Source organism: Felis catus, chromosome F1 (assembly GCF_018350175.1).
Source record: "Felis catus isolate Fca126 chromosome F1, F.catus_Fca126_mat1.0, whole genome shotgun sequence".
Taxonomy (NCBI): domain Eukaryota; kingdom Metazoa; phylum Chordata; class Mammalia; order Carnivora; family Felidae; genus Felis; species Felis catus.
In genome coordinates this window covers 66193087-66263060 of record NC_058384.1, presented here as the reverse complement: position 1 = coordinate 66263060, position 69974 = coordinate 66193087, and the positions used below count along the sequence as shown (strand labels likewise).

The 69974-nt window shown below is 51.7% G+C and overlaps 1 protein-coding gene and 3 long non-coding RNA genes across 10 annotated transcripts; 2 read left to right on the top strand and 2 right to left on the bottom strand.

Annotated features, from left to right (window-relative positions):
* Window positions 1–171: 171 nt before the first annotated feature.
* CD5L (CD5 molecule like) lies at window positions 172–14698 on the bottom strand. Of its 5 annotated transcripts, none has more exons than XM_045048844.1 (8): window positions 14532–14698; window positions 12172–12198; window positions 9308–9628; window positions 7688–7714; window positions 4804–5145; window positions 3165–3479; window positions 1902–2222; window positions 172–1079 (listed from the first exon to the last, which is right to left on the bottom strand). In XM_045048844.1, the coding sequence occupies exons 1-8, from the start codon at window positions 14680–14682 to the stop codon at window positions 1051–1053; spliced, it is 1533 nt and encodes a 510-aa protein (XP_044904779.1). In that variant the 5' UTR covers window positions 14683–14698; the 3' UTR covers window positions 172–1050. The 5 variants fall into 5 exon arrangements, with proteins under 5 accessions (XP_044904779.1, XP_044904780.1, XP_044904782.1 ...); XM_045048845.1 differs by having other exon boundaries at window positions 4825–5145; XM_045048847.1 differs by lacking the exon at window positions 4804–5145 and having other exon boundaries at window positions 14532–14697.
* A 13221-nt stretch (window positions 14699–27919) lies between these two features.
* Window positions 27920–29892, top strand: LOC109495478. Its single transcript, XR_002150890.3, has 2 exons — window positions 27920–28209; window positions 29695–29892. It is a non-coding gene; the product is annotated as an uncharacterized LOC109495478 (long non-coding RNA).
* A 13294-nt stretch (window positions 29893–43186) lies between these two features.
* On the top strand, window positions 43187–47517 carry LOC123382868. The gene is made up of 2 exons (XR_006591958.1): window positions 43187–43279; window positions 46971–47517. It is a non-coding gene; the product is annotated as an uncharacterized LOC123382868 (long non-coding RNA).
* Window positions 47518–57730: 10213 nt separating this feature from the next.
* Window positions 57731–68613, bottom strand: LOC109495821. Of its 3 annotated transcripts, none has more exons than XR_006591834.1 (3): window positions 67080–68613; window positions 62811–66829; window positions 57731–58408 (listed from the first exon to the last, which is right to left on the bottom strand). It is a non-coding gene; the product is annotated as an uncharacterized LOC109495821 (long non-coding RNA). The 3 variants fall into 3 exon arrangements; XR_006591835.1 differs by lacking the exon at window positions 57731–58408 and adding an exon at window positions 58416–60988; XR_002739199.2 differs by lacking the exon at window positions 57731–58408 and having other exon boundaries at window positions 62388–62999; window positions 65770–66829; window positions 67080–68587.
* Between the last annotated feature and the right edge of the window lie 1361 nt (window positions 68614–69974).

The following is a 69974-nucleotide window of genomic DNA, read 5'->3' as shown; positions in this document are numbered from 1 at the left end:
TCCGGAACCAGGTTGTCCCCGTCCCCACCCTAGGGAAGAGGCAGGAGGGTAGGGCTCTGGAAGGCACGGGGTCCTAAGTGCTGGCGGGGTCTCTGCTGCCCCAAAGGCCGTCGCTGACGCACCTGCTTCCCCGGGGCAGAAAAAAAAAGCACCTCACACATGAGCCAACGGTTGAGACGTTTAGACCGTGAGATCGACTTTATTAGGCGGCGTAAATGCAGGCACATTACAGGAGCTCAGAGTCTAAGGCTCGAGTTTTAGAATCAAGTGTCGATTCTCTCCTTACCAGCCTCGCGCGTCGCCTCAGACTTGCAGGTGCCAGTGTGTGAGAGGCTAAAATGAGAGGCACCATCTGACTGGCGTGAGGCACGGCCCCGGGCCTCTTCTTCCTTCTGGTCGCAGCCGCACAGCCGGCGCGTCTCCTGGGACCCGTTAGGACGCGTGTGTGCGCGCAGCGGCTTGATAGGCCGCAACCTCGCTGGCTGGTCACCAGAGCCGTTTTCTTCCAGGCGTTCAGGGGGTGCAACATGGTTTCCAGGTGCCACGAAAGGGTCTAGAATTCCAGGACGCTGCTCAGCTGCTGAAAGGACATGATGCCACCGAGGAGCAGGAGGGCGGCGAGGTGCGATGAATCGTCGTGGTCGTCCGAAGCGTGAGAAAAAGAGTTTAAAAGGTTCTAAGCTTTCCCCCCAAGTTCCATGCAACCATCCTGCGCCCTTCACGTTCTTTGCAGGCACAGAGATGGGGCCGGGCAACAGCCCGTGCTGCAAAGGGCACCGGGCTGGGCGAGGGGAGGCAGGAGAGGCCCCAGCCGGGATAGGGGGGCCGCTGTGCGGGCAAGGGGACGAGGGCCCATCTCCCCCGGCGGAGGGCCTGCAACACCCGGTAACTCCGGGCGACCACGGGAGCGCTTGGCTCTGGAGCAAGGCGTAGGCAGAGTTCAGACTCTTCCTGGGGGCAGAGCGGGGCTGTGGGTACGGCCTGCGGCTGGGGGGCTCAGGCCGGGCCGATCAGGGCCCAGGAGAAGTAAGAGCGCTTGGGGCCTGTGGGTCAAGCATCAGGTAGGCCAGACTGCTGTTCTGCAGAAAGAAGAAGCATGTACAGTGAGAAGGGAGCACGTCCAGAAGGAAGGCTTCATGCAAGCTCTAAACGGCTCAGAGAGAAGACTGGGTCCCAGAGAGGAAAGAGAGGTCACCGCCTTGCTCAGCCCCGTCGGCCCTTACCCGGCCCCACGGCACTGTTTCACCCGAGCAGGCCTGCATATCTACCCTGCACACAGAGCGGAGCTTTGGACCCCAGGGGCCGCGCCTGCATTTTTCTGGCTTCCTCCTTCCCTCCCCCAAAGACGCCCGCAGCTCGGGGCTGGTCTGCCAGCTGTCTGAGAAGACTCTGTCTCCCGGGCGTTGCCAGAGAGCCCCCTACCCCAGCCCCGTTCCCAAGGGTTCACCTCAAATAAGGGAGTCACACGGGTAGAAGGAGGAGGGACAGGCTCCCATAGTTTAAAGTCAGGGTGCGAGGGCTGGGGTCGTCTGGGACAATGACCCCTGAGTTCAGAGTCAGAACCCGACACTTTCGTTCTGCTCTATCATTTCCAAGCAATTTTTATGATTCTGGAAAGTCGCTTATCCTCTCTGACCCTCACTCTCTTCGTGTTTGATCTAAGGGTGTTGATCCAACCGTTTTTAAAACCTCCCTTGCTCTCACATCAATAGGTAGACGGTTTGGGATTTACCAATAATCAGTATCGTTATTGTTTCTATTTACGGCTGGAAGGCCTCACTCGTGTCCCTGGAAGAAAGCGTAAAGTGGGGGAGCGGCGTGGCAGCCGGGGTCTCACCCCCAGAGGGAGCCCCCCCCTGTCCTCCCCTCCCACCACGCTGGCCCGTCCACCCAGGACTGACCTTCACAGACCACAGCCACATCCTCTCTGTGGTTACAGTTGTGGTAGCCCCAGGACCTGTGCAGGCACTGCTCCAGGGACGGCTCCTTCCCCGAGCACTTGACGTCGTCCAGCCAGATGCGGCCGACCCCGGGGCCGAACCTTCTCCGGACTTTGACAGGCGGAGACAGGGGCTGCCCGCAGCCCAGCTGCCTGCACACCACCCGGTCTGCGTCTTGTCCCCAGCCGTCGTCGCAGACAGAGCCCCACTCGCCCTTGTGCAGCACCTCCAGCCTCCCCTCACAGTGGCTGCGTCCTCCTACCAGCTTCAAGGCAAAGGGATCTGCAGGTGTAGGAGGAACAGGGGGGTGGGCGGGAGGCAGGGAGGATGATGGGTAAGCTCCTCTGAGCCGGCACTCAGATCCCATCAGCACCTGAGACTCTCCATCCCCTTCTCTGGACCTGACCTTGCGGCCCTGGTCCCTTTCCTTCACCAGGATTTCCCACCTCCCCATCTAGTTTATTAAAATGTGACGTCAGTAGGGGCACCTGGGTGGCTCAGTCAGTTAAGCCTCTGACTTTGCCTCAAATCATGGTCTCAAGGTTCGTGGGTTTGAGCCCCGCGTCGGGCTCACTGCGTTCAGGGCAGAGCCTGCTTCGGATCTTCCGTCCCCCACTTTTGCTCTGTCTCTCTCTCAAAAATACACATTTTTTAAAAACGTGAAAAACTCTAACGTTACTAAATGACTTTCCACTAGTTTTTAAAAAATTGAAGAGCTCAACAATACCTGGAATGGTGTGCCCGTTCCTACTAAATAGAATTCAATATAATAATAGTTCATATGAATATAGTGTTTAAGATGGCTTAAAGCACCTCCATATACAAGGGCACATATTATTGTCTCCATTTTAACTTTTTTAATGTTTTATTTATTTTTGAGAGAGAGACAGAGACAGAGCATGAACAGGGGAGGAGCAGAGAGACCGGGAGATGCAGAATTTGACCGTTCCAGGCCCCAAGCCATCAGCACAGACCTGAACACGGGGCTCCAGTTCAAGAACCATGAGATCATAACCTGAGCCGAAGCTGGACGCTTAACCGACTGAGCCACCCAGACTCTCCAATTGTCTCCATTTTAAAAACAAGAGAATTGATGGGCAGCACAGCTAAGTAACTTTGTCACCGTCATCTGATGGATGACGGGTTCTCCGTGAGCCTTGGTGAAAGCGAATCCGATTGACCTAAATTCATGACTGAACCTGCCTCTGGACTCATAGGCATTACCTTCACATTCGACCCACACGTCCTCATTGTGGGTACAGTTGTGTTCCCAAACTTCAGAAAGGCAATCTTGAAGGCTCACTTCTTGTCCTGAGCATGACGCCTTTCTCTGCCAGATGGCCCCTTGGCCCTGGGTCGCTTTGTTGCAGCCTCTCCGGGTCAGGGTGGCCCGTCCACACCCCAGCTGCCGGCACACCACCTTGGCGGCTGCAAAGCTCCAGCCTGCTTGGCACACAGAGCTCCACTCCCCTTGGAACTTCACCTCCACTCGGCCCTGGCAGCGCCCGGGGCCATCGGCCAGCCTCACACTCTCCGGCCCTGTGGGGAAGCAAAGAGCAGGTGTCTGCTTACCCAACAACACGATCCTCCCAGAATAGAGCCCCACGGACACGTCCCTCTGCTCTTGGCGCTTAGTACGACGCATCTAGAGTGCTCAGCGTTGCCTCGTGGGTGCTTGTGGAAAGGATGGACAAGTGAGTCGATGGAGTGTCATTTTTCAGTTCCAAGTGAGTTAATTATTTCTGTAACGTTTTTAGTTTTTCAAGTTATTTTCACGTTCGTATTCTCATTTGTTCCTCCCAAGAGGCAAGCGGAGGCGTTGCATAGATTTTTACAAAATAAATGCAATAGTCACCTAACATTGTTTCCAAGACCAAAAGCTTTTGGGTTTGTTTTCAGCGTTTATCACCCAAGTATCGTGGGTTAGCGCTCCTGACCCTCCACCTCTCCAAGAAATAAGAACGAGATTCCAGCGTCAGGCAGCCTGAGTGGTTGTGTCCCTGGTTACAGTCTGCAGGGTGACAAAGAGAGGACACAGAGCAACCTAACCCTAACTGCCACCAAACCACAGTCTAATGGGGGGGAAGTGCACACAGAGAGGGGACTGTTAGCACACAGGAATCAAGTGTGTGGAGAGGGCGAAGAAATACGGCAACTATACATACATACACCAGGCTTGTGTGGGTTTCCTAGGAATGGCTCTCGTCCACGCTCCAGGTGGTGGACTCCTTGAGAGCTGGAAGAGCATGCATCATACTTTGCTTTTTTTCTAATGTTTATTTATTTCTGAGACAGAGAGAGACAGAGCATGAGCGGGGGAGGAGCAGAGAGCGAGCGCGAGACACAGAATCCGAAGCAGGCTCCAGGCTCTGAGCCATCAGCACAGAGCCCGATGCAGGGCTAGAACCCACAAACCGCGAGATCATGACCTGAGCTGAAGTCGGACACTTAATCAACTGAGCCACCCAGGCGCCCCTGTACTTTTTTTTTTTTAAGCACCAAAACCCGGGAACCATACATCGTACTTCACCGGCTCTTTTCTTCCCCATACCTCCCGCCAAGCTCCAGACACAGGTTATACTCTTGATCCAACATTTAGTGGTGGATGGATCTGTGCGTGCTCGTGTGTGTGTGTGTGTGTGTGTGTGTGTGTGCGCGTGCACGTGCACAAAGGGGAGAAGCAGCCCTTCACGTGGGCTGAAACTAAAGTGAATGCGGTACCTCAACCAAAGAGCACGGGCAATACTAAGTGAGGGTAGTGTTCACCTGCAGGGCCCACGATCAGGAAGAGGTGAGACATGAAGGGTGAGGAGCCAGTTAGCCGCGTGTCGCGTCCACAGTGGGCTCAGACAGGTGAACTGACCTGAGGGGCTGTGGGACTCACGCTCGCACACGACTCCCACATCCTCAACATGGGAGCATCCAATTGCATCTTCCCTCTCACACTGAGACAGGCTTTCTTCGATCCCATTGCATCTGAACGAGTGGATGAAGACTTTTTGGTCCTTTGGTGTCACTGGTCCATACACGGTGCCACTCATGGTCTTCCTGGCCGCCCCACAGCCCAGCTCCCGGCACAGCACGGCCACAGAGTCCATGTTCCAGTAGTCATCACACACGGTGACCCACTCGTCATCCTGCTGCAACTCCACACGACCTTCACAGCGGTGGTCACCTCCCACTAGCCGCACTCTGGAAAAAGACCCTGCAAAGGAACGGGAGCCTGGCTGGGCATCCGGAGGAGCCCGGAGAGGATGCAGGCATCTCAGGAAACTTCCATCACTGACAGAGGGTGTTTGGAAAGCTGGGGGATGGGAAAGGAGGGCTCAAAAGGGAAGGGGGGGGGGGAGAGGAGCTTCAGGACCTCATCCCTAAGCTCTGATTCTGCTCCCTTTTAATTTACCCTGCCAAGAAACTCCACGGCAAGACACCTACAAACACATGCTCACGTGGCCAGACGGTGGAAGCCCCAGGTCAGAACACAAACGTAGAGGTGTTCCCTGTTGCATTCTTTCTTCTTGACCCTGTCCTTCCCCATGGCCACCAGATGAGGCAGGATGTTTAGATATAATTTGGGCTGAACAACCTGACTCTCTCTCTCTCCCAATATCAACAATCTCCCCTACCTTGCTGCTCCCTATGACATCTTCCCATGTCCGAGAACACAGCTCAGAAGAATGCAGAGAGAAGTAGGCAAAGGGCCAAGCCTTTGCACATCTGAGCCTCGGTCATTAGTCCAGAGGGTTCCAGCAGCTGGGGTAGGAGGCAGCCTCCCCAGAGCCTCCAGATAATTTCTGAGGAATCCAGAACCTGTTTCTGCCTCCCGGCTACAACTCTGAGGGTGGAAAAGAATAACTGAAATCCTCTCCCTCTTCCAGTAAGACATAGACATAGAGTGATGGCTGTGGGGAGGACAGAGACGAGCTCATCAGGCAACACACTTTTATTGAGCACATACTATGTTCATGAACTCAAAGAACAGTGACCAACAAGACTGTCCACACTGCTGTCCTCAAGGACATTATATTTAAGACATCTGAGGCAACCCCAGCGGGTCTCCTGCAGCCTCCGAGTGACAACGTGGCACAGAAAAGCTGAGTCAGCCTTGCTTCCACGGGATGGGGCGGTTGACCTAGAGAGGTCTGGGGCACCTGGCGGGACCGCACGTGCCTGCTGGTCTGTGACCAACCAGGATGCGAGCATTGTCACCTATGACCACGTGGGACACGTGGGTGACCCAGGCACCTGCAGGAATGGAATATGACCTCGAAGGAGCAGATCTCCCACTGCCTCTGTGGCACACAAATCCTCTAGAACCTGCATTCAACCCCAGAAGACATGGCTGAGTGGGAAAGCTCTGAGCTGGCTGACTTCAAAGTGCTTTGGAAGTTGACCTTTGGTTTGCTCATTTGCTTTTGTGTCTCTCCTTTTCCTCCATGTGTCTTTTGAGGGAAGCAATGTGAGGCATGGAGGCTAGAGACAGAGATTTAAGTGTAACTACAAAACAACGAAGCAAGGTTTTCATTTTTGCACACCTAAGTTTGCAGCCTACAAATAAAGATAACCCTAGAGGAGTCGCCCAGAAACAGCATTTCATTGCAAGATTAGCGTTTAGACAGGCATTATTGTGTCCTCCGGGATGCTGGCTGCACACATTATCTGATTCTGAATTGTAAAATTCTGGCTCTAAGTGAGTTTTCCTTTCCACAGAAAGGAGGCGTAGAACACCTCCCAGGAAAGAAGAAATATGTAAGAAAGAAACAGTGTTAGTGTCCAAGAAACCCAACTGCGAAGAGATCTGAAAGCCAGGGAGAAGGGCTGGGGGACCATCGAGGCAGCTGCGTCCCCGGCAGTGTCCTCGACCTACTGTGTTGGCTGATGGCTCCAGAGCAGAACCCTGGGGTGGAGGGGGAGCGTCCCGGGCCATGGAAAGCTGGACAGCAGTGGTCCCTGTGCCAGCAGCACGAACAGCCCTGGAAGCCACAGGAAAAGGCCCGTGTAATCTGAGCGTCAGGCTGAGAACCCCAGGCAGCCCTCCAGAAGGAATCAAACTGCACCCTGCAGATGCGGGGTCCCTCTCTAGTAAAGAGGCTAGAGGCTAGTGGCTGCCCCTCTCTCACGAAGCCTCTACCGTCAAGACAAAGAACACGCAAGGGGTAATATCTAAGGAGCTGATAGTCCACGACCAACCGCCTAGAGTCTGGAGCATCAGTCTTCCTCTTGAGAGACCCATTCCCCTTGTATGTTGCCCAAGGACCCTCACTCGAGGGGCCGGTGGAGGCTGAAATCCAGCCCGCCTGCTGCCGGTCCAGCCACAGGCCGCATACAAGTTGACGCATTTCTAGTTCAAAGGAGCCATGCAGGCTGACACAGGGTCCTGCCAGTGGTAGAGCCCAGCAGGGCAAGAGGAAGCTCCTGACCCAGATATGCCCGCGAGGAGGTGAGGTGCTTTCCGAGCCCCAAACAAGGCCATCTGCTGCTTGGAGGTGCCCAAGAGTCTTGGGCCACAGAGGCCAAGTGGGAGGGAATCCCCTTTCGGGAAATGCCACCCGAATCCCTCCCAGGTTCTGGAGGTGGGAAGCCATCCACATAAGACTGAGTGGGCGGACTGAGAAACCAGGAAGGAAATCTACCAGGGCTGTATCGAATAGAGCCTCTCTCCATGCCCCAGGAAGCTTCAAATTTTCCATCGCTGGAGCTTGGAGCCCCCCACCCCCCCGCCTCTCAAAGACCTCAAAAAGTCTTACCTAAAATGCCAGGTCCAGTGTAAATGGCTGGGGAGAGAAGAAGGAAGTTGAGTGAGATCATACAGTCCATTTCCAAGGCTTTGTTCAAACAACACGACTGTCTAGAAATTTTTTGCTAGACTTTGTGGGGCAGCTAAAGTGTGGGTACAGAGCCTCCAGACTCGGTCCTGTGGGGACCTTCCCCTGCAAGGACACACGGACAGTGGCTGGGAACCACAAAGACCGGTCTGCCACAGCCAATCATGTTCCCCGAACATGCAACGTTGGCTCTGCCCCAGGGGTGTTGTGCAGCCTCTGGGCTCCACAGGAAGAGGTGTCAGAGGTCCCCGGAACGGGCTCTGGTGCAGAAGGCAGCGACACCACCACGGCAGCTCAGAGCGGGGGAAATGGGAGGGATCGTCTACGTTCACTGGCGCTGCATTGGGACCACAGCCAGCGTACTGTTTCTGTAAAGGGCCAGATCGCAAATAACCTGGGCTTTGTAGCCACACGGTCTCTGTCACCACTACTCAACCTTGTCACTGTAGCGTGAGAGTTGCCATGTCCGAACGAGCACAAAGAGCATGGCCATGTCGCAACCAACCTTTGTTCATAGACTCTGAGATTCAGACTTCGGTGCACAAAATATCATTCTTCTTTGGATATTTTTTCCCACCGTTGAAAAATGTAAACACCACCCTTAGCTTGGAGGCTGTTTGCCGGCCCCCGGGGGCTCAACAGGTCAGAAAGCAGCTCTGTATTTGCTTCCCAATCCCCAGCCTTAAGCACCGGCACGTCTTAGGACATCATAGTTTCTTCCCGCAGGACCTCTGGGTGGCCGGGATCCTCCACGCATTGGGCTCCCTTCTAATGCTGCCAAGAGTCCTGAACCCTGTGTCCACCTGTGGTCCCCGAGTGGTCCCCAAGGCCCTAGGCATTCTGCAGTGCAGAACAGTTTTTCCCTCCCCACATCTTGTGGAATGTTTGTGAAGGAGCTAATATCTTTGGTCTAGAGCCTTTCGGGCAGATCCAAGAATTTCATTGGCTTGTTCTGGACTATTTGCCAAGTAGTTTCTTAACAACCCTAAGCCCTTGGCCTTCAGGATGTGGCCGCTTGTCCGCAGCTGTCTAAAACTCCAGATCATCGATGCGGGGCTAGAACCCACAAACCGCGAGATCATGACCTGAGCTGAAGTCGGACACTTAATCAATTGAGCCACCCAGGAGCCCCTGTACTTTTTTTTTTTTTTTAGCACCAAAACCCGGGAACCATACATCGTACTTCACCGGCTCTTTTCTTCCCCATACCTCCCGCCAAGCTCCAGACACAGGTTATACTCTTGATCCAACATTTAGTGGTGGATGGATCTGTGCGTGCTCGTGTGTGTGTGTGTGTGTGTGTGTGTGTGTGCGCGTGCACGTGCACAAAGGGGAGAAGCAGCCCTTCACGTGGGCTGAAACTAAAGTGAATGCGGTACCTCAACCAAAGAGCACGGGCAATACTAAGTGAGGGTAGTGTTCACCTGCAGGGCCCACGATCAGGAAGAGGTGAGACACGAAGGGTGAGGAGCCAGTTAGCCACGTGTCACGTCCACAGTGGGCTCAGACAGGTGAACTGGCCTGAGGGGCTGTGGGACTCACCCTCGCACACGGCTCCCGCATCCTCATCATGGGAGCATCCGATTGCATCTTCCCTCTCACACTGAGACAGGCTTTCTTCGATCCCATTGCATCTGAACAGGTGGATGAAGACTTTTTGGTCCTTTGGTGTCACTGGTCCATACATGGTGCCACTCATGGTCTTCCTGGCCGCCCCACAGCCCAGCTCCCGGCACAGCACGGCCACAGAGTCCATGTTCCAGTAGTCATCACACACGGTGACCCACTCGTCATCCTGCTGCAACTCCACACGACCTTCACAGCGGTGGTCGCCTCCCACTAGCCGCACTCTGGAAAAAGACCCTGCAAAGGAACGGGAGCCTGGCTGGGCATCCGGAGGAGCCCGCAGAGGATGCAGGCATCTCAGGAAACTTCCATCACTGACAGAGGGTGTTTGGACAGCTGGGGGATGGGAAAGGAGGGCTCAAAAGGGAAGGGGGGGGGGGAGAGGAGCTTCAGGACCTCATCCCTAAGCTCTGATTCTGCTCCCTTTGAATTTACCCTGCCAAGAAACTCCACGGCAAGACACCTACAAACACATGCTCACGTGGCCAGACGGTGGAAGCCCCAGGTCAGAACACAAACGTAGAGGTGTTCCCTGTTGCATTCTTTCTTCTTGACCCTGTCCTTCCCCATGGCCACCAGATGAGGCAGGATGTTTAGATATAATTTGGGCTGAACAACCTGACTCTCTCTCTCTCTCCCAATATCAACGATCTCCCCTACCTTGCTGCTCCCTATGACATCTTCCCATGTCCGAGAACACAGCTCAGAAGAATGCAGAGAGAAGTAGGCAAAGGGCCAAGCCTTTGCACATCTGAGCCTCGGTCATTAGTCCAGAGGGTTCCAGCAGCCGGGGTAGGAGGCAGCCTCCCCAGTGCCTCTAGATAATTTCTGAGGAATCCAGAACCTGTTTCTGCCTCCCGGCTACAACTCTGAGGGTGGAAAAGAATAACTGAAATCCTCTCCCTCTTCCAGTAAGACATAGACATAGAGTGATGGCTGTGGGGAGGACAGAGACGAGCTCATCAGGCAACACACTTTTATTGAGCACATACTATGTTCATGAACTCAAAGAACAGTGACCAACAGGACTGTCCACACTGCTGTCCTCAAGGACATTATATTTAAGACATCTGAGGCAACCCAGCGGGTCTCCTGCAGCCTCCGAGTGACAACGTGGCACAGAAAAGCTGAGTCAGCCTTGCTTCCACGGGATGGGGCGGTTGACCTAGAGAGGTCTGGGGCACCTGGCGGGACCGCACGTGCCTGCTGGTCTGTGACCAACCAGGATGCGAGCATTGTCACCTGTGACCACGTGGGACACGTGGGTGACCCAGGCACCTGCAGGAATGGAATATGACCTCGAAGGAGCAGATCTCCCACTGCCTCTGCGGCACACAAATCCTCTAGAACCTGCATTCAACCCCAGAAGACATGGCTGAGTGGGAAAGCTCTGAGCTGGCTGACTTCAAAGTGCTTTGGAAGTTGACCTTTGGTTTGCTCATTTGCTTTTGTGTCTCTCCTTTTCCTCCATGTGTCTTTTGAGGGAAGCAATGTGAGGCATGGAGGCTAGAGACAGAGATTTAAGTGTAACTACAAAACAACGAAGCAAGGTTTTCATTTTTGCACACCTAAGTTTGCAGCCTACAAATAAAGATAACCCTAGAGGAGTCGCCCAGAAACAGCATTTCATTGCAAGATTAGCGTTTAGACAGGCATTATTGTGTCCTCCGGGATGCTGGCTGCACACATTATCTGATTCTGAATTGTAAAATTCTGGCTCTAAGTGAGTTTTCCTTTCCACAGAAAGGAGGCGTAGAACACCTCCCAGGAAAGAAGAAATATGTAAGAAAGAAACAGTGTTAGTGTCCAAGAAACCCAACTGCGAAGAGATCTGAAAGCCAGGGAGAAGGGCTGGGGGACCATCGAGGCAGCTGCGTCCCCGGCAGTGTCCTCGACCTACTGTGTTGGCTGATGGCTCCAGAGCAGAACCCTGGGGTGGAGGGGGAGCGTCCCGGGCCATGGAAAGCTGGACAGCAGTGGTCCTTGTGCCAGCAGCACGAACAGCCCTGGAAGCCACAGGAAAAGGCCCGTGTAATCTGAGCGTCAGGCTGAGAACCCCAGGCAGCCCTCCAGAAGGAATCAAACTGCACCCTGCAGATGCGGGGTCCCTCTCTAGTAAAGAGGCTAGAGGCTAGTGGCTGTCCCTCTCTCGCGAAGCCTCTACCGTCAAGACAAAGAACACGCAAGGGGTAATATCTAAGGAGCTGATAGTCCACGACCAACCGCCTAGAGTCTGGAGCATCAGTCTTCCTCTTGAGAGACCCATTCCCCTCGTATGTTGCCCAAGGACCCTCACTCGAGGGGCCGGTGGAGGCTGAAATCCAGCCCGCCTGCTGCCGGTCCAGCCACAGGCCGCATACAAGTTGACGCATTTCTAGTTCAAAGGAGCCATGCAGGCTGACACAGGGTCCCGCCAGTGGTAGAGCCCAGCAGGGCAAGAGGAAGCTCCTGACCCAGATATGCCCGCGAGGAGGTGAGGTGCTTTCCGAGCCCCAAACAAGGCCACCTGCTGCTTGGAGGTGCCCAAGAGTCTTGGGCCACAGAGGCCAAGTGGGAGGGAATCCCCTTTCAGGAAATGCCACCCGAATCCCTCCCAGGTTCTGGAGGTGGGAAGCCATCCACATAAGACTGAGTGGGCGGACTGAGAAACCGGGAAGGAAATCTACCAGGGCTGTATCGAATAGAGCCTCTCTCCGTGCCCCAGGAAGCTTCAAATTTTCCATCGCTGGAGCTTGGAGCCCCCCACCCCCCCGCCTCTCAAAGACCTCAAAAAGTCTTACCTAAAATGCCAGGTCCAGTGTAAATGGCTGGGGAGAGAAGAAGGAAGTTGAGTGAGGTCATACAGTCCATTTCCAAGGCTTTGTTCAAACAACACGACTGTCTAGAAATTTTTTGCTAGACTTTGTGGGGCAGCTAAAGTGTGGGTACAGAGCCTCCAGACTCGGTCCTGTGGGGACCTTCCCCTGCAAGGACACACGGACAGTGGCTGGGAACCACAAAGACCGGTCTGCCACAGCCCATCATGTTCCCCGAACACGCAACGTTGGCTCTGCCCCAGGGGTGTTGTGCAGCCTCTGGGCTCCACAGGAAGAGGTATCAGAGGTCCCCGGAATGGGCTCTGGTGCAGAAGGCAGCGACACCACCACGGCAGCTCAGAGCGGGGGAAATGGGAGGGATCGTCTACGTTCACTGGCGCTGCATTGGGACCACAGCCAGCGTACTGTTTCTGTAAAGGGCCAGATCGCAAATAACCTGGGCTTTGTAGCCACACGGTCTCTGTCACCACTACTCAACCTTGTCACTGTAGCGTGAGAGTTGCCATGTCCGAACGAGCACAAAGAGCATGGCCATGTCGCAACCAACCTTTGTTCATAGACTCCGAGATTCAGACTTCGGTGCACAAAATATCATTCTTCTTTGGATATTTTTTCCCACCGTTGAAAAATGTAAACACCATCCTTAGCTTGGAGGCTGTTTGCCGGCCCCCGGGGGCTCAACAGGTCGGAAAGCAGCTCTGTATTTGCTTCCCAATCCCCAGCCTTAAGCACCGGCACGTCTTAGGACATCATAGTTTCTTCCCGCAGGACCTCTGGGTGGCCGGGATCCTCCACGCATTGGGCTCCCTTCTAATGCTGCCAAGAGTCCTGAACCCTGTGTCCACCTGTGGTCCCCGAGTGGTCCCCGAGGCCCTAGGCATTCTGCAGTGCAGAACAGTTTTTCCCTCCCCACATCTTGTGGAATGTTGGTGAAGGAGCTAATATCTTTGGTCTAGAGCCTTTCGGGCAGATCCAAGAATTTCATTGGCTTGTTCTGGACTATTTGCCAAGTAGTTTCTTAACAACCCTAAGCCCTTGGCCTTCAGGATGTGGCCGCTTGTCCGCAGCTGTCTGTCTAAAACTGCAGATCGTATCACACGTAACCCCCCACATCTCCAGTAAAGAGCACGAAGCATGTGCACACGGAGAGGAAACTGAGCGTGTCGACCCTGACATGCAGGTGTGAAAGTGACAGAGCCCAAGAGTGACTTGAAAACTCTGGGGCAGAGTAGACGACTCTTGGGGACCGGACCGGAGAGGCTTCACCAAGGAGGTGGGGCCGAAGGAAAGTCGGGAAGACAGGGTAGGATGCATGTGATGGGCCGGCCCGCTCTTGGGTGATACAGGGGACACAATGGAGTTTAGGAGAGTGGCCAGCATCCTGTACAGAGCACATCGATGCCTGGTTGAGAGCCCAGTGCAAGCTCCAGTGATGCACCAGAACATCAAGACAATACAAAGTGGGTAAGATTGGGATGCCTGGTGGCCCAGGCAGTTGGGCATCCAACTCATGATTTCAGCTTAGGTCATGATCTCGCGGCCCATGAGTCTGAGCCCTGCATCTGAGTAGAGGCTGCTTGGGATCCCCTCTCTCTCTCCCTCTCTCTCTCCATCTCTCCCTCTCTCTCTCCAAATGAATAAATAAAACTTAAAAATGGGTGTGATTAGTTAGGGAAGGGACCTCGTAGGCATTGTTGGATGCCCCAAGCTTCTTAATTCGTGAAAAGTCTCCCACAGGCCTCTAGAGAACATAATATTCTCCTCATTCCATAGATGAAAACAAGATTCCAGAGAGAGAGGGTAACTGAACAATTCAGACAGCCAAGAAATCAAAGGACGAAAATTGAAACCCGGGTCCCTTTGACTCCAAAATCCCATTTACTGTGAATGAATCTGGATGATAAGAAACTGGGAAACCCCGCATGAAACACTTTTTGGAGGAAACTGGACAGCGTGGTCTGTGGAAGGTGTTTGCCTGTGGTTCTACTTCCTTTTCTTCCCCCACCTGCTGCTACGCATGGTTCACTTGTCTTTTTCAAAAAAAAAAAAAGAGTACATTTGGGGAAATTTATGCAACAGGGGAAATGATAGACTATTATAAATTTGTCAGGGCAAATAGAAAGTAATAGGAAAAAAAATAAAACCTCTGGGGATCACAGTGGATTCTAAATTGGGTGTGGACTGAGTGGCTTTGGGTTTAGAACACTGTTGGACACAGAAGGGGCAGGAGAGCAGAAGTCACTCCTTGAGAGGGAGTGGGACCAGCTGGGCAGGGGGTTCTGGGGAGATCTGAAGCCTCAGCCAGCAGGGCCCGAGATACTCACCAAGGATTAGGGAGAAGAGTAGCGCCATGAGCCAGGCGACGGGAGAGGCTGAGCTGGAATCCGAGGCCGCGAGGAGGCCCCAGGGCAGCAACGGAGAGTTCTGGGCAACAAGTGCACCGCGGGACAGAGGTCTTGTCTGCAGCAAGAGCATTATCAGGTGACCAGAAGCCAATGGGCTCAGGGGGCAGAGCTGGTGGAGCCGGGCTTGCTGAGCTCAGCGTATCCCCAGAGGAAGGGAGGTGGCCGGAACTGGCAGAAAGATAGCAAAAACAGAAGGAAACTACAAAACCCCCAAGCTGCCCTGACTTGGTTCTGCTCTAATCTCAGCTCCAACCACCTCTGCTTCAGACCCTTCACTGCGTAACCACGGCAATCAGCTCCCGCAAGGGCAGGCGGGGACCAAGAGTAGGGCCATTTCACCTGCTAAGATCAGGCAACCCTTGACCTCCATGTGGGGTTCGTGGGGGTGACAGACCAACTTTGATTCCCTCGCCCCAGATGGAAGCACCAGGAGAATAGAGAAGGAGAGTAGAGTGAATCCAGACTTGCCCTTGGAGGCGCCACGATTCAGAGTCAAGGCGTCAATCTCTGCAGCCGAGGCTCCTTTTCCTTCAAGCCAGCCATTCCGGCACAGAGCAGAGGGCTTAGTACACGGATCTGCTCTTCTCTACCTGTCCTGGTTCATGCCCATCTTTGGAAGCCGAGCAAAAAAGAGGTCATGAAATCAAGTCACTCCTAAGACCAGGATGTGATAGACAGCAGTTGAGTAGCAAGATCCCTGGTCTCCCCAGCCTCCCGCCTTGCTATCGAGCACAGCCGCGTGTCCAGAGCTGTTCAACGCTGGACTACGGAGTGCTCAGCTGCGTAGGTCGGCGTCACTCCTGTCGCTGCTTCTCTGAAATGTCCACGTCACTCCGCACAAAGCTTGGCTCCTTTGGGTTTGCTCTTTAATCCTGTGTTTCGTCGCTTGGTTATCACTGTATCCGGTAAAGAGCTCTGAGTAGCGGGAGAGCCGGATGAGTGTGACGGGCGCAGGAAAGACACTGATGACTCTTGGGCAGGAGGTGAGGGGCAAGGGGGTCAGAGAACCGGAGCGGGAAAGGCTTTGCTCTGCATGTGCGGACAGAACAGAATCATCTACCAGAGCGACGCAGGCTGGTCTGGAAGGGCTGGGTCTCAGCCCGCCTGGCGGTCTGGTGCCAGGGATACCGGTGTTGAAAGGTACACGTGGTGGAGGGTCTATCACAAATGGGTCCGCAAATGCTAATTACTCACACCCTCACTCTCCAAATCTTGAAATGATGCAGTAGCAGACCCAGAATGCAGAAAAGCCTCAAAGCGTCAGCTTTCCTGTTGACGACCCTCCGTCAGGTTGCGACCGGGATCCCAGACCCCGTGCATCTACCTTCACCTTTGGGAGGCAGACCTGCCCTACAGAGTTTACGCTTGGAGAAGAAAAGACCTGCTGTGGCCCATGAGCCCACCAACCAGCAAGGAGCTCAGGCCTCCGGGCTCAGAGATATTTCTCCCCCATCGTGTGGGACATCGGGTGAAAGAGAAGGGAGGAAAAATAAAGACGAAAGCTTTCCTGCCAACATATTTTACTAGCAGAGTCAGGAACGTGAAGAAAGGAAAGGAAGGCTATCGCCCCAAGGATGCAAAGAGCCGCCCTGTGATGTGATGCATGTGGCACTCGTGTTTTGACTGCCCCGTCAGGCGCCACAGGAAGTGTGGCCCCAGGGAGGCTCCGGTCCAGGAGGGCTGTTGAGCAAGGGGAGGGCTACGAGAGGTAACTAATTATAGGGTCTATAAGGCTTTGCTCTTTGAATGTTGGTGGCGTAAGGTAATTCTCAGATTTCTGGAAGGGAAAAATGTGACAGAGGGTGAAAATATCGGTAAGTGTCAGCACCTGTCGGTGGAGAGTGAAGGACGGCACGTCAGTCACAGTCACAGTGCCTTGGGTGTATCATGGGGGATATGTCACTTCTGGGGAACCAGGGAGGCTGGACTGGACAGGGGCCTCTGAGAAGTGGTCAGAGCTGAAACCGTCACAAAGAGGAAGGAGACCCACATGAGGGCGAGCACTGTTTTCAGCATGTGGCTGGACACCCGCATCTGTGAGAGGCAGCCTGTGCCCAGCCGCGAGGCCCTCTCTGCAGTCAGAGGGTGGGGGTGAGGGTGTGGGCCTAACAGATCCGGACTTGAAGGCTAATCGGGAAGGCACGCTGGGAGGTGACCATGCCGGGGTTCGGGCCGACAGAGCGACACAAATGTCTTGCAAGATGCAGAGGAGGCCGGGAAATGGGCTGAGAAAAAGTGAGAACAGAAAGGAGCCGTGGCAAAAGGGATGTCTCTGAGGAAGGCCAGGGGAGGCCAGTGTTGGGAAGTTCACGGGATGGGAAGGCACTGGAGACTGAGAATGCGGCGTTTAGGGTCTTAGAGGAGAAGAAGACCTGGGCAACGATGAAACCCGAGCCACAGGACTGGGTGGCAGCGAAGGTGGGAGTTTCGGAGATTGAGGAAAGGTTAGCAGTAAGAGGCTCATCCAGATGGGGACGATGGGCTGGGGCGCAGGGGGTGGGGAGGCCCAAAGCTGTGTGGACGTAGATCGTCGTCTGGAGGACATCCATCCACGACACGCCTCAGAACACAGAAGATGCTCTCCGGGGACGCCATCAAAGGGCGAGCCTCCTGTTCTGCTGGTTTAGCATCAAGGCGAAAGCCCCTCTAAAAGTAACGAGCGTGCCCATTACTAGCAGTCTCTGCCTTGTCCCTCCTCGGCAGCCCAGAGCTTGACACACAATAAGTGATTGTTGACTCTGACCGAATGAATGATTGCATTCCAGCGAACATCACGGAATCTTTAGAACCATCAGGAACCCCATGCCCTTCCCGTTATGTCCACGTTGCCTTATATGGACATGGCTGGGGGAGAGAGGCCATGGGGTCTCCAGGAGGAAAAGCTGGCAGGACATAAGTACTCTGTCCACACGGAGTTTGTGTGATCAAAGGAAGATCTGAAGAGCTAACGAGGCACCAAGTCTATGGGAATCCACCACCATGATGATGGATACATTATTTTTCCAGGAGATTCATCCCACTCAGTCTTTGGAGGACAAGGCTTTCGTGTGCTCCCGTCTTATGTGGGTCTGGCTTCAGGACAGGTGAGACAGAGCCCACCGGTGAGGGTCACTGGGCTGTGCTTTCTGGGAGGAGAAGGTAAGGACTGGCATTCTGACATGGTTGTCAACATGACTGGGGTTGTCTTGGGCTGATTTTCTAAAAGTAATTGATCTAGAAAACAGGATTGGGGTGGGTTCGGCTACTCTTCCCTGTAGACATCTGTAAACACCCGTAAACACCACCACTGACCCCCTCTGTTCCTCTCACGTGTTTTTCTGCCTCCCTCCCAGCACAGTGTCCAGGATTGAGAAGGAACTCAAGACCAGGATGGAGGACTTGGGGTTGATGAAGGGTAAGCACAGGCCTCTGGCATTAAGAGTAAAACTGGTCCGTGAGCTTCCTAAAGAGGTAACAAGACCTACGTATGGAAACTGCAGGAAAATATATTTTTTCAACTCATCATGAAAAAAATCTAAAGACAGAATGGATTGTTCCAGAGAACATGAACTATCCAAAACTGTAGGTGTCTAGTCACATGGCCTATTAATAGATATTCTGTTATTTATGGTTTGTTGATCATTATTTTTTTAAATTTTGTAATATTTTTTTACGTATTTTTGAGAGACAGAGACAGAGCATGAGCAGGGGAGGGTCAGAGAGAGAGGGAGACACAGAATCCAAAGCAGGCTCCAGGCTCCCAGCTGTCAGCACAGAGCCCGACGCGGGGCTCGAACTCACAGACCGCGAGATCATGACCTGAGGCCAAGTTGGACGCTTGACCAGCGGAGCCACCCAGGCACTCCTATGGTTTGTTAATCATTATTAATGATTTTTGGTCACTAAGTCTCAGAGCTACAAAAACATTCTCATCAGCGTCAGGAAAAAAAGCCCAAAAGTTTCTTTAAAATCTAGCAGCAACCTGTCAGTCTGGGGGCCCGTGTGCATGCTGAGGGACAGGCAGGGCACCTGGGCTGTGGCCTCCCTCAGGAGGACAGTGAAGCTGTGAGCTGTGGTGGTCTGAAAAGAAGCCTTCAGGCACCTGAAAAGAGAAATCCAAGAGAGAAGGACCAGGGGTGACAGTCAGAAGAGTGCGGTCACAGAGAGAAACTTTGTGAGCTGGGCTGTCCCATCTGTATCCTGCCTGACTGTCCCTGTCCAGGTCCAGAAACCCAGCCCTGGCTGTCCCGATGCCCCTGATGTGCTGTCCGATGCCCCTGATGTGCTGTCCGATGTCCCTGGTGTGCTGTCCGATGTCCCTGGTGTGCTGTCCGATGTCCCTGGTGTGCTCTGCCCTAGAACTTGAGCCAATGCTCTTCTCGACTTGCCTGGAACCGTCCTCACAAGGAGGCTGCACGGCGTAGAGGCTAAAGCATGTGATTTGGAGGCAGGTGGACCTCAGTATCCTGTTAGCTCTTCAGATCTTCCTTTGATCACACAAACTCCATGTGGACAGAGTACTTATGTCCTGCCAGTTTTTCCTCCTGGAGGCCCCATGGCCTCTCTCCCCCAGCCCATACAAGGCAACGTGGACATAATAGGCAAGACACGGTGTTCCTGATCATTCTAACTCAGTCAGTTAATAGCTACGTGACCTTGAGGAAGCCACTTTGGCCCTTTGCAAGTAGCTTCATTGGCTAGGTTTATATCTTTTTTGCTAGAACGATCAGTTTTCGTTTCTGCCTTTTATTGAACAAATATTTAGCTGATTTAATCTTGCTTAATCCGCTTTTGCGTTCCTCTTTTAAATGGGAAATAAAAAATGACAGCAAAGCAAGCAGCCGATGGGGTGACACCTCAGATAAGCACCGAGCAGGGAAGGCCGGTTCACTTCCTGGCATGAGGTAGCCTTAACTGGCTCTTTTCTGCCCCACAACTTGTTCCCTGAACATCGCCGATCCTAAACCTAGTTCCTATGAAAGACAGACATTCCCATGTTAAAAAGCCCCTTGTCTGGTAGCCTGAGAACAAATATTCCAGGACAGGGCCAGGGGAAGAGGGCAAGAGGAGTTGTCCAACGAGCCAGCCCTGGACCAGGAAGTGTCCCGGGGTTACTGGACGTCACCACACTCTGCTGCCTCCCCCCCCCCCCCGCCCCGCCACCAAGGCCATTATGGCTCTGTAACAAGTCACATACACAGTTTACTGTGCTTCCCACTTGGCTGTGGGGCCGCTGCACTGTCAGATGCCAATTCTTCCTCCCCCAGAAGATGAAGATCATCCTTCATCTGTGTGGCCAAGAGAACTATTTCTGCTCCATTCATCCCAGTTGTCTCCTCTCTGGGGTCTACGGATCCTCTTCTGGGAGTCCACACTATGCCCGGCCCATGAGATCTGGGTGGGGCGTCAGTTTGCTTTGTTTCTTACTAATTATTTTCTGGAGCACGTCACTTGTTCGCGAAAAGAGGGTGTGAATGAAATGAAGACTTGATGGTGTTCTGGGGGGGGGGCTAAGAGCACAGGGAAGGAGAAGAAGGACTAGAAGAGCAGACTGCAGACATTCTCTGCCACCACCCTCTCTCAGAACGGGTAATACAATATTTTTAAATTTTGAACAACAGTGGTGAGAGTGGGCATCCCTGTCGTGTTCCTGACCTTGGGGGAAAAGCTCTCAGTTTTTCCCCATTGAGGACGATATTAGCGGTGGGCTTTTCATAAATGGCTTTTATGATGTTTGAGTATGTTCCTTCTACCCCAACTTTCTTGAGGGTTTTTACCAAGAAAGGATGCTGTATTTTGTCAAATGCTTTCTCTGCATCCATTGAAAGATCATATGGTTCTTATGTTTTTTTTAATTAATGTGACGAAAAAGAAGAAAATCTTGCCATTTGCAGCAACGTGGATGGAACTAGAGTGTATTATACTAAGCGAAATAAGTTAGTCAGAGAAAGAAAAGTAACAAAAGATTTCACTCATATGTGGGATTTAAGAAACACAGCAGATGAACATTGGGGAAGGGAAGGAAAAAGAAGATAAAAACAGAGAGGGAGACAAGCCATAAGAGATACGGAGAAAACTGAGGGTTGATGGAGGGAGGTGGGTGGGGGGATGGGCTAAGTGGGTGATGGGCATTAAGGAGGACACTTGTTATGAGCACTGGGTGTCGTATGTAAGTGATGAATCACCGGGTTCTACTCTTAAAACCAGTACTACTCTGTACGTTTATTAACTTGAATTTAAATAAATATATTTTTTAAAATGCATTTGGGGGAAAATCTTATTAATTTAACTAGAAATGTTCACCGATTATCTCTTGTGCACCAAGCATGTTTGAGACTCTGGAAGGAGGAGGACAGGAGTTAGTGATGAGATAAAGATAAAAATTTATATAAAGATGTCAGTGCCATATAAAAAGGCAGCATATTTTGAATGCTACTGGATAAGCGTAACATTTCTAGGCTAACATTTTAAATTTATAGTTCCTACTATATTCTTGTAATTATTACGCTATTTATCCTTTCTATTTGGTAAATTAATTAATATTTTGATGAATAATTACTTAGAATCATATTAACAATCATTATAAGTAATATAAATTATAATTCATAACAGATTAATATTTTAAATAAATTGGTAATTTAATATTAACTGTTGATACCTGAAAATATCAGTAAGTTGTGGGGCGCCTGGGTGGCGCAATCGGTTAAGCGTCCAACTTCGGCTCAGGTCATGATCTCACAGTTCGTGGATTTGAGCCCCGCGTTGGGCTCTGTGCTGACAGCTCAGAGCCTGGAGCCTGCTTTGGAGTCTGTGTGTGTCTCTTTCTCTGCTCCTCCTCTGCTCGTGCACTCTCTCTCTCTCTCTCTCTCTCTCTCAAAAATAAACATTTAAAAATTAAAAAAAAAGAAAATACCAGTAAGTTGTGAAAAATAAGTAAGTTGGGTAAAAACCCTCCATGTATAAATGGAGATAAGGGGAGTAAACTCTATGTAGATGTTTATTAACACAGGTAAACACAGACACAGACACAGATATCTTATATGTCATAGGGGCAGAACCCAGAGTCGGTTTCTTTGAGACCAAGAAGAGAGTCATTGGGAAGAATGAAGCTGTTTAAATGGAACTCATTTGATTTTTATTTTTTGTTGTGTGGGAGTAATGTACATTCTCTAATGTGTCTCATAGTTCCTCTGTAAGATCATTGGTAGTAATACGTCTTGCTCATAAATCTGACTTTTCATATGGTCACTGTTTGGACAGAGGCCCTAAGGTCTGGAAACATGAGTGTTGGAGTGTCCATTCAGGACATGTTCAAAGATTGTGAAACCAGATGACTGGAGTTTGTAAACAGCCCTGAAGTGTTGCTGGTCAAGTTGAATTAAATTCATTTTTTTTTAATTTCTGATATTTTCAACGTTTATTTATTTTTGGGACAGAGAGAGACAGAGCATGAATGGGGGAGGGGCAGAGAGAGAGGGAGACACAGAATCGGAAACAGGCTCCAGGCTCTGAGCCATCAGCCCAGAGCCCGTCACGGGGCTCGAACTCACGGACCGCGAGATCGTGACCTGGCTGAAGTCGGACGCTTAACCGACTGTGCCACCCAGGCGCCCCTAAAACCATTTCTAAACATCACCAAGATGGCAACATAAGAGGCTCCTGAATTTCTATCCTTGCAATAATGTGGATGGAACTAGAGTGTGTAGCTAGATGAGAGAAATCCAGAAATGAGTCTAGTGGCTCCTACCCATTGTACAAGTTAGAAAATACCCACACTAAAATGGGTAGGAAAGGCCGAGGCACACTCTCACCACAAACACCACCCATGGCACAGCACCCTTGTTCAGGGTGAACCTCCAACTTCCAGCTTCTCCTTGAGGAGAAATGGGTTTGGACCATACATCTAACACTCCAAATTCTAGGCCTTCTACCCAAGGAACGTGCCCCTGAATCACCGAGCTCTGAGAGACAACAGGGCTGGCATTCCTAAGACCCGCAGGACTATAGCAAACAGAGAGGCAGCTGCTAAATCGGTACACAAGCACCTTCTACTGCTATGTCCTCCCACCCCAGGCTCAGTGCAGAAGGAGGGGCAAAAAAATGCCACCTCTCCAACAAAGTTCAAGATCAGATGGCTTCAAAGGTGGATTCTACTAAACATTTAAAGAAGAGCTAATACCTATTCATCACAAACTATTCCAAAAAATAAAAGAGGGAAAGCTTCCAAATATACTTTATGAGGTCAGCATTACCCTGATACCAAAACCAAAGACACTACCAAAAAAAAAAAAGAAGAAGAAGAAGAAGAAGAAGAAGAAGAAGAAGAAAGAAGAAAGAAGAAGAAAGAAGAAGAAGAAGAAGAAGAAGAAGAAGAAGAAGAAGAAGAAAGAAGAAGAAGAAAGAAGAAGAAGAAGAAGAAGAAGAAGAAGAAGAAGAAGAAGAAGAAGAAGAAAGAAAGAAAGAAAGAAAGAAAGAAAGAAAGAAAGAAAACTGCAGGCAAATATTCCTGATGGGCATAAATGCAAAAATCCTCAAAAAATAAAAATGCAAACCAAATTCAACAATACATTAAAAGGTTCAGTCACAGGATGCCTGAGTGGCTCAGTTGGTAAAGCGTCCGACTTCAGCTCAAGTCATGATCTCACAGTTCAAGTTTGAGCCTTGTGTCAGGCTCTGTGCTGACAGCTCAGAGCCTGGAGCCTGCTTCTGATTCTGTGTCTCCCTCTCTCTGACCCTCCCCTGTTCATACTCTGTCTCCCTCCCTCCCTTCTTCTCTCTCTCTCAAATAAATAAACATTTAAAAAAAATTTTAGGGGCTCCTGGGTGGCGCAGTCGGTTGAGCGTCCGACTTCAGCCAGGTCATGATCTCGCAGTCCGGGAGTTCGAGCCCCACGTCAGGCTCTGGGCTGATGGCTCAGAGCCTGGAGCCTGTTTCCGATTCTGTGTCTCCCTCTCTCTCTGCCCCTCCCCCGTTCATGCTCTGTCTCTCTCTGTCCCAAAAATAAATAAAAAAACGTTGAAAAAAAATTAAAAAAAAATTTTTTAAAAAAGGGTCAGTCACCATGATCAAGTGGGATTTATTCCCACAATGCAAGGATGGTTCAAAATCTGCAAATCCATCAACGTAGTGTATCACATTAATAAAATGAAGGATAAAAAACCATATGATCATGTCAATCGATACAGAAAAAGCATTTGGCAAAATTCACCAACCACTCATAAAACTATCAACATCATAAAAACTATCAACAAAGTGGGTTTAGAAGGAACACACCTCAAAATAATAAAGGCCATTTATGATGAACCCACAGCTAGTATCATACTCAATGGTGAAAAACTGAGAGATTTTCCTCTAAGATCAAGAAAAACCAAGGATGTCCACTCTTGCAACTTTTATTCATCATAATACTGGAAGTTCCATGGTCCCATGGAGCAATTAGGCAAGAAAATAAATAAATAAATAAATAATAAATAAATGGCATCCAAACTGGAAATAAAGAAGTAAAACTGTCACCATTTGCAAATGACATAATACTCTACATAGAAAACCCTAAATATTCCACCAAAAAACTATTAGAATAAATGAATTCAGTAAAGTTGCAGAATACAAAATTAATATACAGATATCTGTTGTTTCCATACACTAATAACAAAGTAGAAGAAAGAGAAATTAAGAAAACAGTTCCATTTACCACTGCACCAAAAAAAGAAAAAAAAAAGCCCTAGGAATAAATTTAACCAAGGAGGTGAAAGACTTATACTCTGAAAACGATAAGACACTGACTGAAGAAACTGAAGAAGACACAAACAATGAAAAGATATTCCATGCTTGTGGATTGGAAGAATTAACTTTATTAATGTTTATTTTATTTTCGAGAGAAAGAGAGAGAGAGAGAGAGACAGAGCATGAGCAGGGGAGGGGCAGAGAGAGAGGGAGACATAGAATCCAAAGCAGGCTCCAGACTCCAAGCGGTCAGCACATAGCCTGATATGGGGCTTGAACCCACAAAGTGCGAGATCATGACCTGAGCTGAAGTTGACACTTAACCGACTGAGCTACCCAGGTGCCCCTGGAAGAATTAATATTGTAAATATTTCTATGCTACCCAAAGGAATCTACACATCTAATGCAATCCCTATCAGAATACCAACAGTATTTTTCACATAACTACAACAGAGAATCCTAAAATTTGTATGGAACCACACACACACACACACACACACACACACACAAATCAAAAACCAAAACAATCTTGAGAAGGAAGAAAAAAGCTGGAGCTATCACAATCCTGGATATCAAGTTATACTACAAATCTGTAGTAATCAAAACAGGTGCTAGCTGAAAATAAACACATAGATCAAGGGAACAGATAAGAACCCAGGAATAAACCCATGCATATATAGTCAATTAATTTTCATCAAGGGCCCAGAGAATACACAACAGGGAAAAAATAGTCTCTTAAATGGTGTTGGGAAAACTGGACAACCACAGGCAAAAGAACGAAACAAGATGGCTATCTTACACTGTACAAAAAAAAAAAAACAAAAACAAAAAACAAAACTCAAAATGAATTAAACACTTGAACGAAAGACCTGATAAAACTCCAAAAGGAAACAAGCTCCTTGATATTGGTGACTTCTCGCCTCTGATGTGTGTCAGACGTCAGTATTCTCCATCCAACTGTCTACAGCCCCACGGCTTTGGGATTCCGCACCCCAACCCCCATCCTATCTCCCTCATCTGGATAAGCCTCTTACTGATAGCCTTTTCTCAATCCCCTAAACCCAACTTCTGAAACTCCCACCTTCACTCCCTCCAAGTCCTATGGCTCAGGCCCCATTGTTACCCAGATCCGCTTCTCTAAAACCTTAAATGCCACCATCTAAACCTCTGAATGCAGCCTTTCTTTCTTGAACTTTCTAACAGTTTCCTTTCCTCCAACCCTTATCCCATGATTTGTTTCTATTTCCATTCCTTATCAGCCCATTTCCTGGTCTTCTCTAAGCCTGAACCCATGGTAGGCAACTTGAGTTGCTCCCTCAACCTGACCCCAAAGTTATGGGTATTTGATTATGTGACATCCCATCTTTTGACTGTCTTTGCCTCAACACACCCTCAAGAAGGCAGTAAAGTGAACATCTGAATCTGGACTCTTTTAATCTCAGTGCAAACCCTGATGAAGCCCAAACCTGGCATCTACTCATCATTCCCAGCCTTACATTGAAGCCACGTGTTTCATGTATACTCAGATCAAGATATTAGTCCTGAAGCAAGAGCATCATTGATACTTCCTACACCTACCTTGGTTATAACTCTACCTCTAAAAACCTCCACAATGTAATCCTCACTTTGTTATTCAACTTGACCTGAATCACACTGAAAAATTAAAAAACATTCTCACATCTGCAGTGATCCTTAAGTTGTCAAAGCATAAAATTGAGTTTTTTTAATACTGGATTCATTCAATCCAAAGTCACAAGGAAAACTTGCTAATGATCTGATCATCAATATCTCCTAGAATATATTTTAATGACAATCCAAATACTAATCTTAATTAACATGCCACATACAGACACCAAAGTGATTTCCAGATGCTTCCAATTCAATTAGATTTATAACCAGGTATACTGAGTAAACATATAATAAGTCATAAACTAAAGTGTATGACAATAATAATTTTCTCATAAGTTTTATTAGTTTAATTTCCATCTCTAGTCTCCATTCTGCCTCCTGCCAAATAAATTAATCGACTTCAGTGTTGCTAATTCAGGTTAATTTCAGCTCTATCAGAGTTTTCTCATTTGACCCAACGTTTCCCCCTACCACTTATCCCTGAGAAGAATTCCAGGGTCAGGTGTGTGTAGGATCCAGCGCAGAAAGGCACATGTTGGGGATCTGGTTCTCAATAAACACTTTCTATCCATGTAGATATCTGGACCATGCCATTTGGCCTTCAAGCAAGATCATCCCTCCATGTTGGTGTCGCTCAAGGTTTCCGGTCATCATTACATGCACTTCCCCTCCTCGTCTCCAATGTAGCCCCTTCAGGACACTTGGTAGGCTGCCTCAGGCTTACTAAATACAAGCTCCTTAGGAGAAAGGATGCCATCTATCTCGTTCACCATTGTTCTCACTGTGTAGAATAATACCTGAAATATAATACCTGCTCAATAAATGTTTGCTGATGGACAGACTCTTTGTTTCTTGGTTCCCCACCCAGCCATCTCTAACCTACTTCTATGCCTTGGTGGAATGGAGAATTTCTGTCAGCCTATTGTTGCCTAGAGCTCTGACCATGAAGCAGACATGAGTCTTCAATTTCCCACAACTTATGTGGAAGTGAGGAGTCTACCACATACAACTATGTCCTCACTGAATTCCCTAAAACAGATGTTGGGTATCACAAGTCATGACACTGCTGAACCCCGACAAATTAGGTCTCTGCTGTCTTTCGATATCCATTTTGGCAAGGTAACACTTTCAAAATATACAGAAATTCAGAAGTACTGAACAGTAACCCAGGCCTTACTGACTGTCTCTTGAGGAGGTGACCAGTGTGGGTGATGGATATTGCAACACAGAGCACACAAAAAACTTCCAGAATTCTCCCCAGAGATCTCTCTTGACAGAGTTCATCATAGCATCTGCTCACCCAAGCTCTTTTGTTTGCTTCCCCATCTCCAGTTTTCTGATCTCACTCTAGACTTCTATCCCGATCTCCTTACTTCTATGACCCCTCCTCTCGCCTTCTAGAACTTTCTTTTTGATCTTATCTTTGGATACCTTCAAGCCTCCTTTCTTCATTAGAAAGACCCTAGAAGCTCTGACCTGAGATCCAGAAGCCAGCATGTAAGATATGCTGCTTACAGCCATATGTTGTGTAAGTATCTGTGTGTATTGTGTTCCTACCACATAACACTGTGAAGAGGGTTTGGAATACAATCAGTTAGGTCCAACCTAATGGCAAAGAGACCTGATAGGGGACGGGTGGGCGGAGGATCATAGGCTCAAACCAGGCTTGAAATTTTGTCAGGTTGTAATTTGCATCAGGGACAATGAGCAAGAAAGAGTCTCTAGTAGAGACTTCAAGTCTCTACTGGCATGGAGACTATAAAACAGAGGTCAACTTCTTTGTCACAGTTTTGAAAGAAGTCACCCTAGAAGTCTGCAACCTCGGATGTCCTGCATGCACGGTCAGTCCACCTATACCAGAGAGCCACAGGGGTCGGCAGGGTGTGGCAGAGGCTGCCGCGCCCAGAAAATAGTGACAGCGAGGGGCAGTGATGTGACAAAGGCACACCCGGGTTTCCCACTGGCTCCCCCTCAGACAGAAGTGGCCAGGAATGGTGTCCCTCCTTCCTCCTACCTCCCATAGGAATGTTGCGCCTGCATCCTGAAGGCGACCCTTAGGATGGAAACCATGTGCTAAGGGTGATGGAAAAGAAAGCTAGAGGGAGCTCAGGACACTGAGGATGACAAAGGCGTCACATTCAGGAGGAAGAAGACAATACCATCGGTGAAGGGTTGAACCCAAAGTGGACGGGACCCTGCGTGACTCAGTCAGACTGCGACCCTCTTTGTGAAGATTCTGGTTTTACAGGAATAGATGTTTTTCAGGTGAAATAGAGATAAATTCCTAACACTTTCCCGCCGTCATCACTCAGGTTTTTGTGACTAGCAATTAGTCAAATTTCTAATATTTAGTAATTCCAAATTCCATCAAAATGCTAAAATTGTTTCTTTTGTGGATCAGGGGCTTTAGCCCAGTTAAAGAGAGAAGTAAGAATTGATCCACCAAAGTAAAGAAAACACATATTGTTAATATTTCTCTACTACACTGAGAAATAATCTTTGTATATTTGGTACTTTGGATATTGGTAATATTTAAGATAGTTTGGATATGTAAGTACCTAATAAATTCAGTACGAGAATGGCATTTTTCAATGTGTAATAAATAAAATGATTTAGGATTGTAGAAGGTGTTTTGAGAGGAGACAATCAATATTTATTTGAGCTCTAATATGTATCTTGCACGTAATTCTCTGAAAAATTTTCTAACTAAGAAAAAGTTTTTATTATATTCTAAGGAAAGAACTCCAAAGACTCCAAATGATTGGCATATTTTCTTGAAAACAGCGTTTTCCTGATACTCCATGGGTTCAATCTGATAATATAGAAGCGACGGCTCAATTTCTTTTCATGGTGGTTCTCATTTGACCCTCCCTTTAATAATTCATACAAGCCCTCATTTTTCTGTCTCGTAGTACAAAAATAGAGCCCATAGAGTCTCTATGGTATTTCTGCATTCGTAAGAACAGCCAGTGGTGTGCCATTGACACTCACCTCGCCGGGAGTCAGGGGATGCTAGAGAGCCGCGCATCCTAACTGTGTCAGAGCTCCAAATCTTCCACAGGAAGCTTCTTTGAGTGAACACAGAGCAAGCACTGTCAGCGGCAGCAAGGGATCCTACCAGCCCACCTTGATGCTCTGGGTGTTTCGCAAACTGTTAATTGAGAGAAATCATAGCACCCCAGCTTTTTTCTTGAATGGATGCTGGGTGATCAGTTAAATAAACCAAACCACTAGATGGCGGAGGGGGTGTTTGCCCGGCAGATTGTGGCTTTGAGTTGAAGTTGTAAGAGAATTGTACTGTTGGCAAACATCACCGCGGAGAATGTAGCAGGCACCATATTTGTAAGAGGAATTTATTTAATTTGTGATTGCTTCAGTACATGAGAAGATTTATTAGCCCGACGGTTTCCTGGGATGCACATATTTTTTTTAATTTTTAAAGATTATTTATTTTGAGGGAGTTGCAGAGAAGGAGACAGACAGAAACCCAGGCAGGCTCCATGCTGCCAGAGCAGAGCCCAATGCGGGGCTCGAACCCACGGACTGTGAGGTCATGACCTGAGCAGAGATCAAGAGTCAGATGCTTAACCGACTGAGCCACCCAGGCGCCCCTGGAAATTACATTTATAAGTGCAGTTGGAAGTGTCTAGGAAATTTAATTAACTAAGGTCTGAAAATCCCCCTTTAAAAATACGCGTTAAACTTGGCATTAGCAAAAACTTGTATTAACTATTGTTTTTCGCTTTTCAGTTTTTGTTGCTGTTGTTAGTGTGTGCACAACATTTCACCATAGGTATCTGCAAAGTCTTTTACGTGTCCTCAAACCACCTTCCAATGCACTCCAGAACTCACCTTGCATCACGCTGATCTGCCCTCTCCTGAGATTATATCGATCCGCACGACTGAGCAGCACAAACAAGGAATTTCCCCACAAGGGACACGGATGAGGCAGATGGCCAATTCTTTTTTTTTTTTTTTAATTTTTTTTCAACGTTTATTTATTTTGGGGACAGAGAGAGACAGAGCATGAACGGGGGAGGGGCAGAGAGAGAGGGAGACACAGAATCGGAAACAGGCTCCAGGCTCCGAGCCATCAGCCCAGAGCCTGACGCGGGGCTCGAACTCACGGACCGCGAGATCATGACCTGGCTGAAGTCGGACGCTTAACCGACTGGCCACCCAGGCGCCCCCAGATGGCCAATTCCTAACACTTGAGGTTTGGTCCCTGCCACAGGTCTCCCCAGGGAAATTACTGTGATCTTTTAACGAGGTCTGAAACACCCAATTGGAAAAACAAACCTCCTCGGGTCACTCAGGGTCCCGTCAAGGTCAAAGTTCATCCTCGTCCTTGGTGCCACCTTGCTCTCACTGGGCTCTCGTGGCTTCTCTCTGCCACCCCGCAGGGTGGTGTTTTCTGGCTCAAGAGTCTGCCAAAGTTTGGTTTCACTTATATTTTTGAAATTCAGAGCAGTCCTAATGGAAAATACGGACTACCTGTCAGACAAATATCTGGTGCCTCTTGAGAAGCGAGAAGAGGCTCTGTTTCCTCTTTCCTCCCTGGTGCCACCAGATGTCGCTCTTCTCCGATCACTGCTAGGATCCCCTGCCCTTCCCACATCCTGGGAAGTTCTGCTTTAACAAGTCTGTGACACTCCGGGGGGGATGGGAAACCGGGAAACGTTACAGGACCTCGAAAAGTCACACCTATTCCCTGAGACTTCTTTCCCCCCCAGGTCGGCCAACCTGTAAGCTTCGGGGGTGGGGTGGGGGTCTCTTACAACAGCTCGGGATCCCCCTCTACCACCTCCCGCCATGAGTTTTTCTTGTTCCTGACAGCACATGGCCTCAAACTGTGGTTTGGTATTCATTTGATGGTGCGCACAACAGCCACTCAGTCCCCAGGAGGCCCCATTTCAGGTGGCGGGAAGGACAAAAGTCTCCCCCCAAACCTTTCTCCTTCCACGAAAGACTCTACCTTATCAGGAAATTGTATTTCCTTGGAAGCTGGGTTAAAAAAACAAAGTCTGACCTATAGGGGAATTAATTTAGACTTCAAATCAATGAACTGACTTAACCCTGTAACTCTGGTTCCCCATCTAATACACCCGGGGTTCAAAACTGTGTTATTTCCCCAGTGGGTATTATTAAGATATCACATGTTCTCTACCATATCCTTTTAAATTCAAATGGGTATTTTGAAGCTCATTTTAACTCGATAGGGATATATTCCTTTTTGTTTATACCACGGGCGCCAAAGAGTGTGGCAGTCAGGGTGAAGTTTATCTCTTTCTTAACTACATTTAAAAAGAAGTTGCATCTAGAACACACAGGCAAATTTCCTCAGTATCTCATTTCTACACCTTTCTCCCTCAACACTGCACTCGGCAGCAGCGATTACTCCTAAAGCTTAAAGAAATAAATCTCTTCCAACGCTGGTTCCCTGACTCTCCTCCTTCTTCACCTGTTCTACCTCTGAATGCCTTTTCTCTTTTGTTCAGAATTATTTTCTTCTACGGCTCCCTCTGTGCCCTCTCTCCGGAAGTCAGTCCCTCTGGTCTCGGCTTCTCCATCCCGTTTACCTTGGTTCGGGGCCGGACGCTGAGCAGAGCAGGCAATGAATTCTACTTCAATAGAGGAACAAGAGGAAGGCACGTATATTTATATCTCAATATTTTCTTAGGCCACGCAGCTAAATTAACAAAAACACACATAAATAGTACGTCGTTTGGAAACAAGGATATTGCCAGTAGCATTGAAAAATGGTAGTTTTTCAGAAAAATAATTTCACAATATGTGAAAGGATCTGTTCAAATTCTTTCTGGTTCAGTAATCCCATTTTAGAAGTATCCCCCTAAGAGGAAAGTAAATGTCAGAATGTACAAAGATGTTTGAGGCAGTGCGCTGTAAAGTGAGCTAACAGAGGGGGTCATAAGTACCAAACCTGATACACAGCCAGAATCGTGATAGACGCTGCGTAGAGAATACAGCCTTAGGATGTGAAAAATAACGTGCTCACTCTGGGAGACTCAGACACACAAAGTTCAACAACCGAGGGAAGGAAGAAGCCACGGCCCAGTTTTCCCAACAGGAGTCACCATCCAAAAGAACCGTTAGCAGGTTTCTTTGGATAAGGCTCGGTGGCTCCCGAGTCCCAGGGAGCAGCCTAGAGCATTGCTAGGTGGCCGTCAGTGAGCTGTCACCTTGGAAACTGTCGTACAAAATGGTAGGTGAAGAACCAGGATTGACGATCAATGGTTCTCAGCCGTTTTCCTCCATCGGATGGAGGAGCATCGGATCAGTAGTTTCCAGGAAGGGGAAGTGGTGCTAATGGCCTGTCGACGAGAATCTTTCTAGGAAATGATCCAACTCATCCTTGGACATCTACCTGCGCCTCTCCTAACCCGTGGTTTCTGTCCCTGGAGGACAGCCCCGGAGGGCGCTTGTCCAACCTGACCCAACAGCCAGCCTGGCTTAAAGACCATGAGGACTCCTTTCTGTTCCAGTACAGAGGGAAGAGGCAGAGAGGCTGCAGGGCCCCTGGGCTTCCCCCATCACACGCAGCCTCTTGGCCCTCCGAAATGCCCTTCTCCCTTCTGGGAAACTCTGGAAGCCCCCTTCACAAACGCAGAAGTTGAGTGCTGGGTCTATACCCAGACACGTGCTTCCCAGACAGAGAAAAGGAAGCGATTTCACAGTGCTTCCTGACATCTGTGTGCCAGTCCGACCCCCTGTGCACGTGCCATACTGTCCTCGGCCCCCAGTCCTCTCTTCTCCTTTCAAAGCCCAGAGCCCCTCCCACGTGAGAAGGGAAAGCAGGGGCATCCTGCGTGGGGCCACCTGAGGCAACATGGAGTTTTACAGACCCCGGGGCGGGGGGGGGGCACCCTTTTTCAAGCCAGCAAAGTGAGGGATACCATCCATTCTTTCCACTAAGACCTACTGAGCACAGCCGTGGAATGGGCACCGCTGGACATGAACGATGTGGCGTTAGACACAAGGCCAAGTGTTTGGCCTCGTGGAGCTTACATTCCGGTGGGGAGAGAAAACATAAATAAACTACGTGGTGTTTCGTGTATCGGTAAGTGCTGTTTTACAAAGAAGGCGAAGGAGACAAGGGAAGAGCTGCCCTTCCAGGTGAGCTGGCCTGGCGAGGCCTCGCTGTTAGGGCGACACGGGTACAGATGAGAGGACGAACCATGCTGCTGGCTCAGGGACAGTGGAAGCAGAGGGAGGCGCCAGTGCAAAGGTCCTGATGCAAGGGTGTGCTGAGCATTTTCCAGGAAGGCCAAGATGGCTGCCATGGTCGACAGCATGCGGGGAAGCAATGGGAGACAAGCCAGAAAGTGCATCCGGGAGCCAGACAGCATAGCCATCGTGAGCACTCGGGCTTTTACTTTAATGGGACATGGAAAGTCATTCGGGGGAGCTTTGAGAGTTTCCATCATGCCCAACGACCCTACCATGTGAGGAGGCTTGGAGCAGGACAATGCACACATACAGTGATTCTAGAAAGCCTTTGACAATATGAATCAAGAACCTTGCAGGGGCGCCTGGGTGGCTCAGTAGGTTAACCGGCCCAGGTCACAATCTCACAGTTCGTGGGTTCAAGCCCCCCTTCAGGCTCTGTGCTGACAGCTCGGAGCCTGGAGCCTGCTTCGGATTCTGTGTCTCCCTCTCTCTCTACCCCTCCCCTGCTTATGCTCTCTCTCCCTCTCTCTTTCTCTCTCTCTCTCAAAAATAAATAAGTGTTGAAAAAAAATTTAAAAAGAGCTTTACAACAGCCAAGGCCAACCATTAGTAAGAAAATAGAGTAACAGATCTTGTTTGTAAATAGAAAAAAAAAATGGGGTACCTCGCAACAAGCCAAGCAAAAAATTGCAGAACTTACATAAACACATTTTCAAGCTCTAATGAGTAAGATAACACAAGATTCAAATAACGCTACAATGCAAACCCTATTTTCAGACTCTCAGTATCATGAATGTTATTTATATATTTATTTTTCGTGTATGTTATTTATTTGTTCATTTTTTATGTGTCCGAAAGATCGACGTAGTTTTGTTAAAAATGCTGAATTCATTTTTGTTGTGTTTACTAGCTAAGCTCCTTCTCAAGCTTACATGAGGAGATAAGCCTATGAGGATGGTCAGAGAAATTTTGAAAGAACACTAAAGAACGCAAGCTCCATAATATGTGAACGTGTTATTTCAAAACCGTGGGAATCATAAAGTCGAGGGAAAAAAAAAAAAGAACCCTGGGAATCAATCCACAATACTAGTTGGAAACTCCAGCACCCACCGCTCTCTCAGCAACTGATGAAGCTGTTACACAGAAAACAGACACAGATGGGGAATCGCTGGACGACATGCTGAGCAATGGATCTAAGTGACTTTCCCAGGACCCTCCACCATCAGCAACAGACACCATCTCTCCAAGCGTGCACAGAACATTCACCACAACAGACTATTTCCAGACTTTCCTGGGTTATAAAACAAACCTTAACAGGTACAAAATAATTGAAATCACACAATATGCTCTCCAACCATAATAGAATAAAAATAGAAATGAATGACAGAAAAGACCAGCAAAATCTTCCAACAAGTGGAAATCAAGCAACGTAGTAAACCCAAACGTATAAAGAGCGTCAACTGAAACTCTGCATCTCACATCATACCTAATAGTGAAATACCAAATATCTCTTCCCTAAGATTAGAAATGAAACAAGGATATATGTCCTCACCACTCTTAATAAGACCAGAAGTTCTAACCACTACAATAAGACAAGAACAACAGCAGAAAAGGGCATAAAAATTAGAAAGGAAGAAATAAAACTGCCTCTATGTGTAGACGGCAGGATTGTCTACATAGCTAACCCCCCAAAATCTACCAAAAACAAACAAAAAGACCCTTTCTAGGACTAAAAAGTGAGTTCTGTCAGCTCAAGGGACCCCAGATCAACACACAAAAATCAACCATGTTTCTGTGTACTGACAGCAAACAAGTGGAAATAAAAATAAAAGCACATGTTATTTATAATTTCTTCAAAGAAAATGAAAGACTTTGGTATTAACCCAACAAAATTATATACACGATCTGCATGCTGGAAATTACAAAATGCAAATGAAAGAGATCAAAGAAGGCCCACGTACTTGAAGAGACACACTATTTGTGGGTTGGAAGACTCAGTGTAGTAGACATTTCAATTCTTTCTATATAGGTCTGTAGGTTTAACAAAATTGCTATCTAAATCTCAGCAAGGTTTCTATAGACATAAACCAGCTTACTCTAAAATCTATATGGAAAGGGAAATGCTAAGGATGGGCAAAACCAGTTTTGAAAAAGAACACAGCAGCATCAATCACTCTTCCCAATGCCAAGACTTACCGCATAGCTACAGTAAACAAGTCTGCATGGTACTGTAGGGACAGACACAAAGACCGGGGGACGAAATAAAGAACCAGAAATAGAACCACACAAATAAGTCTAGTTAATATTTGATAAAGGAGCAAAAACAAGTCAATGGGGAAGAATAGTCTTTTAAACAAATGGTATTGGAACATTGGGCGCTCATAGGCAAAGCTAGAAATGAGAACAAAACTCTCAACCTAAGTCACAGGTTTTACACAGAAAATATTCAGAATGGATCATGGATGTAAGTATAAAAGGTATAGAATTAGGGGCGCCTGGATGGCTCAGTCAGTGAAGTGTCTGACTCTTGATTTCAGCTCAGGTTATGATATCATGTTTCGTGAGTTCAAGCCCCACATCAGACTCTGCACTGACAGTGCAGAGCCTGCTTGAGGTTCTCTTTCTCCCTCTCTCTGCCCTTCCTGCTCATTCTCTCTCTCTCTCTTTCTCTGTGTGTGTCTCAATTAATAAACATTTTTTTAAAAGGTACAACTACAAAACTTCTAGGAAAAAAAGGGATAAGATCCTCAAGACCTACAACTAAGTAAAGATTTATTAGATTTGACACTAAAGGGGTACCTGGGCGGCTCAGTTGGTTGGGTGTCCTGCTCTTGATGTCAGCTCAGGTCTTGACCTCAGAGTGATGAATCCAAGCCCTGTGGTGGGCTCCACACTGGGCATGAAGCCTACTTAAAAAAAAAAAAAGATTTGACACTAAAAACACAATTCATGAAAAGAAAAACTGATAAATCAGACCTCATAAAAATGTCATACTTCTGCTTTGCAAAGGCTCCTGTTAAGAGGATAAAAATCCAAGCTATGGGCTGGGAGAAGATATTTTTAAACCACATATCCAACAAAGCACTAGTATCTAGACCATAGTTTAAAAACACCAAAAGTAACCAATAGGAAAATGGAAGACCCTATGTAAAATCGACAGAAGACCCTATTAAAGATGGAAGACATTCCATCAGAGGACATACAAACAGCACGTAAGCACAGGAGGAGAAGCGCAACACCAGCAGCTAGAGAAAAACCAGCGTAAACCAGTGAGACATCACTACACATCTAACAGTACACCTGAAAGTAAAGACAAAATAGTGCTGGCATGAAGTGCTGCTGGCAATGTGGAGAGTGAGGTCATGTGGGCATTTCTGGGAACGCAAAACAGCACCTCCACACCAGAAGAGTAATTTGGCAGATTTGAAAATATGTATTAAAAATGGATTTACTGTACAACCCAGTACTTGTACTCATGGGCAGAGAAGTGAAAGCTTATTTTTAAGCAGAAACTTGTAGATAAGTGCTTACAGCAGCTTTATTCCTAATAGCCCAAATCTGAACACCACAAATGAATGGTTCAGCAAAGTGTGGTGTATTCTATGATAAAAAAAGGAACAAACTATTGATGCAAGCAAAAACTTGGGTGAGCCATAAGGAATTATGCTGAATGAAAACAAAAGCCAGCCTCAAAAGGGTGCATACTACGTGATTCCATTTATATAATACTTGTGCAATCACATAGTTTTACAGGTAGAGATCAGGTTAATGGCTGCTTGGGGCTAGGGAATGATGTGTGTTGTGCGGGGGGGGGGGGGGACGGAACACAAAGCTCTAGTTAAGTACCTTGATTGTTGTGATAATAATATGAAGCTGCACATATGACAAGACTTCATACACACACCCATCCGTGCACAGAAGTAAATCAGATAAATGCACGATAACTAGTAAAATTTGAGTGAGTTCTGTGATTGTGCAGTGCCAATTTCCTGAGTTTGGTGTGCTCTACAGTATGGAAGACATTAGCATTGCTGGAGGCTGACTGTGGGAAACCATATGGTGGATCCTCAAAGTATTAAAAATAGGGGCGCCTGGGGGGTTCAGTGTTCAAGTCTTGGTTTTGGCTCAGGTCGTGATCCCAGGGTCATGGGATCGAGCTCCTCCTTGGACTCCACACCCAGTGTGGAACCTGATTAAAATTCTCTCTCTCTCTCGTCTGCCCTCTCCCCTGCTTGTGCTCTCTTTCTGTCAGAAAATTATATATATATATATAATTTTATATATGTATATATAGAACCATGATATGATCCAGAAATTCTAGTTCTGGGAATATATCCAGAGGAAATGAAAACACTGACTCAAAAAGATATCTGCTGCTCTGTGGCAGCACTGTTTACAGTAGCCAAGGCACGGAAGCAGACGGGCGTCCATGGATGGATGAATGGATAAAGAAGAGGTGGGGTGTATACACATAGAATAGTGCTCAGCCGTGAAAAACAAACACTGGAAAACAAAGCAAAACAAGGAAATCTATTTTCGACAACATGGATAGACCTTGAGAGCATTATGCTGAATGAAATAAGTCAGACAGAGAAGGATGAATACTGTGTGACCTCATGTATACGTGGAATCTAAAAGAACCAAACTTGGGGTGCCTGGGTGGCTCAGCCGGTTGAACGTCCAACTTCAGCTCAGGTCATGATCTCGTGGTCCGTGAGCTCGAGCCCCGCGTCGGGCTCTGTGCTGACAGCTCGGAGCCTGGAACCTGCTCTGGAGTCTGTGTCTCCCTCTCTCTCTGCCCCTTCCCCGCTCATGCTCCGTCTCTCTCTCTCTTTCAAAAATAAATAAAAACATTAAAAAAGTAAATAAACAGAAGAACTAAACTCAGAGAAACTCATGGACACATCTCTGTGGTCAGTGTGCCCTTTAGGCTCTGTGCACCACCTTTAACTTTGGAGATCTCTCCACAGGGCTCTAAGCTCACCGCAGGGGAGACCAGGTCCGGGTAAGCCTCGGTGTTTCACCCCCAGGGGCCTCAAATTCAGGCCGTGTAGTGGAGTGTGCTCAGATTGGATGACAGGGAACATTGCAAATGGTAGTAACCCTGTTTTCAATACCACAGTACACGGCTTCTTGAAGTCTCCGCTTGCACGTTGGCCCGCGGTCCAGCCAGTCCTGGGGAAGAGACGCTCCCCCGTCCTGTCTGAGGCGGCCTCGTGTTTTGTTGTTCATGGGCCTGGACTGGTGTGGCGAACTACACTGGGGCTTTCCTCACACAGATGGTGGGGGTGGGGGGTGGTATTTTTAGAACAAGAGGGTGGTTTCCCAGGCAGCTGCCACTTGCTGTACGACAGTCACTAACTTTCCCTGGCTCTCCCCAGGGTCACTTCAGGCTAATGACCAGATCTATAGATGGAGATGAAGAGACAGGAGGAGATACTCTTTGTGGCCACCACCTACTGGCCAGATGTGCCACAGATTCCAGGCCCCTTCACGGGCTGTGCTAGATCTTGAAACACCACCACTCCCCAACCACCACCACCCCCCCAAAAAAAGAGAAAGAGGATTTTGAAAATCTTTCTATGTCAGCATCAGGACCTGGGTTGGTAGAGGGCAGGAGACCGTCGTGGGGGATGCACCGGTGGGGACAACACATCAGACACAAAGTCTGCTGCCCGCAGTGTTGCCAAAGATTCTGGGAAAGAGTTTCCAAGAGCCTGAGGGGGATTATTTCATACTCAGCTGGATCTGCTCCTGAAACGTCAGGGCCCCCCTGCTCCGGCAGCCACGAGAGACCTACAGATAAGACCCCACTGTCAAGGGAAGTTACCCATCGCCGCAGTGGCTCTCCCCATTCTCCTGACAACCTCCTCCCTCCTGGGGACGAAATTTCTGGGAGGGCTGGAAGATTCAAAGTCTGAGAAGTCCCGCCTCCGCTGATCTCAGAACCTTCACGCCCTAGTGTGTTCACAGTTTCATGAGTTCCCTTCTCTTGGTTCTCTTAAAGCTCTAGGAACTGTAGAGTCATAAGGCAGAAAGCCGTCAGGTGCCCGCCTCAGTGACCCTTGCCTGTCCAACCCCTTTTGCCAAAGACTACAGGGGTGAGCTCTCCAGATGCTCCCAAGCCCCCCTTTCCCCAGTTGCGTGTCCTTCTCAGAGGGGCTGGATGCCCCAGAGGACAGGAGCCTGGCGTGAAATCTTAGAGAGCTTGCGTTCTCTCGCTTGGGTAATAAGCAGGCAACAGCACACCAGGCTTCCTCTCGTGGCTTAAAATTGTAATGTCATCAGTAAAGAGGAGAGCTAGCGTTTAGCATCTGCCAAGAAAGTTCTGTCTTTCAGGAATCTGTCCTTTGAAAATCCATAATTGTCCATCTCTGTCCTGCTTAGCCTTTGTGCTGTGGGGGGCTAGTGGCTCTTGATTTTAATCTGATGTTCCTGGATCACTTCTGAAAGTTTCGAATCTCCCAAACTATCTGAAAAACCCTCCTACCTTTGTGTGTTTGCGTATTTGAGGGGGGAAAGTGTCTGTACCTTACAGCAAGATCCCAAGGAGCATGTGATAGTGAAGAGCCATCACGTTTTCTGCCAGCCTGCTGCTTAGCTGTCATGACTTATTGTTAAATCATCAGCCCATGGTTGGAACGTTCCAGAGGCATCTGATCCTGCTGTTCGCCTCCGTCTTTGTCACACCATCTTGTTCTTTCTCAGACATTGCTTTTTTAAAAAGTCCATCCATTTATTTTGAGAGGGAGAGAGAGACAGAGAGAGAGAGAGAGAGAGAGACAGAGAGACAGAGAGACAGAAAGAGAGAGAGAGCTCACACACAAGTGGGGAAGGGGAAGAGAGAGAGAATCCCAAGCAGGCTCTGTGCCGTTAGCACAGAGCCCGACATGGGGCTCGATCCCCCGAACCACAAGATCATGACCTGAGTCTAAATCAAGAGCCGGACACATAATTGACTAAGCCACCCAGGCGCCCCTCTCAGGCATTGCTTTGACTTAGCCACTCTCCTCTCTCTCTCCTGCTGACTGAAAGCTTACCCAGAACATGTACTTGTCCACACATCTAGAAGGTGAAGCATCAAAGTGATTGCAAGATAGAACACGTATGGATGCATGCGGGTGTGACTTCTTTGGTACCCTGCCTTCTCCCACGCAGTCAACAAGGCAGACCTGGAGTCTGAGCCCTCAGATGCTGCCCCTTCCAGCTTCCTGCTCCCCACAGATCCCAAACATGAACCAATCAGCAGAGACAGGCCTGCGACCTGCTAGCCTAGTTAAGCTCTGGTTTGCCCCAACCCCTGAGCACACTGGGTATTCCTGGGACACACTGGCTTCGGGAGAAGAAGTCATAAGGGGTTATACAGCCAGGCGGAAAGGAGCACCCTTTGGAAGCTGGATCTGAAATTGCTAGTGAGAGGATGTTCATTTGTCTTGCTCCTGGAATGACTGACTGAAGGTGACCCGGGTGTTCTGTTCTGTCTGACCTAAATGCCTTCTGAATCTCACCTCAGCCATCAGCCCACCGGCGGCATTGGGTGGACACGGGCAGATTCCAACACGGAGAGAGATGTTTGCCGGGAAGACGCCAGTGCTGGTGCAAACCTTTCTCCCCAACGACTGAGGACTCTGCTGGTTAGTCAGCCACCGCCCCCTGGTTCCATCCTCCGTCCCTTCTCTGCTGCTCTGTCCCCTGGGGAGCTGATTCCTGCAAGATCCGCCAACCTCTCTCGCTTCCACTTGGGTCCCATCAATGAGAGGCAGACAGGGGGCTCCAGGTGCAGGAAGGGTGACAGCGGGACTTTCGTCCCCCCCCCCCCCGTGGCTGGCCTCTGGGTGGCCTCAACCCTTCCACCCTGCCCACATCTCGGCTGACAATCCCTTTATGAAGCCCCCTTCTTTTAACCACCAGGATGGATTCTATTTCCAGCCGGACACGAGGGCTCTCTTCCAAAATTTATTCCTGAACTCTGGCGTGCCAGGGGACAGAGCTAGCCGTCCTGTGTGTGTCGAGGCCCTTCAGACCACCGCAGGGTCGTTCGGAGCTGATGTCTCGGGCTAACACCACAGCGTCTGGGTCATCTCATCGGCAGGGGTGGCTAGGGTGGGGCGGGTTTGCGCCCTCCTGAGTCCCCGGACCACACGCAGAGTTATCCGGTGTGCGGTCCCACCGTCGTTTCTCTCAGGTGCTTGTTGGTCTCCTCCTGTGGTCTGGGCGGGTCTGGGCAGAGCAGCCCCCACGCTGGCACGCTGGAAGGCGTGTCAATATCCGGAGCCGTGTCACAGGCCGGGCGTGTGACAGCAGGGATTCCCCCCTGCAAGAAACCGGGCATGGGATGCGGATCTCTGCAGGTTCACAACCCAAGCAACCGTCTCTGAGAACCGAAAGGTGTTAGAAAGCCTTCCCTACGGGGACCTTAGCCATAGGGCGAAGACACCTCACATTGTAAGGAGCATTTCTGGTCGTACACATACATCCGAGCACCTCGGTGAAGAAGAACATTTATATTCTCAGTACCTGTGGGGCTGAGGGCGGGACGATGCCGACTGGCAGAGAGCTTTCCTACTGCCTTTCTCATTTTTCTACAAAGTTCCTGCTGAACCTCAGTGCCCAAGCCTGGCTCCCCAGTCCACGGGGAGGGACCTGCTGTAGGACCTGAGCTGCCCCGAGCTGTCACTGGGATAACATCTTGTCTCCAGTCTCACATTGTGGCTGCTGCTTCCGGTTCTCGGTCAGTAGAAACTGGATCAGGGCTTGGGCGGAGCCGGGGCAGAGCCACCTGTGCCCGGACATCCCAGAGTCTGCTCCCGAGCCCACATCTCTCTGCTGGGAAGGATGGGCCTCAGCTTCTAACTCGGGACCAACAGGCATCGTGGGAACCCGTACCAAGCAGAACAGGTTCCCAGGAAAACAAAGGACTCTGGATCTCTTTTGCAAATACTGACACTTTTCTGTCTCTTTAAAACATCCATTTCTGCTGGGGCACCTGAGTGGCTCAGCTGGTAAAGCGTCCAACTCTTGGTTTTGGCTCAGATCATGATCCCACGGTTCATGAGTTCAAGCTCCAAGTCAGGCTCTGCACTAACAGTGCAGAGCCTGCTTGGGATTCTCTCTCTCTCCTTCTCTCTTTGCCCTTCTCCTGCTCTCTCTCTCTCTCTCTCTCAAAGTAAATAAACATTAAACCGGGGCACCTGGGTGGCTCAGTTGGTTGAGCGTCCGACTTCGACTCAGGTCATGATCTCATGGCTCATGAGTTCGAGCCCCGCGTGGGGTTCTCTGCCGACGGCTCAGAGCCTGGAGCTTGCTTTGGATTCTGTGTCTCCCTCTCTCTGTGCCCTCCTTGACTCACTCTGTCTCTCTCTCTCTCTCTCTCTCAAAAATAAATAAACATTAAAAATTTAAAAATAAATAAACATTAAAAAAATCCCCATCCATTTCTGCTTTGATCTCTCAGAACATTGGCACACTTCTTAAAAGGACATCAAAGGAGGAAATTCGATTTCCAACCCACAGAAATCCTACTCTGCCCCAGCCCCACCGCAAGCCACCACATCTGGGGCTGATCTCTTTGGAGAGAATTACTACACTTTGGAGCAGCTTCCAGTCCTGCCGACCGTAGGTGAGACCACAGCTTCTGCTGAGAAATCTGACTCTCGCGTTCGGTTGCAAACGCAACGCTAGATCCGGAATAGGGAAGGAGGGAGAAACAGTGTCCCCGAGATGCCAGAGGACATCTCGTTTCCGTCCCCGTCCTTCCTGGCTTCTGTGTTGCCAGCAGGCAGGCAATCTGTCTCCAACAAAATAGTCTTAAAAACAGAAGGTGGGAGAGGAGGAGACGAAGCATGAAACTTCTTGAGAATTTGCCTACATGGTAATGAACTCCGGTAAAGGGGGCCACTATGCTTACACAACGCTGGGGTCTTGCAAAATGAGCACTTGTTTCCACGGGAGGCTGTTTGCCAATGAGGGAAGGAAGGAAGTGAAGGTGAATGAGGGAGGGAGGAGGGAAGGGGCCAGAAGTGGGGGTTAGGGGGAGGAAGGCAGAGGGAACAGGGGGGTGTTGGGTGGAGGTTACAACCTTTTTAGAAAGTGTGCAGACCTGTGATCTCTGCCTCTTCCGCCGCAGCTGCTGTGGGTGTTCGGTCCGGTGAGTTACCCTTTCTGTGCTCTCTCCGGTCTCCGGGAGGCACGCTCAGGCTCACTCTTGCCTCACCCCTGGGGCTGTGGGGGAAGGGCCAGGACTGGGGTGGGGCGAGCGGGAGGCTGGTCCCCACCGGGCAGGTGCGCTCCAGGGTCACTTCGACTGCTCCCTGCCTGGATGATGGGCTAAAGGCCTGCCCCGCCCCTGTCAAGGCAGCGAAGTCTTTTCTGCTTGCTGTTGGGCCTGCGACAGGACAGCAGTTACTGTGGGGCAAACAGTCTCCTGGTTCGGGCCCCTCCGTTGCTGCTGGAGGCCGGGATGAAAAGCGCCTTTACCCGAGGCTAGAGAGATGCCGGGCATAAGACAGGACCATTTCTGACCATTTCCTTGGATTGCAAACGAACCACGCCTGACTTGTTTCCATCCTTAGCTACCTGATATCTGATCGTATAAACAAGTCACGGCTGGAGGGCAGAGCCCACAGAGGAAACAGACACTCCCGGCCCGGCCTCTTTCTTCGTTCGGTTCCTCTGGGTCGGACTCTGTCTCTCTTGACACCGAAGGAGAATGGCCCAAGGTCGGGCCTGGGGTTAGGCGTTTTATCAGAATGGCAAGCATTTTCTCTGCAACTCAGCCCGATGCACTACAACTCCAAGTTGAAATTTGAACGTGAATTTCCAGCTCAGTCGTCGGCTGAAAAGTTTCCCCCAAGACCCCCCAGGCTGCAGGGTTGGGTCACCACGTGTGGGGCTGGGTCCCCTTCCTCTGCATAAACCCCAAGCTCCTCTCCAGCCTGTTGGTCTCCTTCCCCTGCTGGGGCAGATCCAAACTGTCCTTAGTTCTGGGGACCTCTATCCTCCAAGGGGAGGCAAGGACCTGAACAAGCAAAGGAGCCCACCCCCCTTCTTGCAGGGCCATCCAGGAAAGCATCCTCGGAAGCCTCTGCCAGAGGCATTCAGAAAGGGGGCTCTAGGTCCTGACTGTACAGCCCCAGCTACTGTCCCAGCAGAGGGGTTATGTCATCAGGGAGTGACAAGGGGGGGAGGTCTTTGAATTGGGTAGGACACGTCCATATCTCCTTCCAGGGGACCAGTTACGTCTGCCCACTGGAAGCTCCGGTCTGTCGAGAGTTCGGCTGGCGCTCGGCTCTCCGGGCTCTCCTCTTCATGGGCCCTAACCCTGCAACCTGCCCAGCATCCCCCGCCCCTGCTCCTCCCTCTAGCATGAGAGAGCTGGGGTGCGCCCCGGTGGCAGGACTCTGTGCTGGGACCCAGCCGCGCTGGCAGCCGGGGACACGGGGCGTGCAGGGGGCCGGGGACCGTTGCTTGCACACAGCTCACGGTAAGCGGGAGGTTCAGCTAAGCCTTGTCGATAACTCAGGAAATGGAAAACCATGAACGGAATTCTGTGAGTCCAACCTTTACCGGGATCCTCTCGCTCAGTCTCCGTAACGACACTCATTCTACTGACGAGGCAGTGCGATTTAGATGCTGGAACTTTCCTGGGGGGATCGCTCTGCCGCTGGGTGCGAAGGTGGAGCCGTAGGCCGTCAGAAAAACGCGCAGTTGGCCAGCGACACGGCGGCCCCACGATGCTTCCCCTCTAGTTTATCGTTGTGGAGCCGGCAGCGGGTGTCGTCTGCTGGACAGTCATCGGCCCCCCGCTGAGCCCTTCACCACGCCCCCCCACCTCCGGGCCCGAGCTCCGTGCACCCTGCTGGCATCTTCCTTCCAAGTTTTGCATTCCGACTTGTAAGTTTGCATCTTGGAGCTGTACTCCTCTGATTCTGGCTCCAGGGAGAGGTTGGCCTCGGACGAGTGATTTATTTCAGAAGCTTTGCACAGGCCCCAGGCTTCATCTCTAAGGCAGACGTAGTTCCAGCCTCTTCTCTCTGTTTTTCTAAGATCTTTCTGTGCTCCTGAGTCAAAGCAGAAACCCCTCTGTCCCCACATTCCTTGTCTTCAGAACGCAGGGATGCTTTCCCAAGGGTCTCTAGGTGGGGGTCACTGGTGGGGGCTCCCCTTAGGAGATGGATTCCACGCCACAAGCCCCCCACCCCCACCCCCAAACAGCCTCCCCCAGCACCACGCTCTGCTGGAAGACCACACGTCTGGCTGTGCTCTGACCCCTCCTGTTTGCAGAGCCCCATCCAAAATCCGCCGTAGGAATGGTCCCCACCTCTGCAAAGGGCAGGTAGAGGTGGAACAGAAGGGTCGCTGGGTACCACGTGTGACGATGATGGGGACACGAAGGAGGTGGCTGTGGTGTGCCGGGAGCTGGGCTGGCGGGAGGCCAGGCACACCCCCGCAGGCACGTTGTACCCGCCACTGGCAAAAGAGGACCAGCCCGCGTTCGTCCGAGTGGCCCTGTGCAACGGGACACAGGACGCGAGCAGGTGGAGACCTCTGACTGCGGGCACAGCGCGTGAAGGTGGGTGACGGCAGGGCCCAGGTGGGGACTGACCACCCAGCTCTGAGAACCTTCTCCTCGCGGCCACCTCTGGGCCACCTCACTGTTCACCACAGCTGTCCCTCCTTCCGAGCCACTCACCTGTTCTGCACGGACAGTGGTCAGGACAGCACCAGAGCTCACGTGAGGTTAGTCCGGGGTCGCCAAGGACTCTCGCAGACGTTCTGTGATTAGCTCGTATCTGCCATCGCAAAGGACAAAACACTGATGTTTTCATAGCTGTGAGTTGAGGGCGTAACACTAGGGAAATGATTGTGAAGCCGTAGAATTACAGAATTGGAGTGATTCTAATCCGGGTCACCCTGCTTATGTTGCCTGCGACCCCGTCAGCACTTCTGAGGTCTCTCCCCACCACAGCTCTGCTCATCAAAATCCACCCCGGAATTGGAGGCGCTCTGGGTGGGGAAGACGCGGGTGCTGTTTTTGTCCCAGATTCAAATGGGACAAGGGGCAGGGGCAGGAGGAAAGTCGGAAAGACTCCGGGTCAGTCAAGGAAACCAGGCCACAAACGGTCAAGGACAGAGCTCCCTGAGGGTGGAGGTAAAAGAAAGCCTGACACAGGTCCCACAGCCTCCATAGAGCTTGTGACCAGATGGAGGCCGGTGGGACCTCTCCCCCCAGCCTCAGCCCCAGCCTGGCTCCTGTGGGGCACCCCAATCCCTTGGGCTGAGAGTAGGGGAGTGGCCTTGTGGAGCCCGTGGCGAGAGCCACTGGACCAATGCCCAGCGTTAGGAGCGCGTAAAGGTCTGTGGCTCGTTCTGGGACATGGAATCGGTCCCCCAATCAGCTGGGAGGGACCCAGGATTCAGGCCCGCCTCCCCCACTTACCGACCGTCAAGTAGCAAACATCTTTGAAGGTCGTTATCTCGGTCAGAGAAGGGGGATGATGCCCGCTCCAACTTGCTCACAGAACTGGGACCCGTCAAACACTCCTCACTCATAAAGACCTTCCGTTAAGAGCAAAGTCTGGGAAGAAGTCACAGGGCACATTCCAGGTTGCAGGTTTGGGACGCTCTCCGTTGGAGGGTGGGTCTGGGGCTTGGGCTTCTTCCTTATTCTCGGCCCCACTTTTCCGGCAAGACCCTGTGATGTGTCTGGACAATCCCTTCCTAGACCGTCCCCTCCTCACCTCCCTTTACCCCCTCTCTCCTCCCTCCTCTGTAGCATTCTTGCTTTGTTTTTTGTGAAGATGAGCAGAACTCAGATATTCTCCCTTTTGACCTCACAGGCCTGGGTAGCTCCTAGCACTGGATGGACCTGAACCCTTCACCTGTGGCTCCCACGGCCCCTCATCAGGACTCCAAAGTGCCTTCTAAGCCGGAGATTCAATCCTGCCTGCATTTGGGGCAACACCCAGCTCCCAAAGGAGCCAGAGTTGGTGAAACTCTCCCCCCATTCTGACACCCTGGCCCAGGCCCCAGATTTTCGTCTCTTCCCAAAGATCTTTGGGGATCCCGGCACCGTCCCCTTGGAGGGATGTGACAACTCCTGAGGATGGAACCAGGAATAAATTGAAATGGGCCCACGTCTGCGGGAAATGTGGGCGTGTACAACAGACAAAGTGAAAGAAAATGTGGGTGTTTCATTTCGATTCTAAGGGTCTCGGGAAGAAACCAGCTTTTAAAAAATTTCCTTTTAAAACATCTTAAATTACAAACGTGAAACACATTAGACAAGGGGTGGTATACAAAAACGAAAAGAAAAACCAGCCAAGGTTCTAATATTCAGAAGTTAACTGCTATTAATATTTATGAAATATAAATTGTTTTTATGAATATATGACTACATTTGAGTTTTTATGAATATATGATTACGTTTGAGTGACGGCATACTTTTGAGTTTATTGTACTGTAAACCACATCTTACTTCACACTGCTTTTTAAATACAACAATCCAAGATTAGCAGATATTTTGTAGACGTACGTGTTTGGACTTAACTGTCCCATCAAGACGGAGAATCCTGATCCACAAATGTCCTTTGCCATGCTGCATGTCCTGACTGGGTTTGGGTTTGTGTGGAGTAAAGGGAAAGAAGAAAGTACCTGTGCCCGGTGGTGACCCAATCCCTCAAGCCCCCTCAACGTCAGTAATCCTAAAGTCCCAAAAAACATTTGAGTAGGTGGTTGCTTCTAGAGATTAGTAACTAGGTTTTGAATCTGGATGAATACAGGTAGAAGAAGATTGGACCAAATATATATATTTGGTGTATATATATATATACACATGTGCTTGTGTGTGTGTGTGCGTATATATATATATATATATATATATATATATATATATATATATTCCAGATTAGATATCTATGTCGATAGGTAATTTACTGAACCCGTATTATGTGTCTCGCGTTAGCTCCTTATAAGTAAAGCTTCAGAAGGTATTTTTGTTATTTTCACTGTGATCGCATTAGGTTTGTATTGAAATAACAGGTTACTTTTAGGAGAATTTGACATTTTTACAGCATAATCTTCCGGCCCAAGAACAAGCTACATCACACCATTTGTTCTGTCTTTGTCTACATCTGTCAGTAGAGTCCAAACTTTTCTTTTAAGTCCTATGGATTGCTTGTCAATTTTATTTTTAGACTGTTTTAAATGGCTGGAGCCATTGTATAGAATTTTTAGCCCATCATATTTCCCAGATGCTTATTTTAGTACGTAGATCTAACGCTGTCACATACACTTCTCCAATCTCTGGGTACACGGTCATACCGCGGATGAGACAGTCCTGCTTCCCTTTGCTAATATATACAGGATGTGCTTCTTTCTCTCCCCAGAAACACCAGCCAGCCTTTCCAGAATGTTAGGTACCCAGGAGGATAATAGGCATCTTGCTTTGTTCCCGAACTTAACTGCTGTGCTGTGTGAGTTTCACCATTGACTGTGAAGCTGGCTTTTAATTTAAGATATAAGTATTTCTAACATCTACAAATTACCTTCTATCCAAACCTAATAAGAATTTTATTTGCTGTTTAATCAGAAGTAGATGTTGAATTTTTAAAATATCTCTCTGTTACCCTTTACCTTAATATGGTGAATGACTTTAATAGACCCTCCTCTAATGAATAATTCTCGCAACTCTACCTGCCTGTGATGTATATCGATATCCTGCTGAATTCCATTTGATGGCATCTTATGGAAGACTTTTGCACAGATATTTAGAAAGCGTTGATATCAATGCTGTGCTGGTTTCTTACATAGCATATTGACTATCAACTATTCTCAAGTCTGCAATATCAGTTGTATTTTCTTCTTTCTTTGACCTCAAAGGTGATTTAAAGCAGGATTTAATTTTTTGATTTTTTTATTTGCGAGAGAGAGAACTCACGTGAGCAGGGGAAAGGGGCGGGGGGAGGGAAGAGAGAGAGAGAGAGAGAGAGAGAGAGAGAGAGAGAGAGAATCTTAAGCAGGCTCCACGTTCAGCACAGAGCCTGACATAGGGCTTGATCCCACCACCCTGAGATCATGACCTGAGCAGAAATCAGGAGTCCGACGCTCAATCGACGAGCCACCCACGCATTGCTAAAGCGGAATTTTTACCTTATGAAAGGATTTTTCTCCTGATTTTGTGATTTTTAAAATAACTATTTATAATTTTTAATTCATAAAATTTTATAATTTTTAAAGATTTCTTGTGGGACGGAAAGCATGATCAGTTTTTGTAGATCATCGGCAAGTACTTAACAGAAAGCGAGCTCCCAGGATCGAGCGTTTTAGGGACTCTTTTCCCGTCCTGTTGCTCGGATCGCACGCAGCCGTATCTTTATCTGCCTGATGTGCGGTGGGACCACAGGCTTCTCACTGCACTGAAGTCTGTGTCTATTTCCTGCTTTCCACGGGTCAGTGTGTAGATGCCGCGGCCTTGAACTCTGGAGGTTCCTGAGCTTAGAGCTTTCCCATCCGCGGCTGGCTTTTCTCTTGGCCCCCGGAACTCCCGCCTTGACGAGCCTCCGTGGTTCCTCCGTTTCTAACCTTCCCAGCAGCTTTTCTTGACACGCGTCCTTCGCACATCCTGTATAGACTGTAAGGTTGAGCTTTGGCTTTGCACCAAATACAGAATTCTTCTCTTCGTTGTAGGACACGCTTGTTCTACGTTATATTTTCTCTTCCTTTGCTGTTTTGTTGTGTTGCGTCTTCCTTCCTCTTCGGTTTGCAGCTCAGATGCAGAGTTTCTCGCTCAGGGCTCACTCCCGGCGTTGGCCCTGCCGGCTTTCTTTCTTTATAGCCTGTGTCTTTCGTTTCTCCCCCTTCCCCAGCCTGCAGCCATTCTAATGGATTTGGGGGTGCTCCCTTCACTTACACGTAGTGTTTTCTGTGAACCTAAATTTTTCGTTTACATGACGTGTGGCACCGTGTTTCACTCGGTGCTCTTTGTTGATCTGTCCATTTGCTGTGTGTACGTCTAGTCCACCGCTCCCGGCTTCTGCGCTTCGCCCCACTCACTTTCTTTACCCAATCCCCCAGTGAGGGACACCTACGTTACCCCAACTTGTCACTACTGCAAACTTCGGCAAACGCCGACAAGTTCCCTCTTTCCTGTCCTGCCTTGGGCCATGTGAGAATTTCTCTGGATACATACCCAGGAGTGGAACTCAGGCAATAAGACAGGCTGGATGGTCCTCCGAACTGTGACTGCTCCCAACAGCACATGAGCATTCCCCAGCCCAACATTCCAGGCAACGCGTGGCATTATTGAGTGTTTTAATTTTGCCAACCCAATGGACATAAAGAGAGATCTCATATGTTTTTGTTTCCATTTTTCTAATTATCAGTAAGGATTTCACACATGCTCATTAGCCTTTTGGGCTTCCTCTTCTGTGAAATAACTGTTTGCCCATTTCCATAATATTATTTTTTCTTTATCTTTCTTTCTTTCTTTAATTTAATTTTAGAGACAGAGAGAGAGAGAGTGCAAGCGGGAGAGGGGGCAGAGGGAGAGAGAGAAAATCTTAAGCAGGCTCCATGCTAGGGACTGAGCCCAAGGCTGGGCTTGGTCCCATGACCCCAGGATCATGACCTGAGCTGAAATCAAGAGTTGGACGCTCAACCGACTGAGCCACCGAGGTGCCCCATTTTTGTCTTTTTCTACTTGATATCCTTGAGCTACTGCTTTCTTTAAATAAGTCCTCTGCTTGTTCCAGACTTTGCAAATATTACCTCCCATTCTGTCAGCTTTGTCCACACGGTCTTTTACTGAGAAGGATTTTTTTTGTTTTTATGCAAAGTCATTAATTTTTCATCCTTTAATTTGTGTTTGTTTATGAAGTCCTTTCCAAGCCTGAAGTCGCAATGAAAACCTCTTAGATGATCTTCCCTTGGATTTATAGTTTGGCTTTTTATGGGTTAGGTCTTTTAGAACTCACCTTTACATTTGATATGAGGTATAGGTCCGATTTTTTTTCTCCTGAGAGTAAGCCAGTTTTCCCAACGTTATGTACTAAAGAGGCCGTGCATTCCCATTAATTTGTGGTGTCAATTTTCAGTTTCTATGCATGCATGGGGCCTACTCATGATCTTTTCATTTTGTTCCATTGTTTTGTTTGATTTTGCACATATATTATACTGATTTTATTACTCTAGACTTTAAAAAAATTTTTTAATGTTTATTTATTTTTGACAGAGAGAGAGAGAGAGAGAGAGAGAGAGAGAGAGCATGAGTGGGGAAGGAACAGAAGGCGAGGGAGACACAGAATCCAAAGCAGGCTCCAGGCTCCCAGCTGTCAGCACAGAGCCTGATGCGGGGCTTGAACTCATGGACCACGAGATCATGACATGAGCCGAAGTTGGATGCTTAACCGACTGAGCCACCCAGGCGCCCCTACACTAGACTGTTAATATATGTTAATATCTATTGACATAAGACCCCTCCTTGTTCTTCTTTATCAAAGTTAATTTGGGGTCGCAAATTTTTATCCAAGTATTTTATAGATTTTTATTATTCTATAAAACTTATAGAGTAAGTAATATTAAGTATACTGAATTGCTCAAACTATCCAGATGGGATTTTTATTGGATTTTACTGTATTTATAGATTAGTTGGAGAGAAGCAGGGGTGGTGAGCCCTCCCACATCCCCATTTGGCTCAGCTGCCTGGCGTGTTTGGTAAATAGAACAAGTCAGCTAACTCTTAGTACCTGCCAGGGTAGCTTTTCACCTGCAGAGGATTTCTTCCCTTGGGGGGAGACCCCCTGAAGCATCCGTAATGGTTGTTCACTGTCCTTAGAGCCATACCAACTCTCCAGCCCTGTCACATAATCACAGGAAACGTGGTCACCTTCTCTGTCCCACAGGATATCATACTGGTCCACAGAGGCCCAGCAGCTGGCCTCAGAGGCCACAGAGGAGTGGTCCCTGACACCGTGTGGAAAACAACTGGGAGCCACAGTTCACAAACCTGGACAATTACAGGAGAGAGAGACATGGTAGACCAGACCAGAGAGGAAGTGGTGTCATGGAGACGCTAGAGACACTTGGGCTTGAGATAAGTGTGCAAACAGGAGGAGAAAGAGAGATTCATCACCCTCAGGAGTGTCCCTCACGTGAGGGTTAGATCCCCCCTCAGATCTCCCGAGTGACCCCCCCAGGCACATGTCTGGTGATGTCACCATATTGCCTACCTTCACCCTCCTGGGGAAATCAGGGTTTCTGAAATGATTTCCAATATCTGGGGGTCATATGTTCCTAAGCAAGGAGGTATGATTCTGCCCCTTCCACAGAAATACGCTCAAAACTGACTCTCATTTTGTGTAGTGGATGCTGTGATGCACCCCCCGCCCAGCTCCTGTGTCAGAATGCGGGATCTGTTCCCCCCCGTTGTTGAGATTTCTACTGACAGAGTAGCTGGCTCAGTCATCAGCCTCTTGGCAAAGTGCCTTGGCCATGTCATACAGGATCACCGTCCTTTCCCATAGCAGTGCCTCCAATGGCTGGCCAACAGGGGGGGCAAGAGCAGGGCTCCTTCACACCAACTTAGGACCACTCTGAGAGACCGTCCCGGCCTCGAGCTGTCTGTGGGGCTGACTGAGACCTTCAGGAGATGCTTCCAAGCCCGGCTTCAGCTCCTGCCTCTGCACAAGCTTGCTCCCTTCCATGGAAATTCTTCACCCTGAGACCACTCCTTAATAAATTTCCTACATGCCCATTTCCACGTCAGGGTCTGCTGCCCAGCAGACCCAAGCTGTGATATCTGGTACTCATCTGAGATTCCCCATGTCTAGAGTAATCACTGTCCCTCCCGACCTCTCCCCAAAGACCCCTCCCCAGAGCAGGGGAAGCTTGCCTCTTTTGTGACTGTGGTGTCAGGGGATGCCACATGCTCCTGGTGCAGAGCAGCAGAGAGAAGTTCCAGGAAGGGGCACCCCATATTTCCAGAGGGTGAGCCCTCAATCCCTGTTGAGAGGCAGAATGATGCTGCATATCCCACCACCCCATTTTTAGCAGGTGGGTAAATATCACCATGAGAAGTACACTTCCATTAATTTATCTCAACGAGCAATTCCCAGACCAGAGTCAGTGCCCACAGCGGGGGGTCATGAGAACATTTCAGCGAGGACCCAGAGACCGGTTCTACAGATTGCAATTAGCTACTCAGTGTGGCGGGCCCGGGAGAGGCTAGCTCCTTCGTGCTACTGCTGTTACATATGGTGACGGGAAGAAGGGTGTTGAAGGCACGGGAAGATCACCATGTGGAATCTGTGGACATCCAGGACTCAGGATGGTTGTAGAGAGGAAGGATCGCTCCGGGCACAGGGTCAGGACCACGCGGTGTTGCATGTGAGGAGCTGGCTGCTGACCTACTGCAACCGTAGGGACGGGATGTTTATGGAAGCAGCAGGGGCCTCCTCCAACGGCTCCTTTGTCTCTGCCATGACCAGGGCCTCATTCTGTCATAGCCCTCAGGGCTCCCAGAATCCAGAATGACACGGGTGACGCGGCAAGACCTACAGAGGCCCTCCCACCATCCTGGATCAGGAACAGGTCACTCTGGGGAACATGGCCACATCTTTTGGAGGAAGGGCATCCTTCACCCTGTCTCTGACCACAGAACATTCTGGAACTACCTCCTGTGAGGTTGACCATGGCCCCAGGACCCAATGCGGTGAAGCAGTTGTTGGGGGAGGTCATCAAGAGGACGTGATCACTGGTTGACCCATGGGGCTGGGGGGTGGGGGGGTGGGGGTGGGGAGTGATGGCTCTTCTGAGACCGAGCAGGAGGTAGAGAAAATTAGCAGCATTACCTCCCAGCTGGCCCCCGGCAGTGCCTGTCTGGTGCTCGGTGGGGGGGGGGGGGGGGGGGGGGGGAGGTCAAGGTACTCACTCGCTCGCAGATTGGATAACTCTGTCCTGTGGGGGGCTTGTCCAGGGAGCAGCACTTCCCTGGAAATCTGCGGAGGAGATACAACAAATTCTTAGGGAATCGGGAGCGGGACAGGACATCTACAGCCCGTCTTTCAAGGCCCCAATGAGGGCACGTTCACTGCAGGAATGAAAGCCAAGATCCTCCAGCCCAGCCCAGCTCCCGGTGTGGGACCCTGACACCCATGCCGAGTCCAGTCCTGGGACAGGCCACTTATCACGTTGGGCAACCAGCGCTGATCTGGGAAGTCCGACAAATCCCAGGAACGGGTGGCGGGCTGTGGGAAGACGTGAGACACAGAGAGGGAGTTCAGAAAGCCAAGACGCCTTCCCCATCGGCTATGCAGTGTCCCATAAAAATCATGCGGAAGCAAATGTGGTTCGACCTCATTGCTGCAGGGCCCCCCCACCTAGACAGACAGACGCACAGCCTAACCCTGTGTTGCTCAGCCTGTGGGAAGCCTTCCACCTCAGCCCTGCCCCTCTGCCCCTTTCTTCCCTGCACCTCCCAGACAGGGCTGCCATTGGAGTTACAAGTGTCCGTGAAAAGTACGGGTTGGGCATCGAGGTAGAGACAGCAGAAGGGGACGGTGCCCCTGGACTTTCGTCCCTGCTCTGGAAGGGGCAGAAGCCCGATACGTCCCAGAGAGCAGCATCTCCAAGCAGTGGGCACAGTCCTCCTCCCAGTCGAGCTTCTCTCTAAGGAACAGCACATGATGGAGAGAATTTCCTGCCGGTCAAGGGTGGGGCGAGAATACGTCGCAGCGACCCACCTCTGCCATGGCTCAGACGCCCGCCGTGACTGGGCAACATGCTTGTTTGGGGCAGAGGAGAACCCTCCCACCAGTCCACTGTCTCCAGGAATGTGGTGCCACTGAGTCCTGTGGAGAACGGAGGTCTTCCGGGTGCCCCTGCCCTATCCTTGTGCTGGTCCCTGTAGCCTGTATGGAGGGAGTGGGGAAATGCCCGCTGACGCCTGGTACCCAGATGATCTAGTTGAGACAATCCGTCCACAGGGACTGTGGTCACTATTCAGCCCGACACTGACACCATCTGGATAAAAACAGGAACATAACATCTGGGGGGGCTGAGCTCGGAGCGGTCTGGCTGGTGATCGCTGGCCATTAGCCCTCTGCCCAGACAGTTGGACTGTCCTCAAGGGATGAACCCCGTGGCTTGGACAATGAGAAGCCACGGGGTGCTTAATCATGGGTGGACTCTTAGGGGATCAGGACACGGGAAGAAATTTGAGTTTGCCTCCAAGAGCCTGAGGTGGACCTCCCTGTCTTCCATGTCCCGGTTCGTAAGGCTCTGACACCCCTGGCAATCAGGGAGGGGATGCCCTGGCGGGGGAACGAGCCCTCGCAACTGACCTTTTAGTACATACGGCATACCGGATGCGTAGAAAGAGCAGCCACCGCGGGACCCAGGCGGGGTGGCATATTGCCAAGGACGCTGACTGCCCTCGAGACGCGATGACCTGGTAAGTGCAGTAACAGCATGTTGTGTGCGTTCTGGACGACACCTAAGGCAACTGCCAGAGGTGTCTGGGGCCATCCACCAGAACTCCCAACCTGCCAAGGATGGGCGGATTGATCAGACCGGCCCCTCCCTCGGAATGAGTGTTCCAGGTATGCCTTGCTTCGTGAGGACAGCGCACCCGGCTTCACCCAAACTTTCCCATCTCCCTGCAAACCAGGCCATCGGGGGATTAGAGCAGCTGACTACCACTCTCTCAAATAGACAGTGATGGGGGAGCACATTTAAAGGTCATGATGTGCAAGACCAGGCAAAGGAACGCGACAGTGAATGGAGGCTCCGTCTCCCCTATAATCCGCAAGCCGCAGGGTTAATGGAAAGGAAGAATGGAATAGTAAAGCGGCAGATTAAATCGCCAACAAGTAAAGCCACCTTGGCTGGATGGACTCACGTACGGGACCCTTGCTGAGGCACCCAACACCGTAAAGGTATGGAAGTTGCAGGAAACAGCCATTGCCCCAACTCTGAGAATCAATGAGCTATGCTGCCGAGAACAGCAAGCCCCCCCCAGGGGAGGAAAGGAGTCATCTGCTGGAATTTGCAATCGGCCTTCCTGCTGGAAGGGGAGCGTCACTTCCCACCCCCAGGGTGAGGGGGAACCACACAGTCTCCCTGGGGTTCCATCGTCCTGCTATGAGCTGGGCCAGTTGAAATGCCCCCTACCTAGAATGGAACATGCACCATTGGAAGACAGGACAAGGTGGGGGTCCTGGCACATCCCGCCCCCAGTCCGTGCCTGACAGTGCTGCCCACCCCAACCAGGCGACAGGCATGGTATATACAAGCGGGGCAAGTTCCTAACACCGCCAGCCTCCCTCTCCTCGAGGCCGATGTCGGAGCAGTGTTCTGTTTACCACTGATACGATCATTTGCCCACCATCTTCGTTCCCTCCATTGGCCTGGAGGACATTATCGCACACTTAGGAGCCCTTCCCAAATTCACCCAGCAAATCTTAAATGCTAAGCAGCAAAGCCTGTCCTTACTGGCCACAGAAAGGACTCTAATGAGAAAGGCTGTCCTCCAGAGAAGGACGGACACTATTACTGTGTCACAAGGAGGCACCTGTGCCATTATCCAAGCAGAATGCTGTGTTTATACCTGGTGAGTGTGCTAACTTCGCACCTTCCCTGAATCACACGAGGATACAAATGAACACCCTCAGTGACCTGACCCCCAGGCTGGGGGACTCGAGAAATCAGTGGTTCAGGTCACGGGGCTCTTGGTGGGAAAAGTTGTCACTGACTGTCTCCATCAGTGTTTTCTCTTCCAGGTGTCTGTATTCTCGCTGAGGCATCTGCCTGCCACGGAGCTGGATAGCCACCAGAGGAGACACCTCCAGGCTGGTGAAACCCCTTGCTGACGGCTCAGGGCCCCCTTGTAGAAGGAGGGGGTGGTGTGAGATGATAAACGCTGGTCATGAGGGGTAGTGCTGGGCAATGTCATCAAACAGATGTGATGTTGGTTGACCCATGAGCTGGACCCAGGCAGTCGAGGCTCCTCACCTCCTCTGTCCTGGGAATGTGGGTTCTGCTTGCCTTCCCTGCTCCCAGGGACTGCCCTAGGACACAGTCGTGACATGGTGACGTGCACTGGGAGCATCTGCCGGTATATGGGACCGAACCCCATCAAGGCCTCTGTATAAACTTCTAAGATTCTGTGGGGCAGGTGCAGGGATCGCCTCGTCTTCCAGATGCCCTCGTAGGTAAGTTTTCCTTGCTTATTAAACCTGCCCCCTACCAACCTGAAGTGGCTGCCTCTTTCCTGGATCCCCCACCCCCACCGCCCTCAGCGCATGGAGCCGGTTTCAGATGACGCTCCACAAGCTCCCAAAGAGGTCGTGAATCAACAGCAGTGACCCTCTTTGTCACCGGCTGTCTGATCCTGAGCCACGAGCTACAGGCCACTGACACATAATTTCCACCCTCGTAGCTCAGAGCTCCGGCTCATTCCAGAGCACGTGGAGGTCCCTGTGCCGGGTTCCCTGGGCACGGGATGCTCCAGACAGGATCTCTCCCATAGCGATTCTCAAAAAGCTTTGGTGGCTGTGCCTCCTGTGTCACTGGGTCTCAAGACACAGAACCAGCAGGCAACGTATACGATAAGCGCTTTTATTGTAGGGATTTGGCATTGTGCGACCGCGGCAGCGAGAGACTGGCTGGTCACCCATCCGAGTCCGGTGCGGCCGTGGAGGTCCACAGAGCTGGAGGTCCAGGGGTCCCTGCGAGAGTGAGCGGAGCCCGAGGGAATGAGCCGGCGCCTGCATCGGCCTCCCGGCGCCTCCGGCCGGCCCCTTCCGTGATGTGGGCGCCCTGTGCCCCGGAGCTGCCGGTGGACCCGGCCCAGGAGTCAGGGCAGCTGGGGGAGGAGATCCCGGGGGCCAGCGGAGAGAGAACCAGCACAGGGCCTCGGGGCTGCCGCAGCCCTCGCAGCAAGGGGACGCGGCTGCTTCTCCTCCTCCGCCTCCCAAGGCCTGCCCACACACCTCCTGGGCTGGCTGCTTGGCTTGGCTGCAAGCGCGTAGGACAAAGAGTTGGGGGAACGGGGCTCCCGCTCAGCCGAGTGACACAACACAACCTCCCACGCCCCCGTCCTAGCCCGCTGCCCTCGGACCGGGGATGTGACGGCGACATCGTGGGGTCTGTTAGCCTGGCCGACTTGGGGTGAAAATCCGCTCCACCAGCTACGTGCCTTCAGGACAGTGACCTCATCTTGCTCCTTCTTCGCTCCTTCTTCCGCTCCTTCTTCGGTGGCGTGGGCGTCTTAGCTCCTGCTCTGTTGGGGGGCGGGGAGGGGGGTGGGGTTGGGTGAGACTGTGAAGAGGCAGCTGCTGCTACCGGGCCTCTGGGTTCTCCTTCTCTTCCAGGGACTCCTGACTCTCCTAGAAGCCACTGGGGTAAAGATCACACGGTATCCTTGTTACGCAACCCACGCCTGTCTCCCCTTCCTCCTGATGGTGTCTCAGGGCTTCACTGCAGCCTGGGGACAAAAGGAAGGCAGGTCCTGGATCCCACACGAGTCCCGCCCCAGCCACGGGCTCTCCGAATGCAGGGCTCAAGCCGAGCCCCAGAGTCGGCATCCCGGGGGCTCCCATGCCTCCCGGACGTCCCGCCGTGGCGGCACCCTCACTGCCCGGGGCGTCTAGACATGCGGTCTGTTCCTCCCGGCCTCTGGTGGACACATCACTCCTGGGACTGCTGGTTCTCAATCCTGGCTGCACCCTGTGAGGAACCCTAAAAAGTGCGGATACCCAGGGCCCTACCTCCCAATTCTCTAAGAGTCTGGGGCAATGCCTGGAAATCAAGATTGTTTTTTTTTTTTTAATGTTCATTCATTTTTGAGAGACAAAGAGACAGAGCATGAGCAGGGGAGGGGCAGAGAGAGAGAGGGAGACACGGAATCAGAAGTAGGCTCCAGGCTCCGAGCCATCAGCACAGAGCCCGACGCGGGGCTCGAACTCATGGACTGCGAGATCATGACCTGAGCCGAAGCCGGACGCTTAACCGACCGAGCCACCCAGGAGCCCCTCAAGATTTTTAAATCCACATTATTCCCCTGGTGATTCTAATGTTCAGACAAACTGAAACTACCCCCAGTGAGATCTTACAGGTCCCCACAGTGACTCCTGACCCTGAGAAGGGGCCGTGGCCTCATTCACTGGGATCAACCCGCGTGTGGCTGACATTGAGCCCTTCTTCAGCTCCAGGGGAGAGAGTGCCGGGTAAACCATATTTGGTCTCACCCTAGTTTGCCAGGATTGCCCCACAAAGCCCCACCACCAGCGAGGCACCATACGTCTAGCTCAGAATCCTATAGCTGCCCCTGCCCCCCAACCTCCAGCTAGAGAGCTTCAGGAGAAGGGTTTGTTCCGTGATGCACTGGGAAGCCAGTGTCTGAGGGAGAGAATGATGCTCTGAGTGGAGTTTGCCAATTTCCATGGTGCCAACACTCCAGCCACAGCTGATTTCAAACAACCAGCAGTTTGACCACCGGCTCACCCAGTTCCTGGCTATTCAACCCTAGGACAGCAGAGGAGCACAGCATGGGAGGCAGTGCTCGGTGCTCTTCCCCGGGCAGCTCATCCCCAGGCAGCCCCCGCCCGGGAGTAACGAGGCATCCCTGGTTCAAGAGAAAAGTGCCGGGACCCTCGGGCAGGCCAGCCCCCTGAGCCCAGCAAGCTGCTTGTTTGAGCCAAGTGGAAGATTCCAGAAGGCCGGGGAGGGCTCTCGCAAGCAAGCGGATCCAGGACGGTGTCAGAAGAGACGGAGGGGCAGTGCAAACCCCACATCGCAGACAGCAGTGACCCTCTGCGGCTGCACAGCTCCCCCGGGGGCGAGGGTGAGGAAGATGTGGGGAAGTGACCACGCTGAGCCTCCCACGTCTTACGCCACGGTCCGGCCACCGCGGCGGCAGGAATATCGCGACGGCCGGGCGTTCAATGCCCACTGTGTGCGGTGCGTTTACCGTGGGCTCAAACGCTGCACGCAGGGCCCCTCGCTTACTCCTCGCGGCGGCACGAGATGAGGACTCTTGTCACCCCCGCTTTGCAGGAGAGGAAGCAGACACTTGGGTTACACGGCTTGCCCGAGGCCCTCGAGCGGGAGAACCTGCTGGTAAAACTGAGACCCCGGCGGCCGCGGATCCCAGAGGAAAGCTGGCTTTCTCCACGGCCGCCCCAAGCCTCACCGCGAGTGAGGCCGTGTCCCACCAGCAGGGGGTGGAATCCGACCTAAAAGTGTCCAGATCTCGTTGCCTAAACCCCCGCCCCCACCGCCCCCATCAGGAAGCAGTGACCACCTGCCACACCCACTTCCTGGGCGGAGTAAAGACGCTTTCTGACTGTCGTGGGCGCTTTGGACCCCCGTCTCATCCCTCCAGGTCTCAGTCTGCCACTGAGAGACATAGAGAATTAAGTCAAACGGTCTCGGAGAATGGGAGACCCGGATGCTGACAGACCCATTTCTCCCCCGGTGCGAACACCAGGAAGCCAGGGCAGCCGAGTAAATGCGTCGCGTAACAGTCCTTCCACACGTGTGGACCAGGACGTAGGGGCACGGTTCTGCAGGGGGGCTGAGGATACGGCCGTCTGGCACAGAGAGCCGAGGTCTTCAGAAGTCAGAAAAGGGCGACGAATCCGCCAAGGGCTGAGCAAGTGCTGAGTGTCTCCAGCGTGCTGGGGATCACACAAAGTCTGGGGACTTTGTCAAGAGTCCTGTTGTCGAGAGGGGCAAGGCCACCGGCATGGGGCTGCCCTGGGCTCTGCCGCTCTCCGGTGGCTCCTCTCCCAGCCTCTCCTTCCTCGTCTTCAAGGCTTCCCTCGCAGCTACGAGTGGTCACAGGACTGCGTTCGGGACGCTGAAATTGAAGCAGACGTGTGCCGGGGGTTCCTGGAACACCTCCCGCTCTCCCCCAAAAGTAGCAGGAGCCGTCGGTGCCTCTCCTCTTTCCCCTCCTTCCTGACTTGAGGAAGAAAAGCCAAGAGGCCACGGGTGACAAAGGAGCCCGGGTCCTGGATGATGCCATGGGGACGACATCCCAGCACCGACACTGCCTGTGTCCAGGACGCTTCTGTGCAAACAGTAAACGCTCTTACGTCGAAGCCAGTGTTCGTTGGGTTTTCTATTTCTAGTGAACCAAAGTATTGTCCACACGTAAGATCAGGGAGGCCGGTGTATGGAGATCATGGAGTATGAGAGATGTGGAGGCTTAGGGAGGGGGTGGCCGGCTGTCAAGCCTTTGCCCAGGACTTTCCCAGCTTAAAAATTTTTTTAACGTTTATTTTTGAGAGAAAGAGACAGAGAATGAGTGGGGAAGGGGCAGAGAGAGAGGGAGACACAGAATGTGAAGCAGGCTCCAGGCTCTGAGCTGTCAGCACAGAACTCGTGAACTTGAACTCATGAACTTTGAGCTCATGAGCTGAGGTGGGATGTTTAACCGACTGAGCCACCCACGCGCCCCAAGGACTTTTGCAGTTTGGGCACAGAGAATCCCACACCCTGCAACTCCTTTGGCGTTGGGTAAACGAGACTGGCTGGTCACCCTCCTTAGAGATACTCTCAGCTCCTTGTTGGAAGTATTAAGGCTCCGGTAAGAAAGGGGCTTGCCCAGGATAAGGCGGGGAGTGGACAAGCCTGGACCACAACCCGGATCTCCCGACTCCAAATTCAGGGCCTCCCCTCATGTGGCAAGTCCGGAGAGATGCGCTGTCCTTCCCAGGAAACGAAATGACCAAAATCACCTGCCCCCAGCTGAGAGCGGGTGGCCCCCCAGACCAGTCCTGAGGACCCGCTCAGTCTGGTGGGTAAGACCCAGCTTGCGCGGAGGCCGACGCGCTCCGGGAATGAGGCAGAGAGAAGGTCACGGCAGCCAAGACGGAGGGCCCAGACCGCTCGGCTCGCGGCCTCCGGAGTGGGCTGGGGCAGGGCCCCGCTTTCAGTTATCAGGGGCTGTGCTTCCTGGCGAGGGACAGCGAACCAAAGTTAACAGACGCGGGTGGGGAGGGGCGAGGAATCGGCTCTGCTTTGCCCGGTTTCCGACTCAACACTTAACCGAGAATTGACACGGGGCTTGCGGTTTCACCTGCTCCTTTACTGGATTTTCAGAAGAGGCCCGTGAAATAGGTGGATTGTGTTATCCCCACTTGACAGATGAAGCCTCTCCCGGCAGGTGCACAGCGTGTGAGTCACTGTGCTTTCTCCCTGCTGTGCGGCTCCCTCACCCCCCCCCGCCCCCCCTCCCGCTCTCCAGACCCTTCTTCAGCCCACACTCACCCATCGGCTTCTCCCGCCTGGAGCCTCGGTCACTCAGGCTGCACGCGTCCTCTTATCATACAAACGAGGGGGCCGCACAGAAGGGTGCTCGGGCGGGAGTTTCGTGGGGAAGGGAAAGCGGGACCCCCTCCTGAGCACTGATTTTAATACTGGTACTCTTTGCCAGGTGGGTCAGAGCTTCCAGACGCCCTTGAACTACACCCACACTGTGAGATGCAGTCACGTATCATTCGCCCACACTAGCCTGTGGGTTGAGAACCCTCTCTGAGCCTCAGTTTCCTCGTGTGTCAAATAGGGGTGGGATTACTTCCCGCACAGGTGGCTACATGAGGGTGCCTAAAGGAACCCAGCCAGCGGAGACTATCCTCACTGCCAGACAGCCCTTCCTGCGGGCTGTCCACACGCACCTGCCCACCTCATCGCCCCGGGTCGCGCAGGGAGGTCTCAGGTGCTCCCACTCCAGTCCTCCACTCCTTGGGGTCAGTCACCGTTTTCTGCTTGCCGTCCGTTTTCTACCCAGACCCAAGAGGACGTGCCTCCATGTGGACCTCTTTTTTTCCTCTGGTGGCCAGGGTCCCGGCATATTAGCTACCTGCCTGCAGGAGACAATGGGGGGCGTGGAATTAGGAGGGAGAGGGGATGGGAGCAGTAAAGAAAATTCCAGTGACACAAGAGGAGTAAGTTCTAGACGTCTGCTGTCCAACCCGGTGCTCACAATTAACAACACTGTATCGTGTACTTGAAATTTTCTGAAGTCGGTAGATCTCGGGCGAGGTGTTCTTACCGCAATAAAAATAAACAAACCAAAACAGGACGGAAATGGTGCCTTTGGTGGCTGGTGTGGTTGCGGCTGTGGCCAGCAGGTGGCAGTGCTGCCCCGCAGAGCCAGGAGGGAGCCCCGCCCCCGCCCTCCCCTCCCCTGCGTCCTGCGTTCGCCCCTCGCTCCAGTCCAGTCTGGGCTCCAGGACCGGATCGACAGAAGCCAGCACGGCCAGGGGGACCCCCGTCCTAATTCAAGCCCTCACTCTGTCACTTCTTGTTTGGGTGACTTGGGCGAGCCATTCCGCCCTCCCGGACTCTGAAAGGAAACTGGAAAAATCCACGCCGGGGGGCCGCGACAACGCACCACGGACCCTGCGGCTTACATGGCAGACGTTTGTCTCCTGCAGTTCTTGAAGCTGGTCGTCCAAGATCGGGGTGCCCGTGGGGGTGGATCCCTGGAGAGACAGACCTCCCTCCTGGGCAGCAGGGGATGCCTTCTTTCCAGGGTCCTCCCTCACCTGTCCTCTGTGCACCCACAGGGCCTGCAGGGGGAGCTCCGCTGTCTCTTCCTCTTTTAAAAGGACTCGCGTCCTATCGGGTTAGGATCCCACCCTTATGACCCCATTTAACCTTGATTATGTCCCTAAAGTCCCATTCTCCAAAGAGTGACATTGGGGGTTGGGGTTCCACCAGACGGATTTTGGGGGGACACAGTTCAGTCCGTGGCAGAAGCTAACAAGGATCCCTCCTGACATGGTGGTTGTGAAAACTGCATAAAAATGAATATGGCAACAAAGCATGGGACCCTGTCCAGTCTAGGCAGGGACTGGAGGCCCGTTTTGAGTCAGGGTTCCCCGGGGCAGGGACTGGAGGCCCGTTTCGGGTCCGGGTTCCCCGGGGCCACAGGGGTTTCAGGGCAGACAGGGAGCCTCTGCTCATCCCCTCTCCCCTCCCAGCTCACCTGGGCAGGCCGGGGGTTTCCCCGCTGCAGGGGAGGGTGACCTGCTCAACACCCCACACTTTCTGGAACGTCACAGCAAGAGTGCCTGAGGCTAGGCTCTGAGCAGGACTTCCCGTGGGCGGGCAGGGGGCACGGGTTCTTTGTCTTCCCATACAGAGAGAGGGGAGCGCTGTTCTTTCGCTGTCGTTGCCTACTGCGCAAGAACCAGGACTGACACCAAGGTAGGAGAGCTGCTTTAGCCGGCCTCAGCCTCAGGAGGCGGATCTACGGGGTGGGGAGAACACGCTGAGGAATCCCAGCGTCTCTCTGGAAGCTTCCGAATGGGGCCGATGTGGCTGGGGAAGGGTCTTCAGTAAGAGCGGCTAGCTTGACCCTTGCTCTCGGACCCTCCACTCGCTGCCTCTCCAGCGACTCTGCCCAGACGCCCCTCTCCATCCCCACGTGAGCTCCTCTATCCACATACGGGGCGGTGAGAAGCCCCCAGAACCTCAAAGATCCGGCCATGCGGTTCCACTGTCTCTGGGGGCGGGGGGAGGTGTGGAGTGCGAAGGGGAGCAGTGGTAAGACGTGGCGGGAATCATCTCCACCGTCTTCACTGGCATCCTCGTTACTCCCATCGCCATCAACCGCCCACGCTTTTTGAACTCCCTCGGGGGCAGGGTCTGAGCTGGCTGCAGTGGAAGCCACGTTCACTTAGGCTGAGTCCTGGCCCCCAGAAGACACCTCTTCTAGCTGGGGAAATAGGCCACTCAACAGCATGCGTAAGGTACTCGATGTGTGCCTGGCCCTTTGTACGTTCTCAAGGGAGCAAACAGGGCTCAGGTAGTCTGGGAGGGCTTCATGCAGGAGGTGGGCTTTGAGTGAAAACTGAATACAAAGCAGCAGTTAGAAGAGTATTATACGGGCGATGAGGGCAGAGGAATGCCGTGAGCCTGGTTGGGGCCCGGTGGTGATGCTGACATAAGGGCAGACGGAGTCTTAAGACCAGGCAGGGACTGGGGACAGTCCCGGGAGGGTCTCCAGTGTCGGGTGGGGGGGCAGATGGAGAGCTCCCAAAGCTGCACTTTGTCTCCACTCCGCCTGGAGCTAAGTCCCACCATTTTTCGACCGGTCTCTGCACACCGACTTCCTCTCTTCACTGTCCCCCCGAAGGTGAGACCAGGCACGAGCATCCATCCGTAGGACCGTCAACCCGACTCCGAGCAGAAGCCCCTTGTCGCCGGGGCCTGGGCACCTGCTCGCGGTGTCCCCGCCTGGCTCTGTGTGAGGACTCTCAAACCCCCCTCCTTCCCTGGCCTTCACGTCCTAGCTCCCCGGCTGCGCACTCATGTGAGATCATAAGTCACGGTGCCATAAACCACTCTGGAGTGTGTAATAAGTGAATTATTTACCAATGACCCTGGCTAAATGTTCGGAGGGATAAATGATTAAGCCGCAGATCTGTCAAAAAGTTCCCATAAATAAGTAATTCTGTGCCGCCGTAATGGCCTTTGTAAATTACTCATTCATGCCATTGCCGGATCACTCTCTGGGGTAAATTCCTCGCACCTGCTGATTTACTGCGGCGGCCTGGAGACGATGGGACAAATCCTGCTAGCCAGCCGGGTAGACTCCCCGGGTGCCAGGTTCCCGGAATAGCTTACCTTCCCGTGTCACCTGCCAAGAACGTGGGGTCAGAGGTGGACTGGCCTTCTTGGACACCTGGGGCTTTGTCCCTCGGGGTAACTGCGGTGCCCAGGATCCTTTCCTACAGATATTCACTCCGTGAACGTGCTCTTAGCACCTCCTGTGCCCCCAGGCTCTGCGCTAAATGCTGGGAAGCCAGAGACCAGAAGTGCGCCCCTGGGAGCTCAGTCTGATGACAGGGACGAGCATGGGCGAACGATGTGACCCGTGTCTGTCTGGAGTACGGGCCGGGGGGCGGGGGAGGGGGGACAAGGAGTCAGCGAAGACACTGGGGAAGACGTCCAGGCGTGGGATCTTCTGAGTCCTCACCATGCTGGAGGGGCCTGGATCCCACTCCGTCCAGACAGGCTGAGCTGTGTTCTGATAACGGCCCCACAAAGGCAGACCGCGGGGGGCTGGTCCTTCCCCCGGGGTGCAGGCTGATGGCACAGCAATGCTGGACACCGGCGGTCGGTCGCCGAGCGCACCCTGGCTCCCAGAGCCGCCGGCCGGGGTGCCGCTGGCCCTCTCACGTCATCGGCCGGAGCAGGTCCCGCAGGGGTGCTGCAGCTCAGCGGAGACAACCCGCAGGGGGGAGAGAGAGACAAGGCCCCTGCACTTGTCTGTCCGTTTCCTCGGCTATAGGATGGGGGTGATCGTAACAACTACTGTTTTTGGAGGATGAAGTGAGTCACCATGTCATATGCTTAGCACGGTGCCTGGCGCGGGGCGAGAGTCCTTGGCGTCTGGGTGAGCTTCCGGCATCACTCGCGCTAGTAGAAGGGGACATTGGACGCTGGATACTGAGGACTGGGTCACAGCCACACACGCGTGCACAGGCACAGGTACACAGGGACCTGCCCGGTGACCCTGCCCTGGTGGCCCTCCCAGCGCCCGCCCACCGCCAATCCCAACACCGCCTTCGGCCAGGAGCAGGCAGTGACAAGCAGCTCCCCTCCTCCTCTGTCCTCTGCACACACACTAAGTGTCCACGTTGTCCGCTCACTCGTCCGGTCCGGGCCTCGGGTGTTAAACTCCCTGCAAAACCAGAGCGACGTTACCACCTTACAGACCGAGCGCTGGGGCCGGACGATGCCTCGACTTCCCCTTCAGGCCCAGGCCTTTGATTCTCGTCTCCGACCGCCATCGCCGCAGCCGTGAGCAACCTGGGCCATCTCGGGCCCCGTCCTGCGTGGCTCAGGCCTCGGCCAAGCCGTGGCCCTGGAAGAAGAGGAGAAGCATCGGACGCGGCCTGGGCTTCGCCCGCCTTCCCAGCAGCCACACGCACCTGTTTCCGGGCTCCCCTGTCTGCACAAAGGGTGAGCCGAGGGAGCCAGGGCGAGAAGATTATGCCAGCCGGCTTGCCTCCGAGGAGCGTTTCAAGTGGCTGTAGCGGCCCAAACCCACCGCCCAGGAGACGGCCCCGACCTGCCGCTGACCACCAAGGCTCGCTGCCTCCTCGCCCACTTTCCCGGGGGCCATCCTGCTCGCGAGTGGCTTGCTGTCTTGAGTATCAAGGGTACAAGGCTGGGGCCACAGGTCCCGGCCCTGCTCCGCCTGAGCGAGGCCTTATGTATGTCCGAAACTTGTGAAACTTCTGCCGGGTCTCCCGAACCGGCTCATCGCACACCAGGCCCCGCTCGGAGCGGCGGGCTGGGCCGCGGGCAGCCACCGGGCCGCCGCGCCTCCCGAAACCGTTGCGGCAGAGAAGACAGGTGTCGCGAGATGAAAACGTAAAGCAAACGGTGTTCCCTGGGTTCGGGGCCAGAGGAGGAACGAGATCCGTCTGCCCACAAGCTGCGGCTAAAGGAAAGGTGTGACAGCGGAAGCTTTCTCGGTCCGCTTTCCAGCCTCGGGGACGTGGCCCCGGCCTAGGGGACGGCAGACACGTCAGGGGCGACCGGGCCCTGACTGCCGCGCGAGGGGAAGCAGGCAGCTCCGGAGGCCCGAGAACGGGCCAGGAGAGAGTGAGGCCGTGCGGGTGCGGGCCTGCCGACGGGGCTTTGCCGTTCGACTGCACCGAAGCGCCTGTTGCCATCGAAGTAACGTTTGCCGCGTCTCGTCTCGAGTGGGTGGGAGGCTGACCTTCTGTTACTCAGCGTCCCCCTTGCCGCGACCCTTCGAGGTGGGTTGTGAGCCGAACCCCCCCGGGCGGACGGAACGGGGCTCGAGGAAGGAACAGGCTGACTGATGGGGCTGAGCCGGCACAGTGAGGCCTTCTGAACCCTGCGGCCAGGACTCCACGCTTCCAGGCCACAGCGCACCTCACGAGACGCCAGCCAGGTGGTGGTGCTCCCCATCCTTTTGCTGGCTCCGGTGCCCGAACGCAGTCGTGTCCCCCTACGTCTGGTGGACGTCTGGTGTGCCGTGCCGCCTGCGTCCCGAGTTAGAGCAGCTGGCGTGCACTGAGCACCTACTACGTGCCACACACCTGCGGGCACCTGCGCGCTCGGCTTCGTCCCAGCCTCACGACAAGCCTGTGACGCAGACGTGACCACGCCCCCCCCCTTATGGCGGAGGAAGCGGGTTTGGGGAGCGCGGTCGGCCCTGCCCAAGGTCACGCGTCTTACAGAGTGTGGAGGTCACGCCCAGGAGGTGCAGTTCTGGAGCCGGAATGCTGAGCTCCGGCGGTGGGGGGAGGGGTTCCCACACACAGGAAGCTGTTGCAGGTTTCCATGATGTGACGTGTGTCCTTCCTTCTACCTGAAATACCACCCCCGGGGGGCAGGAGGGTTGCTGGGGGGCTCAGTCGGTTAAGCGTCTGATTCTTGGTTTCAGCTCAGGTCATAACCTCGCGGTTTATAAGATGGAGCCCCGCATCGGGCTCTCTCTCTCTCTCTCTCTGCCCCTCCCCTGCTCTCTCTCTCCCTCTCTCTCTCACAAAATAAATAAACTAATATATATATATATATATATATATATATATATATACCGTTCCCTCCTTTCTTTCCCCAGATAAAAGCCATTTATCTTTCAAGACCCTGGTTTAGGACTCTAACCCGAGTCAGGTTAGAGTGTTTCTGTTTCCCTCCAGCGTGTATCCACGAATGTCTCTATGTCACGACCTCTGCTTGGGTGTCTGTCTCCCCTCCTGGACTTACAGCAGCTTGGGGACAGACGGGGCCGCATCCGTCCTTTTCGTCCAACTTGGAAGAGAGAAGTTGGGCGCTTCCCGTCCGGCTGCCCCTCACTTCTCCTCTCCCCACAGCACGGCTTCTGGACCCGCTGCTTTTAAGGGCGGTCCCCGTGCGGGTTCTCGGGCCGCTCAGCCTGCTCCAGGGGTGCCCCCGTCACTCCACCAAGAAGGCTCCCGTCAAGGTCACCGTCACCCCTGCGCAAAGCCTCAGATCACCTTTCCTCCCTGGACCCTCTCCCTCAGCTCCCAGGACACCGTACCCCCCCCCCCCACCCCGGGCTTCTCTCAACTGTCCTTCAGAGCCTCCTCTGCTGGCTCCTTGCCCTCCAAACCGTGCAGCGTCCCCAGCTCCGGTCCTTGGATCTCCTCTCTTTTCTGACCCACACTCACACACGTCTTAGGTGACCTCATCCAGTCTCCTGGCTTTAAATACTATCTATATGCTAATGACTCCCGAAGTTACCGCCTCCTGCTCGGAATACTCTCTCCTGAATTCCAGATTCCATCATCCGAGTCCTTACGGGCTCTCCGCTCAGTGTTCAGCACACGCCTCACACTTGGCGTGTCCGAGCCCAAGCTCGTGACCTTCCCCGGTGCCCCCACCCCGGCCCGCCCAGGCCAGCTCCCTCTGCCTCCCTTCCTGCCTCGCGGTCAACGACAGCCCCTCAACCTTCAGTGGGGCCTGACCCTCGGGGTCACCCTGCTGTCTCTGTCGCCCCTCGCACCTAACCCAACAATGAATCGCGGCCGTCCCACCTTCAAAACGAGACCAGAGTCCGCCCCTCCCTGCACACCCCCTGCTCTGCCTGCTTCCCACAGCAGCCAAATGTTCCTGTGCAAACCTGTCAGGCCATATCATTATCATTCCTCAGCTCAGAACCCTCCACTGGCGACACATCAGTGTTGATATTAAAAGCCCTGAGCCTTTGCGATGATCCCTCAGGCCCCAGGGGCCTGACCTCTGCGCCCTACCCTCTCCTCCTTGCTGTTCCTCAAACACATTGGACACGTTCCCCCCTTGTAGCCTCTGCACCTGCTGGACCCAAG

Bases quoted from the DNA above. Each gene is read 5' to 3' on its own strand.
- CD5L (XM_045048844.1), bottom strand. From the start codon at position 14,682: ATGCTCTTGCTGCAGACAAGACCTCTGTCCCGCGGTGCACTTGTTGCC. The intron at 12,199-14,531 runs GTGAGTATCTCG...TTCTCTCCCCAG, and splicing joins ACTCTTCTCCCTAATCCTTG to CCATTTACACTGGACCTGGC. The intron at 1,080-1,901 runs GTCAGTCCTGGG...TTCTTTCTGCAG, and splicing joins TGTGGCTGTGGTCTGTGAAG to AACAGCAGTCTGGCCTACCT.